The sequence below is a fragment of the Aptenodytes patagonicus genome, chromosome 11 (assembly GCF_965638725.1).
Source record: "Aptenodytes patagonicus chromosome 11, bAptPat1.pri.cur, whole genome shotgun sequence".
NCBI classification, from domain to species: domain Eukaryota; kingdom Metazoa; phylum Chordata; class Aves; order Sphenisciformes; family Spheniscidae; genus Aptenodytes; species Aptenodytes patagonicus.
The window spans coordinates 9,731,116-9,803,204 of record NC_134959.1 but is presented as its reverse complement, the minus strand read 5'-3'; positions in this window follow the sequence as shown (position 1 = coordinate 9,803,204).

Sequence of the window (72,089 nt, the reverse complement as noted above, 5' to 3'; positions counted from 1 at the left end):
GCTTCATCCAGAGCTTGTGGGTGCTGGGGGAGTATGAGTGGAACAGCTGCAGGTAATGGCCAAGTTTCTGTGCTCTCCCTAAATATCTCCTGTGTCACTGGTGAAGACGGATTACTGTGCTATATCAACTGTTGGAGTTGCACAGTGGGATATTTCTTGTTAGGTATGCAAAGCTGTATAATTACTGAAATGCATACAAATAGGTTAATTAGGAAAGGAATTAAAAATGCCACATTCAGCTTAGTTCACTGTAGGTTACAGCTAGTAATTTGTGTAGGTAAAAGGCCAAAAAGCCAGCTTCTAAAAGCAGGGGAGACGGGAATATTGGTGTGTCTGTGCAAGGAAAGTTGACATGACGAGGTCTGGAAAGGCATTCCCCCTCTCTCTCTCTTTTGGGGAAAAGAGGTTATGGGAGGGCTGAAAAGCTAAGCTAAATCCTATGGTTATTGTCAGTGTGATATGGTGTGAGCCATATATTGGATCTATTTGAAAAACAATGTGGTACATGAACTTTAATTTCTGTATCTATCGTGAAGTTCAGTACTGATGGTATTCAGTTATCTAAACTAGGGACCTTAATGCAAGATTAAAGGTTTAAATGCCCAATTTTATATAATTTTAAACATGCTTGTTCATGGCTGAATATAGGACAATCATCTGGAAAACATTTTGGCACTTTGCAGAAAAATGGATGTGACAAATTCTAGTCACTCTTGCACTTTAGGAGTGTAGCGCTGTTTGGTAGGATTTTCTGGAAGTAGATCCCTTCTTACTTGTTTTTACATAGAAAGCTCCTTTTAATTGTGTAACATTATTTACACAAAGATGAATAAAGGAACTTCATATAAACAAATAAATATGAACCACAATTGATAGGAATATCATAGCAGTCTCTTTGACTTTTCTCTGTGTACAGATGACAAAGCCCAAAATAGAATTCCATAGGATGAGTGAAGTTTTGAACCACAGGGCTTAAATGCTAAAAGAGAAGCTGTCAAAATATTGTTAGTTTCTGAACCTTAATTTTCTTTTCTGCTTTTACTGTTCTTGGTTTGCAGGTTAGAATTAGTTGATGCCATTTTGAGGTGTAAATGAATCTAGTTTTTCCACTGGGCTTATTTAAATTTCCTTGAGTTGAAAATATCTCTAGGTTGAAAGTCCACTGGCTTCCAGGTGGAATAGTTTGGCTGTACTATGAATAAAAGTTACAACAGGGGATGCTGGGAGGATCCAACAGTTAAAAGGAGTATTCTTAATGCTACTTCCACTTCTCCAGTACTGTTCACATCAAAAATTCAGTATGTTATCTTTTACAGAGTTGGGTACCGTGGGAGCCTCCAGTAATACAGACCTGACAGCAGTCCTGATTAAAGGCCCATTTTGGCCTTGTCTACTCCAGCAGGTTTTTACTTGTTATTAGCAATGACTGGGGATGCATCGGTGTTAACAATTGCTACAGTCTATGCCAGCCAGAGGGATTTCACTGCTGTGTTATCAAACTCCTCTTTGAGTGGGGCTTTTAACATGGTGCAGGAAAGTCATGACTCTGGTTTGTACTGTCATTCCCATTGTTGCTAACAGCAGTAGAACTGCACTCATAGATAATAAGTAGTATGAGAATCTGCAAAAAACTTACTGGGCTGTGCAGTGCTGGCTCTTTTTTTTTTTTTTTTTTTTCCTGTTGAGAATGAAGGCTCAGCACAAAGGACTAGATTTTCAATTGGTTTAGATCACTGTAGTTCTACTGAAGTCAACCAAGCTAAGCTGATTTACGCTAGCGGAGAGTCTGTCCAGAGGCTCTCTCAACTGATGGCATTTTAAAGCAGTGACATTTAAAATTAATCAGTGCCACTGTGATGGTATTGCTCTCCATCAAGTCAGTAGTACAACGGCTTCTCCTAGAAGGCCAGATTCTGATAAACCTCTTCCCGTTGAATTTTATATTATCTGGTGAATAGGTTTTTTTCTAATAAAAGTCAGTTTCTCATCAAGCACTTATACCAGTAGCCATAGATAATAATTAAATAAAAAAAAGTTTGACCTTTTATGAGAACCACTGTAAACTTTTGCAAGAAAACATTGATTTTAGTGTATTTAAAGAAAAAAGATTTCAGAATCCGCCCTTAGTGAGAGAGAGAAGGCCAGAAGCTTAGATGCAAACATTTGCAGTCAAAACCTGTGTCCTTCAAGTGTTTTGAATTACTGTAGTTTGAAGAAATAGTTCTAAATATGGTTTTGGAACAAAAGATCAGCTGAGCGCAACTTAACTAACGTGGTTTTTAAGACATTCCAGAATGTTGAGGTTGTGGATTATAAAATATGAGCAGTCACCGAATAGCCTGGCAGTGGGGAGAACAAAGAAAACTAACCTCGGGCCTGCCTTTGTTGGCAGAAGCACGCGTGTCTCTTGTTCCTGAGTATGCTGTTTTTCTAAAAGCTCTGGGAAGAGATGCTGAAGGAGAAGATGAAGCATATCAGATTAGTCCTGAAATCTTTTACACAGCTGCAAGTGAAATCCACTGATACCACAAACATACTGGCTTACTCTGTGTCCTGAGTGTTATTAATAAAAAACAATTTTTGTATTAATAGAAACGTAGTTCTCTGCAGCACAAGACTGAACCTTTACAAAGATATCAGCTGGATATGCTAAACATCCCAGTAATTTCCTATAAAACAAAGTTTGAGCTGTGGCTGAAGATCAGTATTGTTTTGTCGCCCTCCCACCCCCTTTTTTTTTTTTTTTTAATTCATGCTAACAAGTCTGCCCAGTACGTGTCAGTAGTTTTTCCTGCCTTTTAAGTTACAAGATATCTTTATCTGTGACAGTTTTGCATGGGTGCTTCTGTGTATGTAATCAAATAATTATCTCTTATATCTTCAGTAGATAAGGCAAGGAAAAATTAAATTATAACGAAACAGCAGCAATTCTTCTAAAGATCAAAGTATAATGATAACTACAAATTTTAACATGCAAAATTATGCAGTGTTGCATAAACAGTATGGATTTCATGTAGCTTTCCTGTGGTCCAGTTGAGTATTTTGTATATGTCTTAATTTTGATTTATTTCCAGTGTAAAATGCCCAAAACTTTGACTGAAACAAGTGGAGAAATACTAGAAGTATAAGGGCTAATCCCGTGTGGCACTTATGCATATGTGTTAGTATTTTGATTCATCAAGATAACACAGTTAACACATGATCGAAAAGATTTCAATCCACTGATGTTTTTACTGCCTAAAATTTAGTAATGCAGTAGTGTGACTGATACTAGGAGAGAGAAGGCTTATGCAGTAATCATTGCAGGACAAAATGGGTGCTCAATAGAAAAAACAAATATCTTGGGATGCAATTGGTTCTCTCGGCACATGACTGAAAAAATCACTGCTGTATCAGTTTGAAATTCAGAGTTTGAAACCAATACTGTTTATCACAGGATAATGATCCACTTTGGGTACTGTGCCTGTGTGTGTGCGTGTAGTGTTCCTCTATGTGAGATCTGCAGTATATTGAAGGTTCAAGAATTTTTGTCGTCTTTACATATTTTTAAACTTCAGTTGTGATAAGCATAGCATTTGGCCTCAGTTCCTTTCTTCCAGAGAAAGCCATTCAGATTCAGGTTGCGTACCAGAGATACAGCAGCTTTGTTATACCAGTCTGAAGTGTCTGTGAACGTTATTAAAACTGATAAAGTCTTCGGCTTGCTTTTTAAGGGAAATTGAGCCTAACTCAGGTGTGATTAATCATCAGCCCAGCACTGACATCATATATGGCCAAGTATCATGTAATATCTCGAAGGCTGATCCCAATGTTCCTCCTATGTCTAACAGATAACTTAATGGTTCTGGAAAGATACATATCCGAAAGATATAAGGAGATTCCTGCTGATCTTTTTGGTGTATGGGAGAAAAGGACCTTTTTTTTTTTTTTTTCTGACCGCAGTATAGTTTTAAGTCTTGTCAAATGCATTCTTACAGAATGTAAACTTGTAGGATTTTGACAAACCTACAAAGGGAGATATGATTGCTATATGAAAGAAGAAAAGGAGGTCTGGGGCACTACATGTCTCCAGCCCTTTAGAGGGTCCTTTCCGGAGTGTTTGTTTAAAACAGACTCACTTGAAATTCTGCAGGAAAGGTATTATTCTCTGTGTTGCCTAGTGATGCTTTTCTGATGAATACGTGAAATTCAAAATAAAGCACGTTTTTCATATCAGGAAATGAGGATCTTGATCAAGATCCTTTTTTCTCCTGATATACGTATTGCATAAAGTAACAGCCATGACGTTGTTGCATGCAATGTGTTTGCAATTAGTCTATGATATAAACCTAATATCTGGAGCTGGACAGTTTACCAGATCATTACAAGATTTGTTGTTGACTTATACGTAGCATCATATAGATACTGAATAAATACCAGGGATTTTCTTGCAGAAGTTTAGCCCGAGTGTGTAATAAGACATCTTCCTCACTGTTCAAGAACTACTGGGCATACACTAATTTGCATCTTAAACCTTTTGTTTTGTAACTTGAAGGCGGCAGCGTTTGTACAGTAAGACTGGAATACTATTCAATAAAATAGTCTCTCAGAAGCACATACTCTGAGGCAGTTATTGTACAAACTGATTTTATCTTGATGCCAGGGCACTTCATCTGGCCCCTTTCTCTTTCTGCGTGAAGGTATTCTCTTTTGTAAAACTAAAGATGAAATTAAGATCCTGATAACCTTTTGGAGGAATGATAACAAGGTCTCCTTTCTGAAAGATGGTGTCACAGAAAAATCTTTAAGGGAGCACTTCTCATTTGATTGAATGAGTAGATTTACAGCTGTCACTGTCTGAGTCCTGTCTGTTGTAAAGTTTTGCCCTTTATGAAAAAAAAATCTATTATGCATTATGAATTAACATAATCAGCTAGAATGGTATATTTTGTAACTCCATGTATCTTTGTACTGTACCAAATAAGAGAGAGTGCATAGAAGCAAAAATATGTAATGAACTTAGCTGAATAAAATGGACTCCTTTGTGTCTTCAGTGGTCCTAAAGCTCATAAACACAACCACTGCGAGATGTGCCTACGTCAGTATTATAGCTCAGACCGAAAGTATGATTTTGAAGGAATCACCTGACAGTCGTTATTGAGATACTTTGGTTCACATAGTGGAGTGGTCTAAGTGGCAAAGTTGGATACTTAGCACCAACTGATTTATTTGCTTGAGACATCTGCTCCTTTTGAGTCATACTGTGTGCTACTGTAGTCGTGGATTTCAGGAGGCTTTCAAGTTGGCTTCAACTGCTCATACCTTAAAACTGTAGGAAACTGTAAGAGTTCTCTTGCGATCCAGTTTCCTATAGCTGTAAACTCATCCAAAGAAAAATAGTTAGTAGTGTTCCGAGGAGCACAGGTCAGTTCACAGACAAGCTTTAACTTTTTTCTTACTTATTCAGAGCTTGGAAAAATCTTTGAAATTGCTGTCTTTTGCTTGAAGCATTGTGTTCTTTGATCCTTACGTTGTCTCATCTTTATCCTCTCTGTTACAATTTCTCTTGCTTTTATAGCTTCTGTATTTTTCCTTATGTTAAGTTTTGTAGCATTATAAACTGTCTTCAAGAATTACTTTATTGTTTCAAGCCCTCAAGACATTTGTCTTTATTCCACAATCTGTTATTACCTTCAGTATTATCCTACCTCCTTTGCTGTCTCTGTTGCAACCTCTGTTGTTTGTATTTCTACAGTGTGGCTCCTCTCTCGCCTACACTGAAAGTGTACTTGATTTTCAGTACTTCCCTGGTTATTTTTTCTTACTCGTTGCTTTTTTGCCTCCTTCATCCTAGTGTTCTCAGGCTAAAACATGGAAAAAACAGAGTCAGCTTCCTTGCAAAGAAATCAAATTGTTCTTCCTACCTCAGATGGACTACTACTGGTACCTGAAACAGCTTTTTTGGAATTTTCTTAAGTTTTTCTCCACTGCCCTGAAGAATGCAGCATGATCATCTATTAAATGAGATCAAAGTTTTGGCTCTTTTCAACAGGTTGGACTAGCCGTGAGTGGTTAACATACAAAGCAATTCAACATTGAATTAATGAGCACAAATTGAAACCAATAGCAGTGCTTTTGTCAGAGAAACGCTGAGCATTGCTTGTGCGTGTTTTTCACACAGCATTGTACCATAAGTTGTTAAATAATTCAGATTTTAGCCAAGGTATATTGTGTGTCAAGGTGTATTTGGTGATGAAGGAAATAAAGCCAGTCTCTGTCTGCATCAAAGGGGTGATAGAAGTGGTGCTGTGTGTCTGTGTCTCTATTTGTATGGAGAGGAGGAGGTTCAGTTTCACAAGACAATTGCAAACAGGGTCTGAAGGAATATTGCTCCACTCAGCTAATAAAGGAATGCAGTACTGTTTGTGCTGGTACAAACAGTAATCAGGTTTACTTGTTTGTGGATAGCAGATTTGTTTCAATACCTGTCAGTAATACTCAAAATATTGGTTAACATATGGGTATGGTGAACTAGAGCCTGGATTTATTCTAGAGATGAATTAATAGACTCCTAGATTTTAAGAGTTCAATATATTATTTTTTCCTGCCTATCCCCTTTCAAATGTGTATGACATCAGTATGCTGTGAATGCACTGAGTGGATTTAAATCTTTATTTAGCTGGATCTTCTGGTTTGTTCAGGGGCTTCTACAATGAAATATGTCAAATTTTTTCCATTAGTGTTTTGCAGATTGAAACACAGATGCTAGCTGTATACTGTGATCTAAATCTCTATCAGATGGTCTAATCTGGCTCTATACTTCACACAGACTTTCAAAAAACCCTTTAGCACTTATGTTCCGATAGGGCAGCTTTAAGATTTGTTAAATAGGTTACAAAGCTCATGTACCCAGTTCTCACTTTTTTCAGATTAAAACAGTAACGGTGCTGGTAACCAATGGGGAAGAAAAGCCACAGTTGTGTGCTGAAGAGGGAGCAAAGAAGAAAAGTTTGAGATGGTCATAGCCAATGTGGTGGTAAAATCATAGCTATATCCTAAACTTGGTCATAGAACTAGCTCAGCAAATAGCACTGCAGTTTTTCTGCACCACTGGTATTGCAACTGTTTCTTGACAAATCCCTTTTTACTCTGTATTGAAAACAGATTCATAAATATGGCTCTTTTATGGGGAATTCAATATATTTCTTGTAAGTCACACTAAGTCATTAAAATATATTTGGGAGGCGTATACCAAGAATATTATTACTGTGGTATAAATCTACTATACCTTTTGATGAAAATTTTGATATCTTCTTCAGAAAGGAAAATAAAAATAAATGTTAGTAGAGCAAGCAAACTGTGGAATAGCATTAGGTTTATCATTTATGCTATTGCTGTTTCTGCAGATCTAACAGTGTGATCATTTTAGATGAGTACTTTGTTGAGACCGATAGTCTGAATATACTGTTCATTAATATTTAGGAACTGATTTGACATATTTTAAAAATAGACATGGTTAATATTCTGAAATAACGAAGAACACATAGAGTTCAAAGTATTGTGAACTGCAATTCAAAGAGGGTGCCTCTGAAAATTACAGAGGATCAATGTGTACATGTACTTTGTTATGGTAATGGATGCTTATTGCAGTACCACAAATTATTGGATGTCTAGCAGACTCTTGGGATTGCTTTGAGTATTTTTGATACTCTTCATCAATCTGTTCAGTTATTCCTCTCAGTTTTCAATACTGCAAATTAGATATCCTATTTAAAAGGAATCATGTGTTTAAAAAGATAAAAACAAACGCAAAGGCTCCTGGCCCAGACTCAAGATTAGTTTTCCCTTTCTTTGCTTTCCATCCTTGTCGTTATTCTAACCTCCATCTGGGAACGCTGCTGCAGAGTTTTCATCTTGGGGTATTGCTTATTCTTGTTCAAATGATGTTTCTTTGGATTGTACAGTGCTTTTATCTTTGAGTCATGCATGCTATAGACTCATGTTTACACTAAAAAGCTGAGATTAATTCATCCAGCACAGTAATTGTGGTATTTAAAGGCACTGTGCACCTTGATGATAAGCTATGATAAACTGTAATTATAATTAAATGTTAGTCAGAATTTTGTTCTGTGACACTATTTAAACACTTTTCATATCTGTTGGCATGTTAGTTTAGACAAAGAAGGGAAGAGTGAGAAGAACAACAAAAGATGTTCAATGATATGTGGCAGTGGTCTGACCAACTTTGATTTTGGGCCAAAGATTGGGATGGCACATATTGCTGTCTTGACAGATTGCATTATTAGGTCACCTTGCAGAAAAGTAATTTGGCTTGCTAATTAGTTGTGAGATGTTTCAATTATTCTGATGTGTAGAAGCCTGGAGTCTGCCTGTTAACATGTCTCTACATTAGCTATTGCAACTTTAATTACCCAAAAGCAAGGCAGACTTTTTGATCGTTTAAGACATTGTTGTAAAGGATTTATTTGTTTCGTAATTGATCCCTTACTAATGAAGAGCAGAACAAGGAGGAGCACAATGGTGCAATCAGTGAGAGTGAGCCCACTAGTACTCCAGCGCTTACAGTAATGATTTCCATGGAGCTACTCTTTTAAGACACAGCAACATCAAGGTTACAAGGCAAGGCTCCAGTACGTTGCTTGAGCCTGTAGAAGCTTGGAACAGTTGTTTTAGGGCTTCCCTTGATTAAGGGTTATTGTGAAAAGCAAGGTAATAGACTGTAGTGACAATGGACCTTTAACTAGTATTCTACAAGAATGTGTTATTTTTCATAAAAGCACCATTGCAGGAAGGTAAACTTCCAGTACAATGCAATGCCATACAAGTAACTGGATAAAGAAGTCTGTGACTGATCTGTTTGTAGCTATAAATTAATTGATTTCACATGGATATAGAGCTAACTACTTCAGTCTTCTCACACAGCCCATGTTGCCTGGAGAGAGCTGTACTGATACTCCATCATGAGTAGCCTTTCAACGGCTAAAGGATTATTTAAGCCAGATACGTACTGAGCGTATATGCTTCATCCTGGTAAAAACTGTTTAACTGCAGTGCTCTAAGATCACTCAGGTCTACATCATATTTATTCCAAATGCTCAGCAGTTATGCTCATTAAGGGGACAGGCTGCTTTCCAAAATGTCTATATGCATGTCTATATATAGCCTGTATATTATACATAGACTCAAAAGAATACATGCTGGTGTGCTCCTCTTTGCTGAATAGGAAGGAATGTAGAAAAGCGAGATCAATATGAAGAAACGAAGCAATAAGCATAAAATCAGGATAGACTTAGAACTAAATTAGGGTTTTGGAGAAGTTAAATAGGAATGGGATGAAGCAGAGGCAGAACCAGTCTGGGTTTTCAAAAAAGGTCAGCAGTATAGTATAGTAACGTGTGCCTTTACCTCTTAAGAAAATGAGATTAAAGAGCCCTCTCAGAACTCTGTCTGTGTGATAATACTGTACAACAGTGTGGGTTTGGGCAAGAGGGCCCAAGCCCTTTTGAGTTCATGATTATGTAGCAGAATTGTACCACTGCCAGTTTCTGTGAGTCTCTGAAGACATTTACATCTGTATATCCTTGATATGCTCTTAAAGAGCACAGTATGTTAGGGGAACGATGCTGAAATGGGTAAGAAGGCACCCAGTGTCATATAAGAAAGTAGTTCAACCCCTTGAAATAAAGTACTATTTTAGTAGTGCTAAAATGATTTGTACTACATCTTCTTTTCTCCTTCTTAAGTTTGGATGATAGGTTATCTTTATTGGTTTAATTCTTCAGTTTTATTACCTATTTTGCAGAGTATTATTCTGTTCTGACAAATAATCTTCAGTAAAAGGAAACTCCTACTTGTCATAAAGAATCAGTTCCTGGGAAAGATGTGGGGAAAAGCTAAAGTTGAGTGGAGTGTTTACTTCTAAAAGGTAAAGCTTGAAGGGATGCTTTCAATTACTCAGTTAGGATGTGGGAAAGGTGCTTTTGAACACAAATTGATATGATGAAGGGATTTCTAGAACAATTTTGAGAAAGATATTTAACAGCATGTCTGGACACTCAGTGAACTTTAAAAAGATGCTATATGCATAATCTTTTAAAAGGAATATTTGAGAGAGGAAGAAATATAAAAGAGCAAATCTAGCATATGGTTGGATGGTTAGCACTTTCTTACTGCAAGCCGTTTTTTACTGTAATGTTCCTTACTGCAAGACTCCAAAATCTTAGGGTAGTGAGGACTTTCTTCCAGCCTTTGAGGGCTATACTCAGCCTTTTTCATACTAAAGAAGTGGAAAGACAGCAAACTTTCTTATTTTCACAGAGCAATTGGAACTAATCAGTCTCTGGCAGGAATTCGTGCTGAATTTTTTGTACCATCGGCTGTGCCATTCTTCCTTTCTTTGCCCTACCTGGACCTGATCCAAACTATACTGAGGTCAAGGAGATGCTTTTTCCCAGGCCACTACTTTTCATCTGAGTTTGCCAGAACCTCAGTCTCATCCTCTGAGTTGTAGAGGTCCCACGCTTGTTGCTCTGCCTGTGTGGAAACCCTCCCGTGTAGCTGCTGAGCATGGGAAACATGAGATTTCTATGATGTTAAATCAGACAGGGATGAATTCTTCCTGTTCTTGATGTTACTTTGGTTCACCTGTGATGCAGAGTAAGATGAAGGTATGTAATTTCTTCATTCAGTAGTGTGACCATATTTATCTGTCTGAATTAATGCAATTCAGAATCTCTCCTAGGGGTTGGTTTGTTCCACACACCCCCACACCCCCGCCCCGGTTTACATCAACATACTTAAGGATGTAGTTTGTCCTAGAGTCTAGCAGTTTTTCTTTGCTTCCAAAAAATGCTAAGTAGAGATCAGTAGGTACCTTGGGTCTTCCATGGTTGAGAACAATTATGAAATAAAAAAATGACAGTTTCGTGTAACTGCTTCATTAAAGATAAGGGATCTTGTTGGGTAAGAAATCTGAGCAGTCGACACGCAGAACATATGTGACCTTAGCAGCAGCAAGCATTAAAGTGATGTCTCATTAAAACACTATTTGTTAAATCATCTAACCTACCTGTTAACATTTTTCTAAGAGTAAGGAATGGAACATAATCCCTCTGTTCTCCTTATTGAAAATATTTCCAAAGACGATATTCTGGTCTTGCTGTCTTTCAAATTAATTTGTATCCAACTCAAAGTATGCTCCAAAACATGACCATAATCTTTCTGTTGAATTTTAGATTAAACTAAGCATGCTTAATTTTAGTGTAGTAGTTACAATAGTGGGTGCTTATCCCTTTTACAAGTCTCACAGATGTAGTCATATTGTACTGCAAAAACTATTAACAGTTCCTTTTTTTTTCTCTGAGATATACGCAGGCAATCTCACACATCTCTCTGACTTGCGTTTCTGGCATGCATCAGTCAGTTTAAGAGTAAAATTAAAACACTTTACCATTCTGAAAGAATTTTTTATTTGAGAAACAAGTGACTCTGAAGATTAGCCAATTTTCAAAAAAGTAAAATGCCCAAGTGCATCTAGTCTGTTAAAGTCTTTTAAGTAGGAAGGATATTTTTCTGTTAAGACAATATCTTTTTCCACTTTTAGATGTAATTGGTATTTTTAAAGCATTTCTGTACTAAATAGCTCATCTATATATTTTTGACGACCTGAACTTAAGCATTCATTTTTATTCTCAGATAGCTTGGATAAATACTTCATCTGAATACTTTGACCACATCTGTTTATCATCTGATCAAATCATCTGCAAATTCTGCTGCTATACCGTTAGCAATTTCAGTATGGTTTTGATGTATACAACCTGTGAAGGATAAGTGTGTGTCCAGCACATCACATTTAAAATAACAAAATACATATGATTAAGAATCTTAGAATTGATCTTGGAAAGGCATGAGTGTGTATTCCTGTTGTTATGCTTGAACGGTCACCCAGGGAGTTACCACTGTAAGTATAGGAGTGCTGTCTTTGAAAATTATTTGCCTTAAATCAGACATCTCCTAGTTCCAGCTCTTCTGCAGTTTTTGGAAAAAACTACTGCAGAACTCAGGGAAGTGCAGAGATCAAATAGTTCTCCAGGCCTTTCAAAGACTGAGAGCAAAGAAAAACACTAAAGACGTGGTTTATTCCACAAGAATACATCTCTTGTTTCACAATTAAAACATACCCCTGTTTCCAACAGCAAAATGTGCTGTCACATGCCAAAAAAAAAAAAAAAAAAAAAAGTCTTTTGGGAAGGAGGGGAAGACCATAGAGCACATTTCTGAGATATCTTTGCAACCAAAACAGCCCTGCTTGGGGATAACAAACACAGAAAGACACATTGCACTGTGTGAAATAAATACTGTCCTGTATTTCCTAAATGTCCTATAACTAGCCTGGTATCGTTTGTACTAATCACATTATCATGTCTGTCTGGAAGAGATTAATGTCTGAATGCAATGAATTAAACCAGTGATAAATTAATTTTGAATTGTTTTTGTTGTTGTTGTTGTTCCTAACTGAGAGCAGTTTCGCTGTCACTGTTTGCGAGCAGGAGTGATTGTTTTAGTGGGAACAAAAGAACAGCAGCTTCCACATACACACTCCTCTTTTCCCTGTTTATACATTTCTTAGGTTAGTTTGGGCTGCAGCCCAACAGAAGAGGGTGCCGGAATGAGATGTATGCATGAGATTGCTGCTCACATGGATTCCTCTCAAAGTAGATAAGTTGTGGATTCCTCTATCTTCCTACAGACTTATATGAGGGCCCTATTTTGGATTTTGTGTTGGAAAAGGTTCCTTTCCTTTTCATTCTCTAACTGTTATTATTTGGTAGGATGCAGGGCATGAAGGAATCTTGTCCATTCTTTTATGTTTAACACTTGTGAGTGTGGTTTAAAATTTTTTAGTATTTCCAAGATTAATTGCTGTGTCTTTGCTGCAGCCAGTTAAGAGACTGTTAGAAGACCTTCACTGCAAGAAGTATGGTTACTTACTCATGGTATCTAATAGATAGGAAATACTCAGGTAAATGATTAAACTTTAAAAAGGTAATTATCATTAATCATTATGAAAAGCAGCCTTACTAGGAATTCATAAATTCAGAAAAAATCTGTTCTTGTGACAAACCAAATTTTTCAATCTAACCAGTTCTCTGAGTGATAGTGAGTTGAAATATTTTCCAAAGAATTAAATTTTTTTCACCCAAAATGTTGTATCTGTTTTTGTAACTAATTTACCAATAAGTTTGCTTACCAAAGGGCTAATCACCCAACATTATTTTATCAATATGTTATGTTCTATCATAATGAAGATAAAAATAAAACAAGTCCATTTAGTTTGTTTTTTATTGTTTTAAAAATGAATACATAAATTAAAATTTCCTTGCAATAAAGGAATAATAAATATCCTTGCAACATGTACTGGTATTGTATTTTCATTGGAGATGCTCTCTGAAACAAGTGAGCTGCTGGTAACTAGTATCCCGTTCGCATTGTACATTCTCTGTGTGCTTCACAAAGCTCTATGAGATTTGTAGCAGCGCTCTGATAGTTTGCATGGAGGCTGTGATGAACATACCCATGCTGCCAGCCCTTGGTCATTTTATGCAGTACCCCTTATCTTCAAGGGAGATGGATTATATTTGATGGTGGGTGTGCATGTGTGAGAGAGACTATGAAGCAGACATTAGAGCTGAGCAAAATCCCAGCCTGTTTTAAAATATATATCTAACATAGCACTCTCGTCAAGACACAAGATACTAATTTTAAAGAAGCTGCTAAGATAACTAGCAATATTTGAGGCTGTTGACTGCAAAACATTACTGACTCGTCAATGGGATGTGGTATGGATGGACAGTGGCTCTGCTGCTGCCTGTTCAAGGACTGTGTTAGGCAATTGTTCACCTACTATGAAGGCTCTTTCTCAGCAGGTCTCTGCGCTCTCTTTCTCGTGTCAATTTAGGCATCTGTAGGGTGTACGGTGTCACATGTTTTAATTGACTTTTCTGTTGGGAGGCTGCTAGAGGTGATAGTAGGAGATTCTGACTTCTATTGTCATCCATATGCTGATGCGAGGCTTTGGACTAAGGAAAAAGATCTAACACTTCAAGTTCCTTCTCTGAAACACTAGCTTAAAACATTAATGTGCTGTAGCTACTGTTGCTGTCAGAGACTGGATATCATCAGGAACAAAAAGAAAACAGAAACATTTTTGTTGTTTCAACAAGGGAGCTTTTTTATTACTGATAATCCAGAAATTATCCTTATTGGATATTTCCAGTTATAATGAAAACTTCACCATGAACTTTGTACGTGCCTTGAAGAGGTTTGTTTTTTTTTTTTTTTTACACTTAGAGCTGTACATATTTGTGGCACACACATGCTGATGATTATCTGGACTTAAAATAACCAAAGATTAGCATATGAGAACTATAAATCCCAAAGGGTTAAGAATAAAGAAAAGCATTTGCAGGAACTACTGCAATGTCTGAACAAGCAGTGGAGAGAGCATCTAGAAGGACTTTCTCTTTGAACACAAAGCTGAATGATGGTTTCAGTTACTGCTAAATCCAGTGCCTTTTTTACACGTCTAAAAGCACAGCCTGCATTTAATTTAACCTCCCCCCCACAAAAAAAACCCCAAACCAGCAAACCTTTGACCATACATATGTTATGCATATGACAGACAACATTTTTTTTCTTTTACTCTTGGTCCCCTAAATCACCTGCCTAAGCATGTTTGAACCTTCATGCTGTTGGTGTCTTAGCCATATATTGTTCAGATCTATAGTCCCACAGCAGAGTTATTTGGACTGTAAAACTGCTCTAAGACATCTTGAGTTTTCTAATTATCATACATTTTATAGTGTGAATTTCACAATCTCATTATCCACTACTAGCTAAATCTATCCAGACATTCAAAATTTGGTGTTGTTTTCTCCCTTTTTCCCATTCATAATTTTAGCAAAATTTTTCCTTTCCTAAAGTGTATATACAAAATGAGTATCTACTACTTCCTTGTACCCTTCAGGTTACTGCACTACTCAGACATTTTTTCAAGTACCTGTGAAATTACATCATATTCAAATCCAGGGTTGTATTTTTAAAGTACAAAACCAAATGCATAACTCAACCCTTTGAATGCTCACCCAACTTTCAGTGCATAATTACTAGTGTAAAGTCTGCATCCAGCTGCGTGTCTAATTTGCACACAATTATTTCAACTGCCCAACAAGAAGCGGGTAACTGCACAAGCAGGTGAACGTAATTAGTTGCTTGCATTTGTAATTACCTCATTTGCACATGCAGTCATAGCAGCTCTGCATTCTGACTAGTTTAAAAATGTCTGGTGCAATGCTATTCCCTCACTTTGTGTATTCAGACAACACTTGTGTATTATAGTGATAAAACAGTTTTGGAGAGCTGGTTGCTGTTTAGTGGTTAAGGGGATACTGCTCTGCCGGGTCAGAATCGCATGATGCCGGGGGAGGAAGGAGGATCTCTGCTGAGGAAGACGTTTTCTCTTGTTGAGCCTCCCGAGGTACTTCCAGCCTGTTGTGAGAAGACTGCATTGCTTATGCTCGTATGACAGAGATGTGTTTGTGCTGAGCAGCAGCTCAGAGGCAGTGCACTAAGAGTGGCATGATAATCCGTGTACTGGTTGTTATCACAACTAGAATGTGCTCCCCTCTCTAGGTAAGCCAGAGAACATTCAGAGAATAGTCGTCTTTTTAGCCTGCTGTGGAGATGGGCAGTCAGCTTAGCAAGGTTTCATATTTGCCAAATATCGAATGTAGAATTGCAGTTCCTACTCATTTTCATGTGCTGTCGGGGTCTGAAATTTTATCAGTTTCTGTTAGAGTGAAATAATCGTAAATCTAGGTCAAGTTCATTCTCTGTAAGTCTCTCGAGTATTGGTTTTCTGCAGGTTGAAATTATATTCAGGCTTTTCTACATTAGTAAAATAGCATGATTAATGGGAATTTAAAATGCAAAATGGCATCTTTACTAAACTTTCTAGGTCTTTCTCTGCGTATCATTGTCTGGAATCCCAAATCTTGCAGATAAAGTACAATATAGTTTCAGAGATAGTAAATCAGCCAAGGGAAGGTGATCATTAAATACATTAAAATGCATGAAAATTACCTAAATGGAAACCATTAGATTAAATGAAGCAGCTACAGTATAATATCCTGATGACTCTAGAAACTTTATTTAGATCATAACTGTACTGATGTTGTGCAAATCCCATGATTAAAGAGAACGTAACATATCTCTCCCTCTTCTCCCTCTGCCTCCCTTTCTTTAAGAATTTGCAATTTCAATTCCTCTACGGCTTAATAAAGTTACCTCAATAAAGGCACTTTCTGTTGTTCTGCACCAATTTGCATTTTGATGTGGTGCAGCATGAAACCTTATCTCAGTGTGGCATGTTTGCAGAAATAACAATGTTTAAATAATGACTGAAATGAAGCATAAAAATCTTTTGTAACTAAAATGGACATACTGAGAAATCTTAAGCCTCAGCTCCCATTACTAGTTTTGGTAATTCTTTTCTGAGGCTGACACTCATACATCATACCCATCACAAAGCCGTGTTCCCAAACCCCATGCATATTTTGAATTAGTTCTCTGTTTTATATTTCTTTATCGTTCCACTGAATGGCAGCTTTTGGTCTTAATGCCAAGCTGTTTCATGAAGTTTCATTAAAAATATATATCATTCTATTTCTGTTGAAACCTCCTAGTGAATTATCATTTTCCTTCTCATCTCAGTGGCATCATATTTGCTGTATAATTTCTGGATTGTGAATGTCATTGTGCTTCTTATGTAGTCTATATATTGTATGCACAATTTTCTCAGAGAATTAAAAGGTCAAGTTTCCTGCACAAATTACTTGATCTTTCTTTTTATTTTAATGGATTGTTTCATTTGGGACTCTTCAGTCACGTACATCCCGATACTACTGAAAAAAGCAGTATTTTCCATTTTTGATTTTTCACATTCCAAGCTACTGTCCATAAACATAGGTGCCCATCATTGTATGTTAATTTAGTATTCCTGCTGACTACTGTGCTGCTCTTTCACATACCCTTGCTCTATCTGCATGTGTACAGACACTGTATTAGAGCTTTTAGGGAATTAGAATGCAACAATGGCAGGCAGGAATAGCTTCCTAATGGAGTAACTAATGGCTATTATTCCATAACTCATCAGAATTTGGAAGCCTAATTGTGATTGATATTAAAATAATTAAAATAACAATGACTGGTCTTTTACCAATGCTTTTACCAATATTTGTAATTTATCATTATAATGTCACAATTTGTAATGGACAAGTGTTTAAAAACCAAATTTTGCCGATCAGCATATGTAATATGAGTCACATTACCATATGGAGTTAGTCTGTGCTAAATGCAGAATGCACTGTGCAATTTGAGAAGGAAAATGGTAAGGGAGGAAGAAGATTAGGGATCAGTGGCCCAAGAGTGCTTTTAGTTGCAGTGGACTAAATTGACTGCAAACTTGCAATTCCAGTTGACGTCAGTGGAAGCTGCCAGTGTCTAAGAAGTTCTCATCAGCTTAGCAGTATTCATCTGAAGACAAAATTAGAATGTATTCCACATAGTACCACTGCGCGATCTGTGCTTTACTGTGAGAGGAAGTGGATGTGAGAAATTCGGGTAGAGTTCAGAGAAATAAGATGTAAACATTTTATGGAAACTCAAAGAGAATAGCCAAGAGGACTTGGACCTACTGAGGCACAAGAATAAAAAGAGACTAGAGGTTTCTCTGTAAAAAAAAAAAAGGGTTAGCCAAACTCCCTTCATATGGCACCACAGAATTAGCTTAGTCTACTCTGATTTTGAATTAATAGATCTTTTATGGAGAAAGCAAGCTGAGAATCTTGGCCATTTGCTGAGCCACACGGGAGCTCAGAGAATGCCATTAGCAAAGGACAAAAGCTTATAAATTGTTTTGTTTTTCCCTGCCAGTCTGCAGGCAAAAAGTTTAAATCTGTTCAAGTCTGCAGTGTTCTGTTGAAGTACCAGGTAACATTTTTCTACTCTGCGATTTGGGTGAGTGCATTAGGGGCAGCGGTGAGCGTGGGCACTACGGCAGAGCTCACGCTGTGATTTCCCTTGCTCTGTATTGGGCTTGTTTTGCACAGTGCACTGCTGGGCCATTACTGCAGTGATCCCAGTATAGAGCTGCTGGGAGGACTACATGATATGATTCTATTATTTTAGTTATTAATGGCATTCTGAGAAGTCTTCATTAAAAGAATAATAACAATAACAATGACACTGTGCATTTCTGATCCTATCTGAATCGCGGTAGTGTGTTCACAGTGTGAACTGATGCAGCCTCTCCAGTAGGCAGCCTTCGCTAAAGAGGACGTACACAATAAACTGTGCTCTTCCAGCAGGACCATGTGAAGGATTATAGTGGGGTTCAATACACAACAGATTATTAGAGAATCAGGTTTAATATCCACACACTGATTGGACCCCTGATTTAATCCTTTTTCAGGGTCCTCTCCAATGCTGTCTGCTGGTGCTCGTTTTTTTGGTGAACAATTATACACAAACTCCTCATTCACAAAAGCAGCTGTTTAATGAAGTTTGATATTTTTATCACTGCTGAACTTCCAACCACGTTTCCACCAGCATATAAAGACTGTGCAGCAGCACTGTGGATTTGCTTATCCCCTTCCAGCCCCACTTAGACAAAAGTAATTTCTTGTCTGTACAGTAAGTATACCTAATAATTTTTATATTTGTTTATACTTCAGAATCACATCCATTAAACAATGCCGATAGAGCAATTAAAGTCTGTTCTTATTAGGAGATGCTTATTTTTAGTGTTTTCTTCCATTGCTGACATGGAGAAAACGTGCCACGGTAGCTGTCAGGGCACTGCGAGTCCTTGCCCAGGGCACCCCTGGCCCCGCTCCCTGGCCAGCACCTGGAGCTCCCTGACCGACCTTGCACCCAGCTTGTCACTTCACTTGCGCTTGACCCCCCCAGGCTGCCAGTGGGCCTGTTGTCATCACGGGGCTGGTGGTACAGGTCTGGCCGTGCTCTGTGCTGGGTGCTGCTGGATAAGTGTGCAAAGTGAGGTGGAAGGATAGGGCTTTGACATTTGGGGTCTGTGGGAGGGCAGAGGCAGGAAGATCAGCTTGTTTCACAGAAATGAAAATATTCCACCATTTCCACAGGTGTTATAAGTATACAGAAGCAAGTAGAAGTTTCCTCAGTAGAAAGAAATGTATAAACCAAAGCTGAAGGCAGAAATTGCTGCTGCATTTGTTAAAAGAAACACAGAGATAATGCAAAGGCAGGGGAACTTTAACAGCATAGTCACAAGGCCTGGGCAGTGTTTTGCTGACAGTACAGAAGAAGGTATATGAGTCTCAGAAGAGCAACTTTTAGGGAACTTTTCAAGGAAGTCAAAACTTGCATAGGCAGCTTCAATTATGTCTCGTCTGATTACTCCAACTAAAATCTGATGAAAAATTTTAGAAGCTCAATATTTTTCCCGTGGTTGGGAGAAACAAGTTGGATGCTGGCTGGTGAAGCTGTTATTTTGATACCTAAAAAGCAGGCTCTGCTATGCCGGCTTCGTTTCAGTCTTTGGGAAGACAGTGACTGGGAGACAAAGGGTTGTTTTCTTTTTGCCTTTTTTTTTTTTTTTCTGACAGCTTAAGTTGGAAAACTTGCAGTAATGTGTAAGCAGTCACAGTGAAATTAATTTCTTATTGCTCTGTATTTTAGGCTTATACTAGAAGTATGTAAAGCGTTGTCAGTCTGATTTGATTACTGCTGCAAATGGGCAAAAATGCCAGTACAAGATGGAGGGGCCGGGCTTGGCCCGGGAGCGCTGCTGGCATAGAGCCTCCGGCTCTTGGCCCTTTACAGGGGATTAGAATAGATACTCAGCATCCTGCCTTCCCAGGTTGAACAAAGATCCCAAATGACTCTCTTGTTCAGCCTTATCTTACAATGCATAATGCACATGAAAGAGGATGTTTGTATATTCTGAAAGGTTTTTAATATAGTTGGTGTTTGGATCCTTACCGAAATGCACTGGCTCCCTTCTTATTTCTGAGTGCAACAGACAGCAGCTACCGGCGCATGCGGTAGCTTACAGACTCTGTATTCCCAATGCATTGTTCAGGGATTTTTATTTCATACATCATTTCTTAGTCACAGCTGTATAATCATATATCATGTCTATAGAGCATAGCATGGCATTGAGGATGTATTCTGAATACACACTAAATATTGAAAAATCAACGCAGAGAAAACTGTATTTTTTACTGCAGCTTGCCAGACCCAATTTCTCGATTCTTTAAAAATCAACATGCTTTTCTAACAACTGCAGACCATTTGTCAAGCAAAAAATCTACCCGTATAGGTTCAGCGTAAGTTTGGTTTTCTTAGGCACTGATGTAGTATTGGGAGCTAATAAATAAATAAATAACTAGGAAAAAAGATTTCTGTAAACTATACAGAAAAATGTTACTGACACTGTAATGGTCCTTAGTTGGGGCAGTTGTATCTAGAACATCTCCTGTCATAGTGAGTAGTTTCATGCCTACATTAAAACCCCTGTCATAAATCATTAGCAGAAGAAGAACCTAAGGCGTGTAGGAACAAAACCATTACATCTCAGCTACAACCACCTGAACAAGCAACACTATTTTTAATATTGATAGCAGTAATAGTTTTTATCCTTTCTTTGCATAGGCTTCTAGAGGGAGCTGGAATTTAACCAACCTGTTACAAATGCCCTGGTTTTTGTAACTATGAGGCCTACAATAATGCTTCTGATCTAATTATCATTTATGCATTCAATAAGTGCCAAAGGAAGCTTCTGACATCCTTATGTATTGTTCATTAGAATGGGTTATTTCCGCAGGTCAGCAGCCGAAGCTGACGTACAGCACTGCCTTTCTGATAGTTCTTCACTCGGGAGGAGCTCCCCCAATGCTGGACCGGATCACAGCAGCTCTTCCTTAGGCAGCTGCAAGTGGGTTCACCTGTAACAACAGAAAAACCTAGAAAACCTACAGAACTGACACAGGGAAGTCCGGAGGAGAAGCTATAGACACGACTACTAATTTTCTCTGTAGGATTGCTTGTTGTCTTTATGCCTGAACATGAGAATTTTTTATTCCAGGCCATTAGCCTGGAAAGCCACAAGGACGGAGATAAGAGATTTGAAGTAATCTTTAAGCGAGTGACAGATCATAACTTGGTTGGAGTGGCCAGCCTGGACCATCTGTATTATTTATCTCCCTCCTTTCTTTTTAATCAGCTCTGGCTTTTTCGGCATTTGTGTGTATTTTTGAGTTGCAGAGTGTTCCTCAGAAAGAAGGCCCAGTCCCTATCCTGAAGAACTAAATGGGAATAAAAAGGTTTCTATGTTACTGTTCCCACAGGTGGCAGGAGATTACACTTGGTTTCTCAGGAAATCCCCTTTCAGTTTTGAAACAGATAAATAAGGGAAAGATCATACAGTATAGCTAAAGGAATGAGACGCATTGGAGCAACAGGAATCGGCCCAATCCTACCAGTCCCAAGAAGCTCGCTCTGCATTTCGCAGTATATATAATCATGAATTAATTCAAAGGCTTGTTGACTTCTCTGGAGTTCTAGTAATTTCACAAGCTTTTGGATCTGATTCTTTGAGAACAAACAAGTGCAACTGTTAGTGAAAGATTAACCAGAGCTTAGGTAGTGTTAGCGCTTTCTTTTCCCCATTTGCTTGCTGTGCTTTTGGTATGATACGATATGCCATAATGATATATATGCTTTGTCAACACTCAGGTATCAAGACTGTGGATTAATGGGCTGCCCGATGCAAATGCAGCCAGCTGGTACTGCAGGATATCCAGAAACAGGGTAACCACATTCCGATGGGGGTGTGGTATTTGACTCTCCCGGCTGAGGCTGGCACTAACTGGAGGATCTCTGCTCTGTGCACAGTCAACAGGACCTTTCCTTTCTTGTTACACTCAGATGTTCTCATGCTAATATACATCCTAATTTACATAAGTTTTGTATTACCCATGCTTTTCTTTATCTGGTTATCCCATTCACCTGGCTACTTTGAAATCTCACTGGACAGTAAGCAATTCTAAAGCTGTGCATTAAAAATCAGTACATTCATAATATCCCCAGCTCTTCAATGCTTCCGAGTTCAGTTTTAGAAAAACAGTGTCTCTGTACCACAAAGCATCCTCCTCTCCTCCCCCATCGTACCCAGGAACACACACCCTGCCCTGGAGACAATGCAGTACACTTGTACAGTAGCTCCCATCAAAACAAAATCACAACAGTTTTAATCTTATCAGTCTCAAATAGCGGCAGAAGTCTGTGCAAACTCAAGTCCTTGCTGTCTGACAATGTCAGTGAGGAAACACAGTTCATCCTCATCCAAGATATCAGTTGTCATAGCGAACTGACAGTACACAAAGAGCTGCAGTATGTAAGGCCAGTTCTACAGCTGTAGAAGATCCTTAACATACTTTCTCCCTGCACCCCCTCCTGGGAAAAAGTAACCTTTAGTTCAGGATGGTGAGGAAAAAACAGTCCAAAACCTTATTCTGTACGGTGTATCTAAGAAACCTTCAATGTCCATTTAAAAATACTCTGAGATCATGTTTTGCTGTGTATTTCTGTTTAGTACCTTTTTAAATTATGATATATATGTTATGGTATGCATAAGCTCTCTAAAAAGCTTGGGGCAGACTATTAGGATTTTTCCTCCATGTTTGTGGATATTTTAATTTTTTAAGCATAACTTCAGTTATCTCTCCTCTTGCACTACTTTAACCACCTCAAGGTCCATTATTTGGGGTAAAAAAATTAATAGGAAATAAAGTTTTTCTTGGATCACAGTGATTTAGTGTGGTTATGGAGGTTAATACTCGTGTGATGCCAGTCAGTGACAATGAATAGAATTGTTTATGTATCCCTGGAAGCAACCACTTAAAAAAAAAAAATCTTTAAACCCTATTGAAAAAGAATCATTAAAACTTTATACTCAGATGTGCTTTAAAAGATGTGCTTTTAGGTGAAGTATAAGCTAGCCAGGTTTTTCAAGCAGGTTAGCTATCCAGTTACCATGACTGCATGCACAAATTGGGCATTTGTATGTGGAAGTGGCCAATTCCCGTAATTGACACGTGCCGTTTCCAAACCAGGCATGCAAATGTGCTCATATTTCTTATAGACAACTGAGTGATAAATCCATTTGAAATCCTTTCTGATGGGATATTTTGTCCTCTTTTCTTACCAAGAGAGCCAAAGAGGTGATTCTGAGATCATTCATCAAGAACTAGAATGGGAGGCTAAGTCAAACCAAGAGCATAAATGAACCAGAACCATGTTTAAAATAATTATTTGCTTGAGACCTGTCCTAAACTGTGACCGGGGAAAATCAGCCTGTCCAGTTTTGACCCAGAGTCAAAATTAGCTCTGTAGTTCCATAACATAAAAAAAAAAAGGATGTGACTAATGGGCATACTTAACTGGAAAGGTTATGAATCACTGATAAAGTTGTGTTATTTTGAATTAGCCAATCTTCTTCTATCAGCAGAGCTACAAATGTCCATATTCTTTAAAAAAGAGTATTAATGCTGTGTAACTTTAGATTAAAATCTTTAGATTAAAAAATCTTCACATTAGAAGAAAAAGGAGAGCTGCTTGGATGTGTCCTAAAAACATCTTACAAGAAAAGTAGCACAATGTTCAGTTAGGTACTTTAGAGAACAGCAGCTTTACTAAGAGCTTTTGATTTTTCGGTACCTTCTTGTCTGGTATTTTTGAAAATAGGAAATCAGAACACAAAAGCTGGAATGAGATGAGGTGGAGCTGAAAGACGAGAAAGAGGAACAACAGGGAACTGCGGGGACTGAGGAAGGGAGGATAAATGAAACAGCATGGAGATGAGAAAAAACAAGAGCCAGGGAGGGGGTGGAGGTATTGGAGTGAGCTGAAGGGAATAGAAGAACAAGAAGAAACTTTAGCCTTTCTGATCTATAAGACTGTCTGTATTTTGCAGTTGCTGTTAAATATAGATGGCAACACACATTCTACAAGACAGAAAAATAAAGGAGGCCAGAAAAAACAAATGCTGTGAATACGTCTTTGGGTTATTCTAAAAAACATAAGAGACTTTCAAGTTACTGGTCTTTTGATTTATTATGATGTTAGCAGGATTGAACGGTGTCTGTGCAGCTCTACATTTCAGATTTATGAGTCTATGCAGTAAACATGATTTCAATTATCTTTGACGAATGTTTTGATTTTATTCATAGGGAAGCCTGCTTTCATAAGGAAGGCAATGTTTGCCCCGCTGTCCTAGTTAGTCTTAGTGTGACCTACTTACCTGATCCTTGCCCCTCTGGTTGAATTTGTGTCCTTTCCCCTTTATTCTTGTTCATCTGGAAAAGCTGCCCCGTGCCACATCAGAACTGGCTGCATTTGGTTGTCAGACAAAATGTTTCCTGGGTGGAAATTGCTTGCGGGGGTGTAGATCTTTAGTTTAGATGCTAATTAAATCTAATGTACTACTGCTACTTTTATTGCTATTAATGTGAGGATTTTTGCCCAGCTCCGATTAATGTTAATGTGAGGAAAAAGGGAGAAAAAGGCATTTTTGACAAGCTAAAGAAAATTCTCTTCAAATGTCTTTGTGTTTCCTCTACTCATTATGTGTTGATATAAATGTAAATGTCTATGAGAAATGTGGAAGGGAAAATGTAAGGCAATACACACTTATTTTTGGCTGGGAATAGCAGTAATTATGAGTCAATTTAGGTTTTCTAGCCAAAAAGACTTGGCAACTATGGTACTGACAGCATTTGCACAAGCTTTTATACATTTGCTGTTAGGGGTTGATCCTGCAGAATCCCGTAGTCTCAATTTATGGTAAAGTAAATTTAACGTAAGATTGAATGGAAGGCAATAAACTCACAAAAAGCATGCAGCGTGACCTGTTCCTTAATAGCCTTCTCACAGATGCAGACACCTGATTCCAATACATCTCTGCTCCTCTACCTAGGCATTCTCTTTTTTGCAATCAGTTACACAGGTTGCTGTCAAGAATTAATGAAGAAAAAAAAATTCTGAATTTCTGGTGGAATTTCTCATTTTCCAATTTCACTTTTTAAATTGGCTTTCAGATTGATAATTTCAGCCTATAAGAGGAAGAAAGATCTGTTACTTTAGAGTATACACCCTCAATGAATGTGAGTAGGTTTTGTGTTCTCATATTTTTCCAAAATGGTTAGTACTGAAAGTTCATGTACCTAAAACAGTAAAGAATGGCTGAAATGGAAATATATGCCCTCTTTTTAAGAAAACAGCCCTAAAGTAAATTAGCCTAATTAAACTCAACCTTTTTGTCTTTGCCAGTGTAACACAAGTGAGGTTATGTGAAATTCACACTTAGGACTTTAAGGCATTTTTGGAATAAAATAGGGTTTTCAAATAGAAGGACAACATTTTGATGGCTGAGGTAGATGTCCATGTTGCTGCACTTCAGCAGACAGGAGAAAAATGCATTGTGGTGATGCTGGGGGTGAGGGAAGATAAGATTTACTTGAAAATAGCCAAGTAAAAAATAACCAAGTGCTCTGAGTTAGCAGAAGGCTGGGTCGTTTACAGCAAAATCAGTATCTAGTCTTTTTTCTTTTCTCAGGGCTGGTCCCTCTATTCTCAGAACAATCAGTGTGCTCTCAGAACACACTGTAGGCTGTATTTTAGCTTGAGGCAATTCTGAGTTCATGATGGTCCAGTAATCCTTCCTTCCTTCTGTGTCTGGAGCGTCCTTTAATTTTCACACCTCTCAACCCAGTACCCTCCAATTCTGTTGAGTGTGGTTCTAGCTAGTGAAAGCAATCAGCCTTCAGACTTAGCCTTTACCTTTTTCACTCTTGATTGTTACTAGGAGGGAATAAAACCCCCCCAATATTGACATTCTAGTCCATGTAGCCACAGGTAGGGTTTCTGACTGAACATGGTTTTTTTTGCAATCAGTTCGAAGTCTGGTTCCCCAGCCAGGGCTCCGTTGTGTGAGTGACAGCAGGCTTTGCTCTTGGACAGACTTTTTGGTAATTCAGATCCCTACCAGTGGGAAGAAAAAAATTGGTGTTGAGGCTTAAGTGTGTCCTGCCTAGAAAGATACGACTTTGAGGAGCATTCTACCCAGGGAGGACTTCCTCAGCACTTCTCCTTGGCACTTGAAGGCATCTTGTTTGCTTTTGGGCACGAAGATTCTGGCGAACAGTTTGGTCAAGAACTGTGTACACCCTTGTAAATAAGCAGCAATTCCACAGTGTATACAGTAATATCTTTTAAACTTCAGTTTGTGTAGTACACTGTGTACAGTTCTACAATGCTTCTCACTCTGACTCCAAGTACTTCGTTCCATGAGAGTTTCTTCTGTGCTAGCTCTTGATAAAGGTCAGATTAATTGAAAAAATGAAATGCTTTCTCTTGAGTATTACAAGGTGAATGTAATTCACAGTGGGAATATATTTTCAACTGCAGAATTGTCTTTTGATTTTATTTTTCCCTAAAAGAAAACTCACCCAACTGTCATATAACCTCTAGGGGTGAATATTCATCAACTGTAAAATATAAATTGCTGTTTTCCTGTATTACTGGCAAAATATTCCTACCTCTGTTCCCAGTAAACATTCTGGCTGGCAATATAAATAAAATACAAATTATTCTTGCTTTGGAAATGATGTTCTACACTAGCAGAGTGGAATTTAGTCAGCTTTTCCCTTTGTGTTGTCAGACTTTGAACCCCATTCATTCATGCAGTACCACAGTGCGTATAGAGTGGTGAAGCTCCAAATGAGTGGTCAGCCCATAATCCAAAGATTAAATACCTAAAAATGGTACGGATGGTACTAGATGGCTTGTTAAAGTTTTCCTGAAAGCTGAAGGGGCAGTGGAGAACATTCAGAAAGCTAAAGCAAGAATGGAAATGGTATAAAATGATTTTTTTTTTTAATAAATGGGGGAAGCTGGGGCACACTGCATGGTGCAATAGCAGCCAAGACCCTGAAATAAAAACAGCAGAAGGCAAATGATAAATGCCAGATCCACTTGTATTGTCTCATTACTTTTCTTTCTCTCACTTTACCTATTTTCTGTTTTTCTATAACTTTGTCACAGTGACTAAATTTGTAATAGCTTAATGCTTCTGGGTACAGTGTGATGATTGCCAGTGTTCCAAGATGAGTGTTTCCTAAATTTCGCTGTATTTTTTCACTATGTCCCAGGCAAATGCATTACTTTGTAATGATCATAGTACCTAGAACAGGCAGTTCTTTAAGATGGGCATTTCACTTGAATATTTATAGAGGAAGAAGGGTGGAAAAGAGAAGAAAATTAAGAAATAATTATGGAGGGCGGAGAACCGATATCTTTAAAGGGTTTTTAAAAATGTTTTTAAGTTTCTTTTTGTTGTTGTTGTTGTGTTTTTTTTTTTTTTAATGCTTCTTTAATCTGTTCGCTCAGTCCCCAAAAATCTCAGGTCTGCATTAGAAATATGATAGATGACATAGACTGCACAAAAGTAACTCCTGTGTTAGCAGTGCTACTACTAAATGGTGATGCTTCCAGCACCAACTCTGACTCTCGGTTTCCAAAGGTTTATCTGTAACCCTCATTGTAAATCGCGCTGGTTTACACCTCATACAGAAGCTGTCAGACCAAAGGCAATATTTACAAATTAGATTTTTAATTTGTTAGAATTACAATTTCTGTATTACTTAACTTCGTGGTTTTTCACACATATTCTCATCTTTATTGAAGAGAAAAATTAGTTCTCTAAAGATTGACAAAAGCACAGCTGCATTTGTTTGGTTTTGCATTTCAAACAGATAAAGGATGGGATGTAAAACTGACTCGGTGAACTGCCTGAGTTGAAGTTACTCAGCCAAGGTGGAAGAGACAGTGGTTAATAGTACAGAGATACAATAGAAAGGAAAAACACTGAAAAGGCTATCGTAAGTTTGGCAACATTCAGGGTAATGTTGAAGTAGTATTTGGAATGGACACAAGGAACTTGGAATTTTGAGATGATACCAATATTTATGGATGAAGCAATATGTTCATGGGCATTATGTTTGCAAACATGGGTGTTTTTGCTCAGTAACTGGGAAGGTTGCAAATGGGGGCTGGTATTCTGGAAAACCTGAGGGTAGCACACTTAAAGAGGACACTTGTCTCCTAAAAATTGCCTCATATCTGCAGCAAATAACTGGGCCCACCACAGAAATTCAGGTTGTTCAGAGCATCTTACAATGGCTTTAATTTGTTTCTCTCATAGTACCTCCCTTTGCCTTTAATATTGATGAAAGTGGGAGTAGAGAAGGAAGACTATACAAATACTGTGGCCTGTGACTTTACCAGTGAAAGGTAAAATTCAACCAGTTGATACTGAAAGCCTGAGAGAAAATAGATGGGAGATGTTTAGCTTGGTCTTTAAATTGTAGTTAATATGTTATATACAGGCAAACTACCTCATTGGTTTCAAAAGGTGTTGCAGCTTAAACGTAGCAGCAATTACTTAAAAAAATAGACACAGCTGGCCAGGCTTTATTCACATCACTTTCAGGATTATGAAAAGCCCAGGAAGATTAGAAAGAGACTGTTTTCTGCTGGCAAATTAAAGCTATGGGAGGTCGAAAGGCAGTTGGACCTTAGTATCATGCTCAGACATCACAGATACAGTATTTCAGCATTATTTGATTCATATGCAAAGTGGTATACAGATTAGCCCAGGTTTTATCCATGCACCGGTCAATCCGGCATGCCCCAGCATTCTCAGAGATAGTGTACTGAACTACCAGAGACCAACAGGGTTTTTTGACGTGTTGTTATTTTATTTCCCTATTGCTGGAATTGTGAGATTAGTAATATTTTAATTATTGCAGATAGAATCAAATATTGGAAAAAATCCAGTTCCCCATGTCACGTAAAGAATGAAAGGGGGAAAGCTAGCTCCTGTTTGCTTTGAAGTACATTAGGACAAGAGCTGCATACAGAGCTATTGCAGAGTAGCTGATGTTCTGCAATCTCATACTGTTACTTCTTATTAATACTTCTTAGTCTCACTTCTTACAGGATGCGAGATGTCTTTTAAAGTCAGCATAGAGAACTCAGTCAGCAGTTTCAGCATTACCGTTTTGTGAATGTTACTACTGAAAATGGTAGTATTCAAGCAGGCGGTGGGTTTTGTGATCACTTCTCTGGCGAATACCAAATTCTCTGTGACCGACTTTGATGTTTTGCTAATGCTGTCAAAATTAAATGTATAGCTAATAACTAAGGGGAAAGCAACCAACTTTATTCAGATGGATTTGGATATTTTTAAATGGCTGGACTAGTAAGTGGAAAATACTGTTCAGTGTTTAACGTAGACAAATGTGAAATAATCGATGTGTGGGCAATGAACCGAAGTAACGAGTGTATATACAACGGAACAGCTATGCAGCATAATGACAAGGCAAGGATTTAAAGGTTATTATAAACAAATCCATGAAGATATTAGCATGGCTATATACATGGAAAAAAAACCAACGTGAAATGGGGCTGCACAAATGAGCAGAATACAAATGAAAACAAGAAATATTGATAGAGTATGAGGCTGTTTTATTGCTTTATTTTAAATAGTACTGTGAGTTCCATTTTTAAAGTTGAGTATCGTGGTTATAAACCTGCTTTGTATCTGAACAGTCATATTGGCATTTGGATTTCTCAAATGGGATTCTCATTTTTAAACCCTGGTGCACAATATTTGCTCCTATAATTTCTATTAACTATCTGTATTTTAGAGAGCTGCTTCAGTGTACACATCACAGTAATTGTATGTACAAAAGACTAATTACATATTTAGCTGGCTTCTTGAAGGTACATTTACATTAAGTGAACCCACACAACTGGAATAATTGTTTATACAACTAATGGTTGAACACACTTATGGAAATCTGGGACTTTTTTCCTAAAGCCTGCTGCAGTACTTTGGCATGGGCTTAATATACAACCTGTGAATGGTTTTCATATCTTTGCTTTTTTAGTTCAGAATTTGGTACCTCAAATGGCTAATTATGGTTGAATGTTTACATCATGCAGGCACTACTGCCCCACGGGAGCCAGCTTCACAAGTAAATGAAAATGTTGATTAATTCTTTAGGCCAAACTTTTGTCACTATCAAATAAAACCTAGTATTATCATAGCAGGTTTTTGGCTTATTAGAATGTAATAGGTAGTGGACATTTGTGATATATGTTAGGGCACACGCAGAGTGAGTTTCTTATGATGTGACAAATCAATGGCGCTTTTCTTTTCTGGTTACCATAATGTCCTCAGAAGCCCTTGATTTGTGTGCAAGGTTCCTTGACTTAGCTCTTCCAATACAACATCTTACGAAGAGAGAAAGCAACTTTATTTAAACCTGGCATAACTGTACAGTACATTAGGTCAGGTATCCACACTAAATCTGAGTATGCCCTATGGGATAGGTGAAGAACTGCATCATTTCAAAAGCTGTTGGGTTTTTTTTCTCAGCAGATAAAATTTAAGCTTTTATTAGTAGGCAGCCTGTTCCTTTATTTTCTGCATGTGGGCATGTTGTCTTTGATACAAAGGTCTTAAAAACACCAGTTTTATTTTCTTAAACTATTTCTTATAATGGCTAAAGTTATAAAAATATCTATGCCTGTGCAGCATATGCTTAATTTTCCATGTGCCCCATATGCAGTCTGGTCGATGCACTTAAGTAAAGTCTTCCCCCCCCCCCCCGCTACAGATGGTATCATGATTTGCATAATTTTATAGTACTGCCTTCATATGGATTTTACAGTGTCCTAGGATCAATATATCCAAACTGTAGCTGATTATGTCAAAATTGATGTGTGTTGAATCCAGTAATCTGATTGATATTGTAGCCTTATTTTTATCAAATTCCTGAAGTGACACCGAGATCATCTTTTTTGTAGTAAAAATATTGCTAGTTAATCTAAATTTAATTTAACAACCTGGTATAAGATGAGAAAGTCTAAATAACCAGGTCTCTCCTTCATCCCAATTTGTCTGTATAGTATGCTGTAGGTTGAAGAAACTGTAAGACCAGAAAAGATGGCTGGACTGTCTCTTACAGCTTTGTATATGGCAGAAGTCCTGAATTTGAGCTAGAGGTCACAATTTGAGACATGGAGGTTTTGGTTCTTTTTTTTTTTTTTGAGTGATCCACTATGGCTCTTGGTGAATTGTTCCAGTGGTTAACTACACATCTGTGTTGTTATGTATATTTCTTAATTTTAATTTGAAATTTTCTTGCTATATATACTTGCTAGAAGAACTATCCTTAAGCAGTTTTGTGGTTTTCACGTGTATGTGCTTATAGCCTCTGAGTAAATCAGGCTTTAGCTTTCCCTTTACAATTTGTGCTCCTGGGTCTTTTACAGTAACTTGTCTTTTAGCCATTCTTGTGCCTCTTCTCTGAAGCCTCTATGCTTGATCATCTTTCTTAATGAGTTGTGGCTAGCTGAACCGGGCACCGCGTAAGTACCAAGGCACCCATACCGAACATGATGAGCCAACCACTGAGCAATTTGCCCTGTCTTTGGCCTTTATCAGACTTTTGGGTACAGCTGCTTTATTTCTGCAATGAAATTAAACACAACTTTGAACCTTTTATGCATACCTGCAAATGCTTACTGACATTGCCCGGACACTGTAGTAGCCTGGAAGAGCAGCCTTCACCTCTCAGTCCCTCAAAAAGAAGGAAGATAACCTGATTCAAGGGGGTAGATATGTGGTAGTTTCACAAGAAAATGTGAATAACCCAATAGCACTTGAAGAAGTAGCTTTTGTTTCACTTTTTCTATTAAAAAGTGAGTTTAACTTACAATATTTAAAAATATATTTGAATATATTTAATCTGAAATATATCTGTAACGTAAAATATATTTTTTGTTTTTCCATTATGAAAACTAGCTAGCTCTGATATTCAGAATCTCAAAGGATTTTTAGGCTTGCTTATCTGCCAAGCTCTGCATTAATACATCTAATCTGGAAATCTGCAGAAACCTTAATGGTGTTTTCAGATATTATCCTCTTATAAACTAAAATTTAAGAAAGATTGCTTGCTAAAAAGAATTGTATGTTATTTCTAAATTTCTGCAGTTTATGTGATTCTAATTTTGAAACTTTAATGTATTTTTTATTAGCTCTGGAAACCTAAAGTCATTATTTCTTCTACTATCCTACTACCTGGAGTGAACATAGCAGCTTAGAGATGATCAAATCTTGTGAACCTTTCCCATGAAGATTAAATGTAAAGGACCAGTTTTATAACCTCAGTCACAACATGCAGAAATTAATAGGGTTATATAGAAAGTGAAGTATTATTTGCTGTCAATAAGCATGGCAAAGTCAAGATCTGTATTAAGGCAGATCTGTGAGGGGTGAGAATACACAGCAGTTTGTATGGATAGATGGGGGAGGCGACAGTTTGGGCTCATCTTGGGTTGATGGCAAGCCAACCTATTTTTTAACATATCCTTTTTTGGGGCGGTTGGGTTTGTTTGGGGTTTTGGTTTGTTTGTTTGAGCTGTTTTTCTAGCATATGCAACTTTAGAGCCAGGCAATAGTGTCTGTTGGAAATATTGTGCTTTTTTGAGGCTGGCTTCAAAACAGGAGGAGATGGAATTTAGAAACAGTAGTAAGAAGCTAAGGTAAGAAAGGTTGTGGTGAAGTATAGGAAAATAAATGTCAATGTTTGAGCACAGTTGTGAAATAGCAAGTGAAAAACAGTGTAGAAAACTATGGAGAAATATATGTGGATCTCCCAAATGATGGTGCATACGTTGTATTTAATGAGGAAGTTGATTAAGAGCTAATGAAATGAAACTGGACAGACTGAGAGCAATAGGTAAAACAGATAAAGTTCTGCTAGAATGGAAACCTGTGCCAGAGATCAGCAAAAAATGCTGATTTCTTTCTCAAGCAAAAGAAACCCCCTCCGATCTCATTTTCATAACTATTATAATGGACAAACGGCTAAACAAGCCATGTTGTTTCTCTGCAATGAAATTGTGATAATTGGGTTAGATCCTAATGGGGGAGAGTCCATGTAACAAACCATTAAAATTCTCATTTACTCTTGGGAATATCGACCCAAAATGCTTATGACACTGAGGATTTCTCCTTGTCACGTTTATGGTGTATTAGTGGTTAAGTCTATACGGTCCATACTTATGTGGCTAGTATATCATAAAGGAGGGCAGCTTTTATACCAGGAAGTATCCACCCTTTTGTGGATAAGTGAAGGAAGGAGGTCATTCTCTGGGGCTGAAAGCAAAAATTCATTTGCTATAGTTTTAGTTAGAAAATATGTTTCTTTACGTTTTCAACATCTAAAACTATGTTATCCGCTTTGTTAATTTTCACTCAAGAAAGAAAGATCAAGAACAGTAAATCACCCTGATATCTTTTAGCTGTACATTGAAAGAACCTATATCCTGAGAAGTTCAATGCAGTCTGAGCTTTTGCTCTCTTACATGCTGAGATAATTTACATGTGTCTTTAAGATCACAGTGATTTGGGAGATTAACATTTTTAAGTCCAATTAACCCCAAATGTTATCAAAAACCTTTTGCAAATTGCAGTTTGCTATTGCAAAGAGCAAGGAAGAAACTCAGCATTTGGCTTATTATTTGCAGCTATAACTCAGTGACAAACAAACATGGGTATTGTGCTTTGCAGAAACTTTATCTCTAAAAACATATGGGAATGGATAAGCACATGGGATTTGGGTGAACTCACACTGATTTGTAGTAATCACAGGCTTTCTTTCATTTTAGCTTCTAATTGGTTCTGTGTCTTTCATTCTTCATCAGAGAAAGTGTAGATTCAGGTATGATCCTGATTCTGCCATCAATTCATTTTTAGTGTTCTTGAGGGTGATTTTCAGCCAGATAGGGTGAATTGCATGTCTGACGGTTTACTATTTAGTTGGCCTCGTTCCTGCCTGAAAGATATCCTTTTCATTATTTTGTTCTAATGGAGTGATTTAAAAGGTGTTTAGGTCTTTTTATGTCAGTGGGGAATTGGAGGAATTTTGCACTAAAAATACTTTTTTGTGTTGTCACCTGTTTTGTAGGGGTTTTTTATTACAAATGTACCTAGATGTTCCTGAAAACCCCATGCAGAGGACAATTTTCCAAAATCCAAAACTGATTCAGGAATGGCCTTGAAACTGTAGCTTGGCCAGTCATAGGCCTTTTTCTGGCTAAGTTGAATAAACATTTTGGGCCAGGACTTGATGGCATCAAGTGTTGTACAATGTCCTGGTAGTCCCAACACCAGAGAGTTCATAGCTGCTTTGAAAAAGCAAATGGTACCACACAAGATGGAGGTTCAAGGGGAGGTGACTGAACGCCAGTAAACAGAGAGACACCAAACAGCATAAGAAACAGTGATCTCTCAGGGTAATCATCTCCTACCAAAACTGATTACTGCAAAGGAGGGAGTTGCATAAGGATGTTATATTTAAAAAGGCAAAATAGGAGAAAACAGAAAAAGTATAACTCTAGAAATTTAGCAAAGGTGGGATGGGGCAGGGCACAAGACAACAATCAGGGATGTAAATTTCAATATCAGCTAAAAAATATTTAGGAAATCTGTTGTGCTGAATGATTTGTTGTGAAAGGGGCATATATCAAGTCCAAAGATAAGGACAGTGAATTTCAAGGAGGGGAGAAAAAGATGGGGAGGGGGAAGGAAAGAAAAGAAGAGGCAGACCAGGACAACTTACAGGAGTTCAGGTGTACCCTAGCAGGAATTTTCAGATGATGATATGTACAGTCTTCTGCCACTGTCCACTTTAAATCATAATTTGTGATGGTGGCAACCATTACATACTCAGAGAAGCAGAAATCAAAAGAAAGTTTCATCTTAATGAATTTTTATACTTCAAAACAGACAGATTTAAATAACCCACTTTTTCAGGCTGTTCTGAATCTATAGGACCTAACTTAGCTTATTTTTCAATCATCTTCCCACCTTTCACTTTAAGGTACCTTTATGCTAGTAAAAACTAATACCTAAATAGCCGTAATCTCTTGAATGACACAATTTCACACACTGATTTTTCCACATCAGCTGCAGTTCAAAATAATTTCCCCATGTGTCAATCTCAAGAGGTTAATTTTAGAGGCTCCTTAGAGAATGAGGGGAGATTGTTTAAGCATGCTGTGGGATGCTTACCACAAATCAGTCTGCTCATTTTAGTGGGATGAGGTGCTTTGCTCCCAAAAGGCAGAGTCCCGTGAAGGGAGTGCAGAGGAGCCTGTGTCTGAAATGGTGGAGAGAAATTTCTCTGCAACTTAGGATCCCACCATGCAAAGACTTGTACTGAGCGAGTACTTCTTGAGAGCAGCGGGATTACTCCTGAGATGGAAGTTTGCTCATGTGAATAAGGGGTTGTGAGAGAAAAAGCAATGTTGATAATTTTGAATAGGCAAGGCATGAATGGTTGAGACGTTAGCCAAGGTGATTAGTCAGAAATTCCTTTCTTGCAAATGTCCCCTGACTGTCCTGTCTACAGGGAGACCACCAAAACAGCTCTTCATTCTTGGATCATCATTTCTCTCTATCCTTCTATCATCTCTGTACCCCTTTGAGGTTGTTAGCCTCCTTGTGCTGTAGTATTGCCCTACTATTCATTGAGCAAATGCAGCCCTGTTGTGGATCTCTCTAAATATTTGTGGAAAACATCTTAAACCCATTGAGACAAGCGTTAGAACCTTGATAATGAATTTTTTAATTTCCTGTTTCTCTTCCTCGCTGTGGTTCTCAACTATCTTTTTTTAGTGTATTCTAAAAGAAGTATCACATAGTATGTGATATGAATTGTGTAGACTCATATAGCATATAGTAGTGAACTGAAAGTGTGCAAATTGAGGACCTGTAGGAAGTGATAAAGATTTCCATGTTGTGGATGTTTTTTTCTCATTTTCTTGCTGCTGCCTCCTCTTTTCATTCCCCTGTGGTCTATTTCTTGCCTAGTCTACATAAATCTGCAAGTAACACTATTGTCAAATGCCAACTAGTGTTTCTCACCTCCTTTTAAAACATATGCAATAATAAGGGTGCCACTTAATGAAGCTTTCATGCTATATTTACTGATAACCATGTTCATTAAATAGGTAATTAATTGCTGTGTATTATGTTTTCTATTCAGAGGTATTTAACAAGTCTTGAAGATGGGGAGTACATGTCATCCAAAAGAGTGGTTGCTAAGCACCTTGCAGAATCTGACCCCAGGAAATGATAGGAAAAGGGGAAATGGGGTTCTTTGAATATTCAGCAGTTATTTCTGCCTTTCTCTCTGCATCATAGGACTTCTCATAACTCCAGTATCTGTGCACCTTTCAAGTAAAAATAAGCAGCAATCCAGACCCTATTGAATTTTCTTAGTGGCATCTCTTAGTTTTGAGTGCAAATGCTCTGATTAGATAGATTTTCTGATTTTATTTCTTTCAAATATTATTCCTGTTGTCTGTCCCTTAATATTTAAACTATATGCATAAAATAAACAACATGAATCTCAGTGTATTTCAAAGCTCAGAGCTGTTTGAAACAGCCATGTTACAATTCTCCTTCTAAAAGAAGTGGCAGTAGATGCTTAGTTGTACTCTTGCAATAGTTATAGTAATGGTCCATTTAAACTCATGCCATTAAGTATTTTAAATTTGTTTGTTGGAACTGCGTCAAGGTCATGCTTTTAGAAGCCAAAAGCAAACCCCATGAGAAAAAAAATGTCAGAGATTATTTTGGTGTGTGCCAGATAACTGGGTGTGTTATAAATGGCAACTAGCTTATATCCAAATCACACAGATGAAAGGCAAGGCCAATGTGCTGGGAGCTCAGGGGAATTCAATGTCACCGTCTAGGACACGATAAAGTAACTTCCTGCACTTGAACTTATTAAGTAAATAACTGCATTATGTCTTTTCTCACTTTGCCTTTCAGTTCAGCTTAGACTTCAAATATACATGAGGGAAATCTGGTTCACTTGTCCTAAATAGTCCCTGGGGAACTTAGAAATCAACCCAGCAGAATCGGAATTTTGAGTGTGCACTAGTGCTCTGGATCATTCCCTGGCACGACCATAGAGCTGCTTTCCCTGGGATCCAAGGTCTACGTGTTGTAAGGATGATAAGGGAGTGTTATGCCCTTCTCACTACATAATTAGGTAATAGAAAAAGAAGATACTTAAACTGCAGGTTGGGGCAGAGACTTGCTAGGTCCCTAAGGTGCTTAGAACAAAGAAGTTCCTCTCTACCATGTTACAATAAATAACAATAAGGCCACATTAACTCTTAGGTCTACCCGTGCTAAAATCCATTCTCTACAATGAGCATAAAAGGTGGGGAGGTAGTGAATGCGGAGGCATTGCCAACCCTTGTGTTATCTGGTATTAACCAGTATTCCATCCAGTGGCACTAAATGGAAGTCATGGGGAGCCTGAAAGCCTTGGCTAAATTACTGTCATCTGGCTTTCATGTGGTCAACGCCCGATTCCTGTTGAATTCTCCCTAGCTGAAGTTCCCGGGTCTAAAATAACATTCTTCATCTCCCCCATCATATCCAAAACTCATTTTGCTGTAAAACCACCCCCTCAGCCTGGCCCCAGAGTGATTGATGGAGTGATCTGCCAAAATTTTTAACCCCCATCCTGGCTTCTTTACATAGCACGTTCTACTAAAGGGATGTAGAAATACTGAATAAAAGTCAGACTGCAGTAGGTAATTCAGCCCTGTGCCATCGGCGTGTGGGAACTGGAAACAGCTTAATTGAGGAATGTAAAATCACCTGAGGTAGTATCTCCTGATATTAGAATAAAAATGTGGTGATAAAATTGCTCTTCATAAAGAAGAATAATATTAATAATTTTAAAGACTTCTACATCCAGTTTAAACTTAAATGAGCCCTTTATTGCTCTCCTGCAAAGCACAAGGCAGGGAGCTTGCCCACTTTCAATAAACTCAGCGGTTTAAAAAAAGAGAGAATTTAGTCATGGTTCTTCCATTATCATTCCTGCAGTGAAAATATGGAGGTAAACAAAAGTGATTTTTTATTTATTTACTTTTATTTAGAGCAACATATCTAGATTAAAAATAGCTTTAGAACCATCACCTCCTCCTACTGAAAACCTCATATTCTCAATTATAAAAATACAGTGGAAAGGAGCCTGCTCTGTGTTACAGAATTAGTGTGTGTAGTAAAATACAACTGCTTCCTGAGAAGTCTGTAACATTCTTTCAACCTTAACTGAGCCTGAGCAGTCTGAGGCTAGGTATTTACTAGTTCTGTCTCCCTTTAAACATTTGCTTATAGAAGCAGCTCTGGTCTACATCAAAGGGCAGGAACTTCGGTATGTGATAATAAATAAATAAATCAACCCTAATGAACACTGATGGTGACTGGCTGGCGTCTTACCCCAGACTAGTTTATGCAAAGCCATGGCTGTGGAGTTGATCAATAGCCCTTCTGGTGACAATAGTCAGGAGCAGAAAAGACTGGATCAACCTCACTTTTCTTTTCCCGCTAGGTTTAGAAACCCAATGTTTAGTTTTCTTCTTCTCTGCCTGTTCTGCTCCTAAGCTGCCCATTTTTGTCAGATGATATCAGCGTTTTATTTTCATGGACAATTTTTCCTTTTTCTTGTAAAACTCGTGTTTGATGGTGATTATCCTTATATTAAAAGGCAATTTTTGGTGGTTTTTTTTTTCCTTAAAGAGAATTTTTTTTTTATTTTGGTTAAAGTATTTTTCTCGGGATAATCCAAAGCTGTGTCCACCTGGTGTTTTGCGGGTTGGATGGATGACTCCTGAGGAAAGAATCTATCAAGCTGCCAAATTATTTTGGAGATTTTCTTGGTAGACAATATCTACCCAACAACCAAACAACATAAGCTGCTGCTGTGTCCGTGGCATTCTAGAAATTGGATTGGCTTGGGATCATGGCTCTACACTAGGTCAACGATGGATGACACGATGGATGTCAATTAAAAAACTTATATTAACTTAAAATAAGCAATGATTTCACTTTCTGTTGTTACATCCTGGTGACACTGATCTTTTTCCCACCAAACCAGGGGGAAAAAAAAATCATCATCTCAGACATCACTATATGGTAAATCGTGGTGAATATTTATTATGTGCAGTAATGGAATTTGTTACTAGCAGTAGTAAAAAGTGCTTAGTTTTTCTAAAACTGTTCAGTTTTAAAAGCACTGAAGAACACTGCATCCAGTAAGTTTAGTACTATGAACCTCAATTTAAAGGTAGGAAAGCTGAAGAGAAAATTTTGGTAAATAACTTGCCAAGGAGGCATGGAAAATGGGTGGCAAGAGAGGGATTTCAACTTCTCATGTCCAAGTCATGAATGTAGTGTTTGTTCCAGTAGAATATAGCCCCTGTAGCTCTTCCCTGACCAGAAAAGACATTAAACTGGCCTCTAGTATTTTCCAGAGCACTCTGACAGAAAAAAAAGTCACTCTTTAAATAAATGTCTCTAGGTCCTTATTGTTTATATCAACGTTCTAACAAAGAAACTGATAGTTCCAACTTTAAAAAGAAATCATAATAAACAAAATCTAACATAATGTCAGTTCACAGTGTTCCATACGACATGTCATGCGGACAGGAAGATTGGTTGCTCTGATACCTAGATGCTGTTTTAAGGTCTTTAATCAAGACATTCTTCCAACTCATAATTCAACACCACGGAGTGAAATACAGTAGGTAATTGAAACTGATTGATAAAATATGGATTTCCTCCCCTTAGAAGAAAGTTAAGCATACTTAAGGGGAAAAACCCCAGAGCATTAGTAGTTCAAATGAAAAATATGCTGACATATTTCTTCCAGGAAAAAATAAATAAAGATAAAAGCTACAGGAAAGAGTAGGTGACAATAATTAGTTTGTTGTTTTAAATTAGGAGGTCTCTTGGGCCAGATGTTAGTTGTCAGGGAGTGATGCCCCCTCCTGAGACATGTAATGAAACTGAGATAGCCAGGGGCCACGGGGAAAAAAGAAAGCTCTCTGTTTGGAGATGTCATTTTATTACAATGCTCTTGCCTTTTGCCTGAAGCATCTTGTGACTGGGGACAGAAGGAAAAAGGGAGAGAAAGGGAGCATGCGGGGATTGATAGAAGGGATGTAGGCAGAATTTGTATTCAATCATAGTCTGGTCAGCAGAGCATGCATGCTTCTAATTAGCATAAGGAGGAAGGCAAGAAACCTGTCTCCGCCACCAGAGACAGAGCAGACAGGCACAATCTCAGGGCTGTCCGGAAGAGCTGCCACGAATGTCTGCAGCTCATTGCAGTGCAGGTGACAGAATTTAGAGAAAGATATCAGCAGAATTATCCTTATTTTCTCTGCCATTCACTGTCTGCTCTTATTAAGCAAACAAAGAGTCCAAGGCGCTTTCTGTGTTTTGGAGCACTAAATGTGTAAGCTACAGCCCTGCAAAGTGCTCTCTGTGGGCCAGCTGCTGTCAGCCTTTGCCCCCGCCGGGCAGAGCTTTCCCGCTGCAAGGCTGCTGAGACGGGACAACTCAGCAGCCAGGGTGCTGCTCGAGGGGAGCGGGGGACGTACATTTGAGTATCCGAGGTGGCACGTTCACCTTTCCAGTGCCCATGCTGGTGCCAGGCAGGGCCTTGGTGGCCCTTTAGTGCCCTGTGAAAGTTGAGCGGGCTCCTCCGAGTATAATGTGCTGAACAGGGTGAAACAGCAGAAGCAGCGTGCGGCACAGTGTGCTTGGGGAGCCAAACTGCACCTCAACTGCCCTCTCCATCAGTAGCTTATTTGAAGGACATTCATTATATTCTATGTGTTTTGGATCAATGTTCGAAATTAATCCAGGTCAATGAGTACAAACAGTGCTACAAAATTTGCTTCAAAGGTGACAGATTAGTTCATGCTTTGCTACTTAGCTCCTGTAGTACACGCGAGCATAACCGAAATAGCCTAGATAAAGCCATTTCAATTGCAGTAGATCAAAGCTTTAATTTTTGTCACCAGCAATGTTTATACCATTTACATTTTACTTTTAGTCACGTCTCTGCATTTTATTTCTGCAATAGAATAAGGACAAATATTAACCTGATTTCATATGAGGAATAATACATTCCCTAGCATTTGCATGTAGTTGTGGTAACCTGATGTCGTGGTTTAACGACGTATTTTTATGCCTCATGAGCCACAAGTGTAAAGGAATATGATAGATATAGAAAAATATAGAAGTTTTGCAAAAGTTCTGTCATTCAAAATTATTTTCTCAGACTTAAGTATTTCAGAACCAATTAACTTTGAAACAGCATTTGCATTTACTTTATCTCAGTGGGGTGAAAGACTGAATTGTTTTTGATTTATTCTTGTTTATAGAATGATTGAAAAATAAATCTTCTTAAAAATGACTCATTTAAGGTGCTCACATGATGCATATTTTAGTATCTGTTCTAAAAGGTGTGTTGGCAGCATTCTGCATTTTAACAGCTTCTAACTGGTTTAATAAAGTGCAGTTTACATTCGTGACTTCCCAGCATGAGCACTGTATTGTATCAGATGATGCAGCTGCTTACTTTTAATCAAATGACAATTTAAAAGACATAAAGACATACCTCCATCTCATTCCCTGGTTAGAATTTCAGCACACAGGAGTTAAAGAAGGAATGTTACAGCAGATTATGGCACTTGTAATCTCTCAACTGGCTTCCGGTGGTGCTATGAGATCCTTTTCATAAACCCACCTGCTGTCCAAAAGTCACGGGATTTTTCCATTAATTATGTAAGATTACTTCAAATTTACCTAATGGTCTTCTGGGACTCCATCCTGACTACACTCAGAGCAGAAGATGCCGAGCACTTTGCAGGTTTAATCCCCGGGTTTGCAGATTTCAAAGAATCAGAGAAGTTAATTAACTCTTGCTATTCCTATTTAGTTGAAGTAATACTTAAATACTAGGAGTCGGAGTGTACCTTCCAGATATATTTGACGTAGTCAAACCTCCCAGCTTGCAGTTCATTATGAGTATTTTACAATGTTGATAACTGCTTTAATGTCTCAAACACGCTGCTAATTGAATAAACTAAACGTGGTTTTGTCATTTTGTGAAGGTGAGCCTATGGGCATTTTTGGTTTTATTTAAAATAAAGTTTATTTAGAGAATTTTTATGGAGATAGTGTTAAAGTCAGAATAATGTTTTAGGAAGTGCTCACCTGATTGAAAAGCCTATGTGTCATTCTAAAAATTGACTTTGACACTTCTAGGAGTCCTTGAAAATCCAGACAATTTTGAAAGCATTTTATATATATATATATATATATATATATATATAAAAATTGTATGTGGAAAATAAAAAGTTGTGGAATCCCTTTCAGCTGAAAGGTGTCAAGCAAGATGCAATCCATTAGAACAGATTGAAAAATGCAGTGACAAGCAGGACCAGGTATTTTAAGCATTACCACATTTTTTAGCACAGCATGACACACGGGTTTAAGCAGGAGGTACGGACTCAGGCTTGACTATATAGTCCGTTATCTTTTAATGGTAAGAGTATCACCCTGATTCAGTGGACCAGATTCATTGCCACTGTGTCAGCACTGCAGCAAAACATTGCTAAAGGCAGTGATGCCATGACTTTTTTTTTTTTTTTTTACTGTTTAATTTACGTATGGGAATGAAGAGTTTCTTCAGACATTCCACAGTTTTTGGTGGTAGCACTGGTAGTGTCTGGAAGCTTTGATCTGCTCAGATACTGTGATAAGATGGGTACACTCCTTCAGATAAATGAACTGTCTTGTTTTCATCTTTCTCAATAGGAAATGTGTTAATTCCCCCGAAGACTGTAGTGTGGGAAAACATACAGCTAATAGGAGCTGTGTGAATATTCCCTTATGCAACACTGGGACTTTCCTGGTTAGCTTTTCTGTTGCTTACTTTATCAATATATAAAAGGCGATTAGGGTTTTTATGTTTCTTGTGCAGGAAAGTCTTATCTCAGTCATTGTCTAACTGTTCTGTAAAATTTCTTTTTTTCTTTTCTTTTTTTCCCCCCGCTTCTTCCTTCAGCGTTTGTATCCAGACAAAAATCCTGTCTCATTATTCTGCTGCAATTTGACTTCATGCCCACACCACATCCGTCTCTTGTAGTGCTCAGTTTGCAGGCTGAAGTCAGCCTTCTTTCTCATTTTGACTTCCGTTTTCCTCCTTTTATTTGCTCGTTCTCGAAATGTGTCGGAGCAGAAGACAGATCGGAAGTTCTGTTTTACAGTTAAAAGCAAAAGCACACCGTAAAAAGCATGTTTATCCTTGTTTGTTCTGTTTTACTGTTCTGTATTTCGTGAAAGTGCACCCTGTCTGATGAAACTTCTACTTTCTTTTAAAGAGTTTTGGATTTTTAGCTGAATCTTCTTCCATTGCCTGTGCATGTTTACTGAACTCCAGTTGTTCTCAGCTTTTTCTTTTTTTTTTTTTTTCTTTTTGGTGTACTCCAAAACAGACTCTCTTTGGCTTAAATATCCTACCCCACCCACACAGACAGCAGTAGCCTCCGCAAATTCTTGAATGGCTTTCATGTATACTCTGCCTGTTCAGTCCTGATCCTAGTTTTGTATATGCAATATATTAAAAGGAGGAACAATGTTTATATTTGAGGGAGCAGGATCAGCCTTTTCCGAAATCCTCAGCTATCAAAGGACGCTGAGTTATGGTGCGTTTAGATGCGGTGCCGTAAATAAGCTACTACTACAAGATGGTTTTCCTTTATGCAGCTGAAAATGAGGGTCAGAGGGCTTTCAAAAGTGCCTAGATTCCTTATTCTTATTTTCTTTTGGTGGGAGTTAGGTCCTTAGATCCTTTAAAAACCTGTCCCTCTGAGTGCTGTTTCCTTCTTTGCTGTTTCACATCCTTATTTTTGGTAGGAGTTTGCTGATAACTGATCTAAGCATTGTTATGCCATTTCTCATGACGTGTTCTCTGTGCTTCTGCTTGTACTGGAAGTGATAGAAGATTTGTTGGATAAAGGAGAGGGACTGTCTATGTGAAAGCAGGAATAAAATAAGGCAAAGAGAGAGAACAGCCTGCTGAGCCCACCTCAGTGGCCCTGTTGGCACTGGACCTCTTTAGAGGTGGCCAGTGTGGCCAGAGACCTGACCAGCTCAGCAGATCTCACACAGCCTCTACCTAAAAACCTGCTGTATGTGGGGTACCATGTGTCTCAGTCCTTTCCCCTTGCTTTTCTCACTGTTCCTCTCAAGTACTCGGTGCAGGGGAACCTCTCTCCAGATACCTTCTTTCAAGTACAAAATGCCCAACACTTGGGAAAGGAAATAAACAGGCATTTGTGAAAGTGACTTTACTCCTCATCAGTTTAGTGTCTCTGTGAAAGTTTGTGACTAGTTATGCCTATATCCAGGCCAGGTAGAAATAATGTTGATATCTCAGGGAATGTCAAAAATCCTAGCGCCCTTTGAAAATACGGAGTGGGCCCACAGATGATATTGCATTGACTGTTTTGTAGCTTTTTGGAATTCTGTTGCTAAATCTGCAATTAATAGCAATTTTATGAAAACGGCTAGGAGCCATTGCAGATTACATTACATTATATTAGTCCTTTACAGATGTGGTCATATATCTATCAAATATAGCTTAATGGAGCTGCAGGCTGTACCATGTGAAGTGACTTTACCTATGCATCAAGTGTAAAGATCTAAAGAGGCTCAAAACTGGTTTGGTGACGTTCTTCCAAGCAGCTCAGTTTGATGGGCACATCACCCTGGTGCTTCAGTCAAAAATGGCTCTCAGTGCAATACCGCAGCCTCACTCTTGGTACAGATTTTGCAGGCTATTTCAGGGGCTGCTTTCAGGCATTAAGATACATTGCCTTTCTGCTTTCTGATTGAAATAGGCCTCAGAGTGAGGGTGTAATAAAGGGAGAAAGGTTTGGGGCCACCTTGTCCAGTACATGCATGCTAGCACAGACCAAAGTGCAGGCTCACACCAGGGTGTTTGTGTTTGACAATTTTTTGAAGGCTGTGTTTGAAAAGCATTTGTACAGACTACCTATTTTGGTGTCTTTGTGTCACAGTTCTTATGTTCCTTTGCCAGGAATATAAAAATGTTAACTAATTTCATTTCTTTTTAAACTTTCCAAAAGAACTTTTTGTTCTCTAGACCTGGTGAGAGACCCATTATTCCACATGGATCTTATCTCCACACACAGTCCCCAATTCAGGAAACATACATCCCAGTGCACAGTATATTTTTTAAAGAGAAGTACCTTATTAAGTCGTTTCCTGAGGAGGGATAGAGTTAGGAATGTTTATAATTGCTTTTCTGAACTGGTGCCATAGAGCTTGGCTGGTGTACCACATTCCATAGTAAACCCTCCGATTTCTCAGCATCTTACTGCTTCACCCCCATCTTGTCTCATCAACTTCTCCTGTTAGGTTTTTCTGACACAGGACTTGGAGGGGGGGCAGGAAAGGAAACTATTTTTTCATCTGCTGATTTTTGGGGACTGAGAGTCCTTGGCTCCCTGCAGCTCTTATTTTAGTGTTGACTCAAGAGCACCACAGGTGGAAAATTGTAGCAAAGTATAAAAATATGTATCTGATAGTGAAAATGCTGCCCCATCACCTTTCTTTGTTGTATGTTGTAGTGACCATCTCGATTGTTTCTGGGTTACAGAAGTCTAATGCCTGATTTTTCCCTAGGAACCAAGCCATGTTCAGTGAGATGGAGGGGTGATGCGACTACAGCCTGATCTGCAGAGAAGCGGAACAGAGTTGAAAAAGCACTCAGACATGCTTGGCCTTGGTAAAGTGGGCACCAAGCTGAGAATTGGGGCCACCGTAACTGTTCTCTGCTAGCATTTAAAAGTTAGAAGTAAGGTGGTCTTTTAAGCAGTAGGAAAGTATTTCACGCAGTGCAATATAAAAAAAAACCCAAACCCAAACAAACAAACCTTTCTCCTAAGTAGCTTGCCAAGAATTCAGAGGATAAAAGCGACAGGTCAGACTGTAAATTTCTTTGTTCACTGAGCAGTCCCACTGAAAATTTCCCTACAGATGGACTATGATGCTATGAAGTATTTTCTTGTTGTTGGAATAACATGTAACTAGATAGAACAAAGCAGTGCAGTCTCTAGATCAGCAAGTGCATGTGTTCTGGAGTGGAAGGAAGAAGGTTGAAATGAAGAGTTGTTTTTTTCTCTGTCTTCTCTCTAATCCTGTGATTCAGATTGTCATTCCCTCTTGTGGCAGAATAGGAGACTAGGAAATGCTTCAATAACCTGAAACATCACTAATTATCATGTGAGATCCTGTGAGAAGTGAAGTGCAGAGAAACACTGCAGATTTAAGGGGAGAGTTTCCTCTTTAGTATATGCTTGCTTTGATGTTAAAATAATGCTCACTTTCGGATTGTGATGCCCAGTGTCTATTTAGCACAGATGTTATTCTCTTGATGAGATGCTACAGTCATTCATTCTGAAATTGTAATGCTATTTTCATGTGCTCAGGGACCAAATGCATCTGCCAAATTGCAGGTGCCAGGAAGGACACAGAGAAGTGGAAATCTACAAGTGGGACATTCATCTTTGCAGCTGGTCAAATTCCAGGACATTGCATTGATGCTATATCATTGTATTCTGAGATATGAAGAAAAATATATTCTTACTTTTTCAGTGTCCTAAGTGTTACAGTAGAGTGAAGAAAATGCTTACATCTCAGAAATAACCATTAAAACCCAGAGCATAAAGGGCAGATCATGTGTCGCTGTGCTCCTCTGCAGGCTACAGGAAGCTCATGTAGCTCACTGGGCTGCAAGCTTTCCCATAGATCCCAGATGTCTCTCGCTGTGATATGATGTGCTTTCTGTGTTCGGGAGTGGACTAGGTAGCTGATGTTTGACAGTGCAGATTATGTCCGAGTACTGCATTTGTCCAAATGGAGAACCTTCCAGAAGGTTTTCCTAATGGAATTAAGAATACAGAGATCAGGCTTGTTTTAACAGTACTCTCTAGTATTATGTACTTCTTGTACCACTTGGAGCAAATGAACATGAAGCATACAGGAGCAGAGAAGAAACGTGCATTTCAGAGTGGGCTCTTCCACCAACTCATAATGAACATCAGTGGAAATTTGATTTAAGATAGGATGAAGTGTACAGGGAAGGATCAAGATGATAGTCAGGAGCAAAATGCTCTGCATCTGTTCATTGGTTCATTCACCATAAATCTTACCATCTCAGATCCTCACCAGACCCTAATAAATATCACTTTATAGGCTGATTACAAGTGTGTTTAAAAAAGAGGGAGAAATGCGTATGTGACAACGGGGAAGAATTTGTAAAGGGGTATTGCACATCAGAGTTGGACTGCACTAGAAATCATCTGCAGTATTTATTTTCTAAGTATAAAGATTATCTCAGTGAAAATCATTTTCCAGTTTGACAATTTCATTTTAGTGTTACTTGATCTACTTTTTAAACACTTGGGAAATCAGTGTAACATTTTACCTCTCCCCATGCCAAAATGTGAGCTTTTAGATGGCTAATTTGCTCCTCGTGCGTTTGAAGATGGGTTGCACTTAGTGCTTCTTTAGAGAAGAATTTCTGTATCACTCTGTGGCCAAATCCTCTTTAATACAGGTACTGGGATAATGCAAAGGAGATATCTAGCGAAGGTTCTCCATAACCGCCTGCAGTCTCTTTTCTATGTTTTCATATCAGTGAGACCTTATCGTACCAAATGCATATCCGTGATTACATCTTAAAAGAAATAGAAAAGTGAACTTATAAAACTTGTTTTCCAAAAATCAATATTCAGAAAGGCTATGACACTACTTATGATGTGACAGATTTTCACCTAAATAAAATCAAATGTGTTCTACTCTAGGGCAAAGTGGTGTCAGTAAAGAGTTGCACTAAAGAAAGCACAAAGAGCAGCTGAAAACCCTGCACCTGGAAAATTCTTTTTGTAATGTTCTCCAGGCTCATGACCTGATAAGTGATTAATTAAAGTCTCTAGAGAACATTAAAGGAAATAAGGTTTTGCAAGTGTGCCTTGAAGGACTGTATGAAAATACTTCTTATGGGATTTCTGGTTTTGGGGTTTCCTTTGGGGGGGAAAGGGTGGTCGCTAGAGTGCCTTTGGTTTACATAGCAGCCCAACTTGCAGCACACAAGGAAGCAGGAAAACCTTGAAAGCTGAAGATTACAATCAAATTACCACGAAGTGCATTTCTGGAGTTGCGATGTTTAGGAGTATTCTAGTGCATAAGGCTGCTTAAGGTTCTGCTGCAGTGATGTGAATGAAGGGTCAAACAGATTTGGTCTTGAGGCTGATGCTTTCAAGCTCAATATATATGTTGGTTGGAGACCTCCTGATTATTGTTAAGCCCCAAAGTGCAGCTTTTCAAAGGGTTTACATCTAAACTGACACCTTAGCATTGATCAGAGCTGATCGACCAACACTGTGATGGACTTAGAGGTAAATAGAAATAAATAAAGAAAATACATTGCTATTTCACTCGCCAATGGGACTGCTTGTGTACTTATCACTAGGCAGTCGTGTAAGTAACTTGCTGGACTTGGAACATGAATCAGGGTGTAAAAGTAATATGATACTGGTTGAGGATCACATCTCTAGTGATACACTGAAGCAAATTGGAAGTCAATACAGCAGTAGTTAACAGTCTTGAGCCCAATGATATTTTTTGCCTGTGAGAAGGATGTTGCCACAAGCCTGCTCTGTGGGGAAATTAAAAAAGAGGTTTTGTAAACAGGGAGTTGGGTTACAGTGAAATAAATAAAAGTTATGTTTGTGCTGGTTTCATCTTTTGAAGTAGCACAACCATACCTGATTAAGCATATTAGATGAACAGGTGGTTTTGCAGATATTTGCACTGATGGCCACTTCTGAAGAAAAGATGGGAAGCTAACAACTGCAACATGGGGCAGTTAGAGGGCTAAAAGCATTGATAATAGCAAATACTTGAACCTTTATCTTTATCAAGAGACTAGACTTTGCTTTACTACCATTGATTGCTGGCTGGAATGACTTAATTTGAAATTTAATAGAACTCTTAATTCTCTCTAAAGATATAGAAAGTTAAATGCTTGAAACAGTACGTGTACTATTAATTTGGCCTCATTAAGTATTGAGATCTACAATTTCAAACAAAACAGTTGTTTGACTTCTGTTCGTACTTTGTTCATTTAAAAAAACTATGAAAGAAATACTCAGGCATTTGTTAGGATTTGTTCATTAGAAACCAAGTAATAAACTGTTTCTGCTAGACCTTAATAAGGAAAGTAGAAAGTGCAGGTTGCTGGGATCAAGAATCTTGTAATAATGTGTACAAACTGGAACCTGATTTAAAACCCAATTTTTAAAATACATAGTTATGTATGAGGCTATATCTCTTTCCCCTAAAGTAACTGTCAATGTCAGTTGTCAATGAGATGAAGATCCAACTTTTGTCTTTCTGGCTTATTTCAGCATAGGAGACACCATGTTAGTAATCTTTATGTTTACAGAAGAACTTCCTCTTGTTGCTATTGAACATTTTTTCAAAGCATTTTCAAGCTCTGTCTCAAGTGCCTGTGTCCCAGTGCCTGTATTGTTCCAGTCTTGACCTTCCCCTACGTATGCTATAGGCTGCTTGCCCTTTTCTCCTGAAACCTTTCTTTCCCTGGAACCAGTTTCTTTGAAACACCTTTTCTCAGTAACCTCTCAGCTCCCACTTTTACCTCAGTCTTGTTTATCTTTCCTCTGGCAGATAATGTATGTTCCTTTGTGGTTTCTTAAAGAATTCATAAAATTATAGTAGTGTAACACTGTTCAATAGCCGGTACCAATCGCACCGTTACTGCCCCACTTGCCGCTGAGTTTTTCCCTATGTCTAGCTCTGAAGTTAGTAAGATTAGGTTTGTTTTTTAATTAGAATCAGGCCTTATATAAAAGCTCATTCATATGCATGTTTTTCACAATCAAATCATTAGTGTTACTGCTTAACAAATAAGGGGGAAAAATTAGATTATAAGGTTTACTTTTAGGTGCTTACATAAGGATTCTGCCTGACAATCTAGCCATGTGAAATGCTAGGCTCATTTAGAGGTTTTGTACTTCTGCTTGTTTTTAAGGTTTAGATTGTCATGAGCTTGTTGGATGATAAAGGAAGGTTAGTAATAAAATTGCAGAGGGAAAAATCAAAACACCATGGAAACTCTGTGTTCAAAGGTCTCTGGAAACTAATCAAGCATCCTAGATTTAGAATAGGCTATACTTTGCTGCTGTTGCTGCTGTGCCCATAACCTTTGTACAGTGCTAGTGAAAAACTGTACAAAAAGCTAGCATCATAAGGAAAGCAGTATCACAGCTAGTTAGGGACCACAATTCGCATTTCGCCATGTATTCAGCTGACAGGAGAGCAGTGATGATGAGAACAGGGAGGGTTCATACCACAGATCAAAGGAGTTTTGCCATTCTCTGATCTGAACTCTCAGACCTTCCGTAAAAGCATTCAGTTTCTTTTTCATTAAATGTTTTTTTACTACTTCTATTAGGACCTGGAGAACATAGGAAGAGTAATTTAGTAGTAAGTTATGTGGTCTATTTGGAATGCAAATATTACAGAAATCTACACTTCTGCAAAAGCAGCTCCCCCTCCACACGGCGTTGCCGCAGAGAGCTGCTCTGTTCCCTTCTATGCCAATTTGAACTTGATCACAAATAGCAGATCACTGCTGTATGTAAAAAAACTCATTAGATTATCTCACAGACCCACTATCAGAAAATGTCATTGTGTTTTTTACCATTGTTCTTGGAGGCATAAATGGATAATTAGCAGAGACGGTGTGTACAGTGCGGTACACAGCTGAAATTGCATTGATTTTTGTTACATTGCTGGAACTCAGAGTCTTCACTCCTTGCATTATGGTTGCCAACAAGAAAAATATCATGATACTGGTTCATACTTCAGCAGAGTCTAGTTCTCCTAATCCCTCCAGTAACTGTGGTTCAGCAGAGTTTTTACTACTGTATTTTAACTTTTTTCCTCTGGAAGCAGTGCACTATCTTTTCCCCCAGCTATGGTGGGTGCACTAAAGTGTTTCTTCTTTTCTGACAGGTTTTGGCAGTTTGTGGAAAATTCACTTTATGTGTAATGAGGATTATACTTGGACTTCGTTCTGACTCTCAAACCAGAAGGCGGGTTATGCCACCCCATTGCAAAGGGAAGGTGTTTTTTGTTTGTGGGATGAGAATTATTTTGCCCTAAGCTCTCAAAAACTAAGGAAACTATCCTTCTGTTTTCCTTATAGGTGCATGTTCTTAGGGATGTGCTGGACCTCAAATCGGAATATGGCAGAACTTTTTCAATCTCAGATGTGTAGTCTTCATCACTGACAGCTGAGAGTCTGGCAAGTTTTTATTGTGCATCTCCTTCCTACAGTATCCCTGAGAAATTGAAAAGGACTTTTACTCCCATTTTATAGCTATATTTTTTAAATGTAGAGGTAGTAAGTGCCACAGCCAAATTCAGTGAGGATGCCTGTGGACAAAGGATAGAAAGGAAGTCTGGTCTCCCAAGTTTTGTGCGACTCCCTGACAACCACCACATCACCAATAAGGAATGACAGGAGGACACTGTGCCTGACCCTTTTAAAATACATTGGGTTTATCTTGAAAGTTGTTGTCAGTCTTGAGTTGACTGGAATTATCTAAGGAAACTCAGATTTTATATCCTGTATGTGAGGGAGAATACATTTCTGTGATGAAAAATTGCGATATGCCAATAAAAACAATTTCTTAGGATGTAAGAAGGTTCCAATTGACTTGTGGCTAAATCTGTCAGAGAAAGAAAGTTTACTCAACTCTGCTTGTACAGTATCCAAACACTTTAGTAACCAGAGCTCACTTTCATTATTCCTTGTGGGACCACTGAAGAAAAAAGTCCTTGCTTTATGCTGAATGCATGGAATATTCAGGTAAATCTGGGAAATTTCACTGGCTCTCAGTCATCTTCCTGACTTGTCAGAACGTAAGGTGTGCCAAGGATAGAGTACTTCGTATTTTACCACTATGTTCTTTCTGTCTCTTTTTTTGCCTTGGAAAACAAGGTGAGGTTGAAGGACCGTAAAGCAATTAAGAACTTTATACGTAATTTTTATGGAGTTGGTAGTCGGGTTTCACCCACAGACTCAGACTGTGCCTTGATGAAAATAGTGAAAAGCTTTCCTCAGAGATCTGACACTGAAACCCTACACTAGTCCTTTTAAATGCATGGAATTCTGTCTCTGTTGCATATGAAGACTATATTACATGGCAGATGCCTGGTTAAAGCAAAATTAGGAACAGAAAGTGCAAAAAAAAAAATAATTTCATAATTACTTCCCATTGTTACCCTCCTGTCCTTCCTTTCCTAGCTGAGCAGGCCCAACTGCTTTTTTTCAGTGCTGTTGCAACAGAACACATTTTGCAATTCAAGGTGAATTTTCAGGTTTTGATGTTTTTGAATAGTTACCTGCACAATGGTTAATCCCTACGGTCAAAATAATCCATCTGTCTCTTTCATTTCAAGCAGAAAAACCAAGTAGTTCTCAGAACATATGGCTCCATCAGGCCCTTCCGCCCAGTTGGCATCTCTGTATCCATCACATATGTTATAGTCCTGCTGCACCAACCATTTCCCAACTTTTTGTTCCAGTCCACCCATAAATTACTCTTTTTTTTTTCTTTGCAGTCTATGAGCAGAAATCTCAAATAAAACCACGTTTCAGTGTCCTGTATGAATTACAAGTCACTGGAATAGATTTTAGATTTTATCCCTTTGGATAATTTATTTTTTAGGGACCAAACTTGACAAAAATCAGACCTGCCTGATGCTTCTAACTGTAACTGAGGCCTTGACTTTGAGTCAACCATGTTTAGTTGAACGTTAGACAACAAATTTAGAGAATTTTAAGCACGTGTTCAGATGTAAACATGATGGATTCACATAAAGAAAATAGAAGGTAGATACTCTATTTCTGTTGTGACATTTCTAAAGAGGTAGTTCTGTGCCGCAAAGGGAAATGGTACCTGATTTTAGTTATGAACTATGCCATTGCGTATAACCGAAGAGTTGCCTTCTCTATTCAGGTCTCATATTAGAAAAAGTTACTTGTGAACATTTGAAAAGAAACATTGATTTGATCCTCCCCATTTCCTACTTTGCACCTGTAGCTACTACAGCTGTTTAATCTTTTGTTATGCCGTTGAAAAAGGGGAAACATCATCACTTTCCTTGTCATAATCTTTTTTCCTTTTTTTGCTGCTTTGTATAAAGCCTTTTTGATTTAACAACACTTGTCTGTGCACTTTTATGTTATTTCTTTAGAATCACTCCCTGTAGTGTGAATAAACGTTATTTGTGTCAGCAGCTAATCTTACCCTAAAGCCCGTATCGTTATTAATATGTTTATTCAATGTTGTTTATTCAAGCCCGAACTTACATATTTTCAAGTTCTTTATTTATGTGTACCCGGTGTCCATCAATTCTAACCCTCAGTTGGGATTAGAAGGATGAAGGATTACCCGTGCAAAGCATCTGTCACTGTGAGTGCTGGAAGAGTTGCATGACTGAGGAGGGAGAGGGCTGGAGCTTGGATTAGCAGCTGAACCAAAGATCAGTTCTTCTTCTCACTGTGCTTGATTACATATCTATGCATAGATAGATATACATATCTGTATACATTTTCACCACTTCTTTTTCATGCTGGACCATATCACAAGTGTCTGTGTTCAGCACTGCTGTTGTCAATGATAACCCTTCATACGTTGCCTCCAGTCATTGTTTAAATAGGTAAAAATGCACAAGTATATTAATTTGAGTGTAAATACTAATGGTTTAATGAAAAAGTAACTTCGAATAATTATGTTAATTTATTTCTAATATCATCTAGGTTTAGAAAAGCATTTAATCCCCAGAGGATCTTTGCTTCATGCCCCGGGGTGCAATGTCATAAAATTTGAATACAGCTGCAAAGAAAACAAGTGATATTTCAAAGAGCTCAGCATTGAGTTCTGGACAGCCCAACTTCAGACCTGTAGATTTGGGCGTAGCCATTGAGCCATTTAAAACCCCTGCTTGCTAGTACCATTTGTGTTGTGGCGTGGCCTCATAGTTTGTGGGAGAACAGATGGAAATTTTCCTTATTACAAACCTTTGTTCAAAATTCAGGTTAAGAGGCCTAAACCTAAACTCTTGATATTAGTTCCACATCAGATCTAAAACTGGATGAGGTGTTTTTTTCCTGATCTTTGTCAGGCAGGCTTAAGACCTTGGAGCATCGACTTCTCCCAGAGCGTCAGCTCGTGATGTCAAAACTGACACCGTGAGACTGTTAGCAGCATTTACTCCTTCTGGTAGAAACAACTTGTCTTCCAGAGATTTCTACAATTTGCCTAAAAGCTTCTTTAGGAAAGCCTGTGAGAAGCAGTAGTGTTGCTTCTAAATCTTATATGTGAATCAATGCGAACCTAATTTGGAAGTAGACATAGAAATTTTCCTGATCATACTATTGGTATTATTTCAGAAATTTCTTCTCTTGGTTTTTGCATTGTCTAGCTGTCACTGAAGTCAAAGCAATTCACATATGTAGCATGTGTCATAATTTAGCCAGTTAAATACCACATAGCACATGTCAGAATTTGGCTAGTTAAATATTACTTAGCTGCTTTATTTCTGAAGTCACTCAATTCTAATGCTTGAGCTCCAGGTGTCTCAAAATGGACACTAGAAATTAAAGAGTTTTTCAGAAGTCTGGTTTGAATATGTTTGTTTTATGAGTATCATGAAGCCTAATAATAGCGTATATGTCCTCTAAATAAGAATATAGATTTGGCAAAAAATAGATTCTTAGATAGAACTTTTTTCCCTCGGGAGCCTTTAGTCCCTTTCCTGTGCTAAGCCATCCTCATGCTTACATAGTTTCCTGTGTTAAAGGGAAAAAACTTAAACAGTAATTCATGTTAGGTTTCTTTCCTTTCACTTGCCTCCCAGTTGTCACTGGCAGAGCTGTTCTTTTAAACTTTTTGATTGGTGCATAATTAAGGAGGTATATGGCAGAATAGCTTCCTATTTTAAAAAGCCATAAAGATTTAATGAGAACATGGCTTCAGGGCCTTCCTCAATGTGAGGGGAAAAAAAAAAAGAAAGAAAAAAGAGGAAGGCACACATGTTCCTAGAGAAGCCTCCTGTAGTACAATGAAATATTTCCAGACTGCTGTGGAAATTAAATGCTAGCATCTTTTGAAGAGGCAGCTAAACAACAGGAAGAGAAAAGGACTTAAACGATCAGAAAAATGAGTGTGCTTTGCAAGGAAAATGATTCAGGCAAAGTAAGGCTGATACTAGCCAAGTGCCTCTTGCTGATGGGTGGACCTCGACATGTTAGATCTGCTGCCTTCTTTGTGCATCACATCTGGTCGGTCTGGTTTACATCGTCACAACTTTATTGTCGAAACAGACCTTTGCTTTCTTGGTCTTTTTGTCTGCCTAATTATTTCTAATTTGTCCCTTACAATGGCATTTCTCTTTTAATTTTCACTCTGGAAGTGTTTTCCTTTCTTTGCTTCTTTGTTCCATAAACACTGTTCTCACATCCCCCCTCTGTAGCCCTTTTAATCTATCTGAGAGGAAAGCAAACTGATGCATCATCTAAGACTTCTCTCTGCACTACTCATCAGACTGACTGTAAGATGAATTCAGAGGAACAGAGGGATGTATACCTTCCAAAGGCAAAACATAAAAACCTCATAGTGCTAAAGACAAAAGGTTCCAAGTTTGAACAATGCTGTCTTTTTAGAGCCACTGGTCAGGGGAATGCAATTCTTAAGATCTATTCTTTAGATGGCCCTTCGCAGCATAAAGTGTCCTTTGTTTTACGTGATCCTATAATGTAGAAAATTCCTTTCTTACAAAGTTCCCTACACTAGTATTCATCATCATATGGAAATACTGATGTTTTGTTAGGATGATGTGGAAAGAGGAAGCGATATTTATAGAGCAGATGCTAAATTAATTGAATGCATTAACATGAAAGAGAGGACATATTTCCAACAACATCATTTGCTGTTGTTATATTTAACCAGTATAAAGTACATGTTGAAAGGTGCTATGAATTGTCAGTCCATAGTTGTGGCCGATTGACTTACTTTTCAAGGGAAAGCGAAGCTCTTCCCATCCCTGCGTAAGTGACAGCACGGAGAAAAGATATCAGACAACTACTGTGTGAATCATGATCAGAAGGGAGCCAAAACCTCAGAATAGATGTGGAACCTTAAGCAGAAACAGATGGTGCCACCTTTTGCCCCAAGGCATATGGCAAGAAAAAATAAAAACAATAACTTTGCACCTTCCAAGCAGGTTTTATACAGAAAGAGCAGAGTGGGGCTGTACACTGTGCTTTCTTTCATGCTGTTCTTCTGTGTGTTTTCACATACCCAGATGAAACTACCACTGGTCTCTAGCTATCCAAATATAGATGCCTGAATCTAGATTCACCTGATGCAACCCATTTCTGGCCCTTTGAAAGTTCTGAATTTTTGCAAAGCTAATCCAGAGCTGCTGTAATCAGTGCAACCTTTCCATCCATTATCATTGCTGGTTATGGAACTAGGTTTTAAGATCTCTACTTTGCAGCATAGGAAACAATTAACCAGTACTGTTTCTTCCCAGATTTATTGTAAAAGCATCCTCTTCGTATGCTATCCCTGCTATCACATGAATTAGCTTACCATATGCATTTCCACACATTCTTCTACAAATATTGTTTCCAAGATGGACTAATATCCTTTCCAAAAAGTGGATTAAATTATTCCAATTGGACTATGTGTAGCCATAGGAGGCTCCAAAGCTTTTTAAAGACTTTTTTGAGAGTGTTTTATGCTAAGGTATATACAAGTCTGTTATGTTTGATAAATATACAAATGATCTGTATTTTCAGAAGCCTTTCTTGTGCTTCAAAAATTGTAGTTTCTTTTGTGTGCCTCTATTCAGCAAATTTCCTATTGGTTGTTATTGTAGTTAAAATAGTTTGCAGTATGATTTTTATTGCTGTTATTAAAAGATTCTGACCCTTGTAATAATGATAGGTAAGCAGCTAAATTTTATTTGGTACCTTGTCCATGTAGATGAACAGATGGATTCACTCACATACATGCTCATATGGAATAGACATCCCATTATTTATCCTTGGTTTCCTGCAGCAGATTCTGCACTGTAAAGTCATTGTAAAAGCTTTAGTAGTCTTGTAGTGCATGGTTGCAGCTGTAGGATCATCCTTAGCCTCTAGAAACCCAAACACAATGAGTATTTTGACATGTCAAGCTCTAAAGCTCTCTAGGAGTCTGGAAATATTCTGTGACTGAATAAAGGATCTGCAGAGGGTTGGAATATAACTTAGAATAAAGCAGAAGTGCTCCAACCTGTCTTGTAAAAAAATAACAGTTTTCCAGCCAAGAAAACTTTATGCTGAGAGAGAGTTGAATTTGACTTCTCTATTTTATTTTTTTTTAGCATGGATAGAACAGCTTGCCTGTGTGAAATGTTAATACTAGTGCTGCAGTTTGGGTACTCAGACGTTACATGGGCTATTACTGCTGTGGTTTGTGTTTTGATTGGGAGGAGATGGGGTGGCTGCAGTTTGCTATCGGTGTGCTTAGTAACACTAGTACTCTGGGAGTTGCTTTTCTCTTAGTTACCGTGTTAAATTTGCACAGAACATTTTAGTTGTCTGCCTGCAAAAATAAGGAAGACCAAAGGACATTCCTGGGATGCTGAGCCCTCCCAGCACAGGCATGCAGAACTCCTCTGCAGTAAAAGCCGTGTGTCTTATAGCATGTGCAGACACTCTCTGTCCCCTCTCCCCCTCCTCCTCTGATCCTGCCTTTTATTCTTCTCCGCTGCATTCCTCCATGTGCACAGATACTTGTATGGCAATTTCTGGTTTTCTTTGAAACATAACAGAGTGATCGTGGGTTCTTGTAGAATAGATCAGTATTTAATTTGTCCTAATCTGTGTAGTGTTGAATCAGTGCAAAACTATAGTAGAAATTGGTTGTCTTTAAAGTGTATATATTCCTTGAGGTGTTGAGGTCCCTGGGTATGAAAAAGTGCATACATGTGGTTCAAGAGTTCATGTTTTAGATGTTGCCGCAGTAGCACTGTCTGCTGTTAAAGTGAAGTGATGCTTTCCGTTAATAATTGTTTTTCATTGCTTAAGATTTTTTCCCAAATTTTAACTGCACAGACTGAAAGTTTCCATAGTGGGTGCTAAATACTGTACTGACAGGCACAGTGGAAGGCTCAAGAATAATTGTCTGCAAAGCAAGGTTTAAAAAGGGAGCAATAAATGGGATTTAGGTCATGCATTGAGCAGTGATGAGAAAAAATATCGAATAGCTGTTCATTAAGTAAGCACTGCCTATTGCACTGTGGCAATATGGCAGAGGTCTTGAGGGAAAATATTGTGAAATCACGTAATTGTAAATTATATCTTTATGTGTTATGTGTATGTATAGACACAATGGACAGGTATTCAAGTTACATGGTAATCGTAATGGCATTTCCTAACTTTAAGCATTTCACGTTGCAACCTTAATAGTGAGCTCTCTGTGTATGTTATATTTATTGTGTGTCTTATTTCATTCTCTGATCAATTGTAATGAAATTAACTGTGTCATCAAGTCCCGAAATACATTTCAGTTAATACCAGTGTTTCTGAATACCTTTGGAATTAGAGAAAAATAGCCAGCTTGCTTGGTTTCCAATGTAAGCCTATGTGACAGTTCTAACAAGAAATGTATGCAAAGCCATTAGAATGAATGGCATGATTGTAAACTGATTATTGCATGAGAGAGGACAGAATTGGTATTTAGCATAATATTTCTTTCCTTTATGTTTTGAAAACCTTAGTTCTAGGGAATAGAGTAGAACTTGAATTTAAGCCTAATTGTTGGAATTTAGCGTTGTGCTGAAATGTCAATTTTCATTTCATAGCAAAACTGAAACTTTACAAACACCGTGGGATTCCTTGCCAACTTCAGTAGAGAAACTGCTGAAACCTGCACAAACTTGCTAAAATGTGAAAACCTCTATTTAGCTTACCATAGAGATCATGCTCAGAGGCAAAGCATGCGTTACTGCTCAGACTGATCCAGTGCAGCACGAAAGATCAATGTTTGGGATGTCTGTTGGTAAAACAGGTAAGGCCAGACACTTCACTAAGAGGCAACTGAAATGACCCAAGCTTCCCTGAAGTAATCATTCTTCAAGTGGATCTGGGAAGCAGAGGACATTCAGGGCAAGCTACAGTATTTTCAGATATGTTGGAAATTATTGTGATCACTGTTGTCGAGGGCTGCTGCATCAACCATCAAAAAATAATATGTAGCTAACAAAACTGTTCCATAGGAAGGACAGGGTTCACGTCAAGAACTGGTACTGCCAGTCAGTTATACCACTTCTGTGTCATAAAACTGGTATTTAATACAGTTAACAAATGTGGCCTTTAAATCCAAAGGAAACTGCTTTGTGGCAGTTGTAACAAAGAATGCATGGTGACAAATTCCCAGAGCAGTTCTCTGCATTGCCACTGTAGTGCTGTCAACATATGGTACTGGCCTACAGCCAGCTCTCATCATTTTATTATTCTCTTAGGTGACTTTTATTGCTTGCGATGTAAGGTGTGTTCTTTAAAACCCCAGGTTCTGGAGATGACATTTGAAAATAAAAGCCTGTGTCTTAGTGGTACAGATACAGAGCAAAGTGTAAAGAACACATGCACCCTAAAAGCTGAAAACCCTGAGACCATGTAACAGAATTGTGAATACAATCAATGGCAAAAGCAAGGGATGAGGCTTTTCTTCTCCCCAAATATTTCCTGTGTCTGTGGCACAAGTCCAACCCTCCATTAACTCTCCTTAGCACCTACCGCAGCTCATTTTGTGCTATTCTGCCTTCTTGCTCCCCTCTGGCTCCAGGGGCTAACTGAGCCAGCCAAGTTTTCCCTGTTCCTTCCTCCAGCATAGTACTAGGCTCTTCCTTTGGGAACCACCTACCACCTTCTGGTAGCAGGAGCTTGCATTCATACCTCTTTGTCTCTGCTTTCTTGTACATCTTTTCTTCTTTCCTCTTTTAACTTCTGCAGCTCCAGGTCCTGCTTCCTGAGTATGCAGCATCCTCTGCTTAGTAAAACCCTTCCATCTCAGAACTGCACAGTTGACACAGGCAGACTTTCATGTACCAGCGCAGGCAAATCACTGCATGCTCAGTCCAGTCCTCATTTCTGCCTCTGTCCTGATTCATGGTTGGGAAGAGAAAAAGTAGCACCCTTGGCTAGAATGGGTCCTGCACTTCATGGCAGCACAAGAGCTGTAGAGTAGGGCTGTTCCTTTCTCTTCCGAGCTCCACCTGTGCTGTTTTATATGAGGACTGACTCTAACATTAGAGAGATGTAAAAGCTAGAGCAGAGGATGGTTAAAACGTGATTGAAGAGCTGTATGAAATGTGGAGGAGGCAGAAGGGTAGGATGGCATTGTGGAAGGCAGAGGATCTCCTGTGGTCAGGAGCAGTGGGGCTGTGAAATACCTGTGTGTGCAGGAGGTGGCATGAACTGGAGAGAATCTTTGTCATTCAAAAAACCAAACAAACCAAAAAACCAAAGAGTTTTTGGGAGAAAAATGAACTGTATGTACCCTGTTGATCAAAAGGGAGTATGACTATAATACTTTTTGGCAGGCAGGAGAAAAGAGATTAAGATTTGAAGGTGGGAGTGAAAATGGCAAAAAATTCTGGGAAGGCAGGGTAGTATGCAACTATTGTTGGAGAAAGCAGAGCTAAAGAGACATAGAGAGAAGGTAGGAAACAGTCCAAAAGTTCATAGTTGACATCACCAAATTTTTTCAATATATAATTGGAAGCTTTTTCAGAAGGATGGGAGAGAAATGGAGTGGGAAAATGCTGAGGATCATCCCACCTCTTATTCTGATTTTAATTATCCAATAGAGGAGCAAGTCATCTCTGCACAGCTGGGCTTCTTCCCTCACTCCATAAAGTGGCTTAACCCTAACCTACCCTATGCTTGGTAATTATAACCCTTACAGGTTGAAATGTGGCTGGAAATTATCAGCACATTTAGATGCAGAAGGATGTAGATATTTTAAGAAGCCAGTTTTTTTTATTCCATTGTCTTTGTTCTGAGCCTTGAAGACTCCATGTGGCTTACAGTGGGAATGAAAATCATGGTTAAGATTTTGCTGAAGCTCTGCATATCCAATTTAAAACAAGATTGGTATCAAAATCGGGCCATCATCTTCTTGATTGCAACAAGTGGGAATCAATCTTATAGTGTAAGACTATTCTGTCTTTCATTTATGGAAACATGAGTTAAAAATGCAGCTTGGTATAAGGCAGAAAAATAAAACTAACAGGAGTATTATAAGGAACACAATGATTTAAAAAATACAGAAGACTTCAAAACTGTGCTATTTAAGTGCCCTTCCTTCATAGAGAAAAACTTCTGGCCCTGCAGGGTTTCAGCAATGTTCAAAGATTAGGCTTATTTACTAAAATATTGATTGGATTATAATATTATGATGATAGAATTAATATCGTGCACTTGAGTGTCTGTGTTCTTTTTGGAAAGATATTTGATTCTGCAATAAGGAATGAATGTGCCGAGGGAGTTAACATGCTGATCTTCAGCTAACTACTCATAGTGGCACAATACTGAATTTGAAGGCCTGTTATTTTAGTCATGATGAAAATTCTTTTTTCCAGTGTTCTTAAGGTTTTGTTTTTAAAGAATTATACCCTCTGCTTCTCTGAGTGTTTCTGTATGAAGGTCTCCCCTAACAGTTGCTTTTAGCTTGATTTCAGATGAACAAAGCAGTCAGCTCTCTCTAATTCTAAACCCGAGAGACTCCTCTTTCTGTACCTTTCTTAATTACATGGGTTATTAAATAGGGGGCAGAAATGCAGCAAATTGTATGAAAGGACTGCACACAATGAAATGAAAATCCTGCTAAAGATTGACCCGCATCCACATCATATACCCAGGCTTCTGAAGGTAAGAAGGAACAAACACAGACTACTGAAGGGCTTGGTACCTACTTATTAAAATCACTGTCAGATTTCTTAGCAGACTCCCTGGCATCGGAATTACAAGACAGCTATATGCCTAGAGACTGTAGACTTGCTATGTTGAGACCTGTAGTTCACACGGGGTATACAGATCCTGAAAAAAATGTCCCTAATATCTACATACACACGAAAAAACCCTCTTCTCCCCAAAGCACAATCCTGCCCCTTACTTTGCATTTCAAAAATCACTTTCCTATTTTTTCAGCACAGGAAAAAATCCACAAAAGGAACAACCAGTACCCCTATTTATATATTCTGTCTTAATGCTTGATTAGGTTTTTCTGTTAGGTTTTATTCTTAGTGTTTCGGGAGGTCTGGGAATTGATGAGCACTTAGTCTGTTCTGTTGTGGAATTTCCTGCCATCTCCCCAAGCTTGGAAAAATACAAAATTCAATAGCAGCATAGTTTTTGCTGAAACTTTCTGCCTGTCCCCAAACACATGTTCTCTAAGCACATGAGCAGGTGGCATCGGTATTGTCCCACAGTATCTCCTCCTGGATTGTCCAGTGGATATTCACAGTGTTCACGTTTATTAAAGGTGCTTGCAGTGAGGAAAGGAGGAAGCTGCTCTGTTCTTGATTAGGAAAAGAAGCAATAGACATTTATGAATTGCAGCACGGAAGAACTAGATTAGAAGTTAGGAAAGACACCAAAATGGCAAAGAGGGTGAAGTACTGGAATAGATTGCCTTGGCTTTGGGGAACCTCCATCACTAATCGTTTTCAGAGACAATTAGGCAAATGTCTGCCAGGAATTATGTAGGTATTGTTGATCCTGCCTTGGGCAGGGGGATTGACTAGTTGACCTATTGAGTTCCCTTCCAGCCCTATTTGTTATGATTTTATGTTGCAGAGAAAAAGCTGTGCTCAGAGTTTCACTGAGTACAGGATCTCTGCCATTTGGGCTTGCAGGACTGAAAAGACAGGAAAGCTTTAGTCTTAAAAATTGTCATGAGAGTAATCAGGAAATTTCTGTTCTACAGAGTTTTGTTTCTTTGTTTTATTAGCATATTTTGTTTTAAATGCTTGTGTAAATCTAGTATGGCTTAGCAAGTAAGGCTATAAGACAAAATTATCCAATGGGCCTGTTGTTTAGCTGCTGTGTTTGAATCAAAATGAATGCCTTATTCATAAACTCTAGTACTTGCTTCTTGACTTGATAACTGATTCTCTCTGCTCTTTCCCCAGACCCATGAAATTAATGACTCTATCTTACAGGACTCTTTTTCAGTAAGCAGTTCACAGTTATCTAAACTGTTGTTTCCCTGTATTCCTTTCCCTGTGACTTTTTGACTCTCCTGACTCTGTGTGGTTTTTGTGTCGTTCAAGAGGCCATATGCAGCCCCTGTAAGGTCAGCTCAGTGTTTTTCTTGCCTGCAGTTCTGTGTTGTATAGCTTAATAGATGTGATAACAATCTGCAAAAATCTTAAGACTGTAAACACTGAAGAGAAGCAGGAATGTGTCCAAGGATGTGTGGGAAGAAGTTGACCAAAGCAGCATGTATATTGAATACTATGATAAGTATCTTCACAGCTGGATCTATGAGAATGGAATATGCTTTCAAAAGATTTTCAGACCAGTTTAAACAAATGATGAAAACTGTTCTGCAGTGTCAGCTGTTGATGGTGCTGCAGCTCTCTTACCACACTATCAGAGCACATATGCTCATTCTTTTCTCCAGAAAACTAGTTAAAGGGCATGAAAAACCTCTACTGCAGCTGCTACATATCATAAGAAAAAATTCCTTGGAGTTTTGTTGCTGGTTTGAAAATTCAAAGGCTAGTCGTGATCTTCAATATAGCTGAATGTCTCTGTAAAGAAAATCAGCCCTCCTGCTCCCCCTGTTTGAGATTTCTGTTGGTCCCAGGTAGCAAATTTTGCTCCCTTCCTTGCAGGATCTATTATTATTTCCATTTCCTGGTATTCCAAACGCAGAGGATTTTAATTAATTCCATGTACTTTTCTGCTCCTTGCAAGCACTGTTTGCTAATGCAATGTGAAAATGCTAATGGCAGTAATAAATTTGGTACATTTACTATCTTCTGAAACAAAACCTCACTGGGCTAGATGATAAGAATGTAACTATGCATCTTTGTATGTTTGTCTTGCCTGTTGAGCTCTGAGAAGCTAGGCAGATATGGAGCATGATGAGGCACGCAAGGGACAGCCTCCACCGTAATTATAGGACTAGTCTTTGAGGCCGCACAGATCTGTGATTCAGTGAAAGATCTCTTCACCCTGCGTTCCTTCCAGGTGAAACTTCCACAGCCACACTTGTCTTGAGATAGGCTCCCTTCTGCTGCTTTCAGGTATGGTCTCAGAGAGCAGAGCAGTGGTCATCCCTCTGTATTATTTCCTATGAGACTGTGAGCAGAAAAACTAATTTTCATTGTAAGTGATGCTGTGGACAGTGTTTGTCCTCCTACCCTTCTGCATGTATCTACCGCAGCTGGAGCCCATGGGAAATGGTGTTTGCTTTGTGTGCATTCCCAGTGTCTTTTCTACCAGATACTCTGCTCCTGTCCAGAATCTGGGGGCAAATGTATCACTAATGTTACAGCAGAGAATCTGATAAGACTTTCGGTTTTTCCCACCTCACTTTAAAACACCACTATTGGTTTTCTGTCACTGTCAGGCCTGATTAATACTATGTAAAACTGAAGATTTCACAGCTATTCTTCAAAAGGATTTAAAATCCCCTGATTTCCCATAGTGAAGTAAGCAATTGCATTATTTCAATGTGAAGGAGAGAAAATTGAGATCAATATCCCATCGTAAATACAACGCTGCAGTTCGTAATAACAACGGTGATTTAATTTTTTTGAAAGTCAGGGGACCAAATATGTGACAGTTACTGTATTCTTTCATAGCCACATATTTATGTGCTAAACTGCTCCAGTTAGTTGACTTGATGTCACAGGGCTCAAGGAATATGTCTTCTGGATCTGTTCTGAAGAAAATAACAAGTAACTTTCTTTTACAAAATTTGGGGAAAATATTGTCTGTCCCAAGCGTTTTTGCCTTTTCCAGGCTCTGTGGTATTCAGACCTCAATTTGCCCCCTGGCTACAAAGAGTGAAAGGGGTTATACACTCAATCAGGCTGGAAATCATTCACCTGATGCCTGATTAGCCTATAGGTGAAGATTTAAATGGCTGCCACCAGCTGCAGAAAAGATAAAGATGCATGATGAGTGGTTTGAAGGACGAAGTTTTCTTGCAGAGAACTGGGAGGTTTCTCACGTTGTGATGTTCTGCCATGATGCTTCACCTCGGAGGCAGCAGCAGCCTGCAGGTAGCAGGATGGGAAAAGTGGCAATTGGTTATTCTTTTAGAAGTGATAAAGTTAGGGTGCTTTTGATTAAATCACGTGAGAACTGAAACACAGTAGACGTGCTCATGCCGCTGAAGAACAAGGCTTTTACATGTGAAGACGTTGCTCCAAAGACAGAATCTTAAAGTCTGAACACTAAATCCTAGCAGGTAGGGATGACTATTAATATAAACATGAAGCAGCAAACTCTCCTAGGGACTTGTGGAAAGTGTAAGATGCAGAGTAACTGTGCATTCAAAGTAAGAATAGAAACAGAATAGGGTACATTAATTGTCTCATCAAATTAAATGTATAGATTACCATGTATTAAAACATGGTAACTATCTGTTTTGCTGTTATTCCTATTGACCTCAGTAGGGATTATATAAACATATGGATGCAAGTTCTGTGCAACTAGGTGGTATAGATGCAGGTCTCTCTCTGGGTAACAAATTCATATTCCTGTCATCCACACCCAGAAGGACTTTGGTTTCCAGGATTCCTAATATTTCTGAGAAATTGCTGAAAACTTTTTTTTGGAGACGAATCGGTTCGTTTTCTGTTTCCGGAGCCAGATGGGGAGGGTAATAAACTCATTTGGGGGAGGAGGGATTGAGCTGGTGAAGTGTTGGGTAGGAGTTGGAATTAATTTCAGATCCAGAGATGTTTGCGTGTTATAGTTTGTGATAACTCTAAAAGTCTGACTGTGGGACTAGATTTACTTGAAGAGAATCTATGCTAAGGGAATGAAAAAAAGGTTAGATGCCTCTCACAGAGAGAGACTAGGGAACTGCAGAATTTATGGATCCGCCCTGTGGCTGAGATTAGATAGCCAGCAACAGTAGCCTGGAGGGAAATGTACTATAATTTGCATGCAGCTAGGTAATTACAAATTCCTCCATTAAATCTTCGCCTCTGCATATGGATCTATGGTTTAGTTGGGACAAGTCCAATTACCTTCCTGCACTCTACGTGGAAATCTACTTGAAGTTCACTTGATGCAAAATAAAGCTGCCAATATGTTTGGTAGTATTAGTCTGATGTGAATATACTATACCAGCTGGAGAACTGTGATGTTTTTCCATTTGCTTCCATGTATAATTCAGGATGTTCATAAAGAGCATGAACATCCCAGATATCTGAAGGATACTTTGTGGCCATCGTGGGAGTTCAATTGATTAGTTATCAGGGGAACAGTTGCAGAAAGTTTCACTCCAGCTAGTGAAATAATTTCACGCTTCCAGTTAGTATAACATTCAGTCTGTTTCTGTAGCAGAGCGGGAGGAATAGATGCTGGTAATGGGACCCTGGATTTTTTATTGGAATCTTAGTCCTTTAATAGAGCTTTGAATACTAATACCAAGGTGTTATCAGTTCTGTACATGGGTTGTACTCTTCCTCCAGCAAGTATGCTTGAAAATTATGCTTCTTCCTGTCTGTTGCTTCCTCTCTGACCTGCTTATCCTTCCAGTCGAGGAAGCTTTTAAACTAAACCGCTTCTGCTTATTCTTTCACAAGACCTTTGTTAAGACAAGGTAAAAACAAGATTAATTTTCTGTCTAACAAGTCTTTTACAGTTCAGTTTTGCCAATAGTGTTTTTTCAGTGGGTCTGGGCTGTGTCCTTGTAACCTGTGCTCCACTGAGAAGGGACTAATTCATTTTTCATGTTCCTCTGGTTAAGTGATCCTTGGAGGGAAAAGCAGTCTGATGTCATGCTGCTGTCCAGTGAGGGCTGTAATGAAATGACTGACCACATTTCAATCACTCATTTCAGCTTATTTTCGACTCTGATATCTGAAAGATTGAGACTTTGCATTACACTGCAAGATCTTGCTTTCTCTCCATCTCTTCTTCAGTCTCTCCTTGCTGATAAATAATAGATACAGAAGAATGAATAAAGCACTAACCTTGTGCCCCTGGGACTGGAGTTGCCATCTAATCGGTGGTCCAGTCCAGTGTGAAATCTATTTGGTGGTTTAGGCTTGGTCCTTCTGGAACAGTATTCTTCCTGTGAAGATATTAAATGTAAAAAAATGCAGCACAGTGAAGCAATCACAGTGTCTGTCTGAGAAAGGCCAAAGATTAAGTTAACTTAGAAGCAGATTTGCCTCCCATTTATACAGAAGAGTGTCTGCAGGTCAGCCTTTGCTGGAGTGCTACAAGGGAGTCGGTATCGTGCCTACTCACGTTCTTTGTCTAGCTTCTGTTCAATAGAGAACTTCTGGTTTTCAGTGCTTGGGCTTTCAAGTGAGATGATTTTTATGTATTGCATTTATTTTTATGTACATATTTGTAAGTATAATTATGTATGCGTGTATATATGCAAAAATATATATGCATATATATGTATATGTATATATGTGTGTGTATACATATATAAAAAAAAATAAAAAATACTCCCCCCACTATTGGCTCACATAGGGGAAAACACCACCTGGCTATGCTTGGGAAAGCAAATGTCTAATGTCGCTCTAACATCGCTGAAAGAACTTTCTTTTAATAAAAAAAAAAAAAAAAAAAGAAATCTACAGCTGATACCAATGTACTGTTTGCAAATCTTCATAGTTCCCATGCATAAAATACACTGGTTTTGATTCTTTAGCTTAATATATCCTTTGTATCTTGAAAATTGAATAGAATTAGACATAAGTAACTCAGAGTTGGACATTTCAGCTCATATTCTGTGCTTTTTGGATTCCTATGAAAAGCACAGTTCTGTAAAATCATTTGTCTTCCTTCAAATGAGTAACGATAATTTTATGTGAATTATCTTCGCATGCCAGAATGACCTCAGAGTCCTAGCTAAGGTTCGTTGGCAGAAAAATGCTGAAAGAGGGAACATTTAAGCACCTGTATATGAATGCAGACAGTTCAGTGATTTCTAATGTATTCAAAAGTGACAGTGTCAGAACTTTCTGAACGTAGTAATCGGTGCTGTGGTCTGAAATGATGTGTGTATTTTGTAGTTTGGGCTTGGTCAGTGGGGTACTAACTGCCAAAATGTTCATGGCAGTGCTGGTCCCTAAAAGTATCCCCTTGTGTTTAGAAATTCTTTTAGTTTTGCTTCTCATCTCTATAATCCCAAGAGCGGTTGGTGGTATACGGCAGTAAGAAAATTATTTTTCAATTGGGAGTATTAGGAATGTTATGAGTAGACTAGTCCCTTCCCCCAGACCTCCACTGTCCAAGGCTTGGGGTAGGTACTGCAATTCCTGAGATTCATCCAGTCTGCATAACACTTGTTCAGACACCTGAAGATGTTTGCATGAAGCCAATTAAAGTTAGTGGTGGGCGAGATACAAAGTTTTGTAATCATGCTTTTATTTGTAGATAACAGACTGCATAAGAGATTATAAGATATGCCAGACTTATGAATTACTGGTAACACCTCAGTCTTTTCTGTGTCTTTAAAAAGATTAATAATAAACAGAGAGTCTTCTAACGTTCCCTCTAAAACTTTGTTACGTTGCAGAATAAAAAAATCAAAGTGTGCTGAGGTCAACGGGAACTTTTTGTTGGCTTCAGTGAATATTGAAGCAGCTGCTAAATGAAATCTCACCGTGAACCCACAATGTTTATACTTTCTTCTTGTGGGGAGAAGGCAGTAGATGGGAAAGGCAAGACATGTACAAAAGCTATGCACTGTTGTTCACTGTGAAGTAAAGCCTAGTGAAGAGCTTTTAGAAGAAAGAAAACAGCAATAGTGTCTGATGGAAGGACTTCAAAACTAGCGATAGCAACAGTGAGGCTTTCCATCTTCCAGTAATATCAGTATGTCTCTCTGGACAGAAAAGTCTTGCAACAGGCAGTGCCGGCAGATAGTGAGAGGTCAGGTCCATATCTCTAATGCAGAGTCTGATGAAGCAGGGGATGTCAAACCAGTGGCTCTGTCTAAGCAGAACTTCTGAGGGGTTTCAAAGGCAATCTGCTTAAAAAGCAGGTGGTATGATTTAGAAACCCTGTTTATCTTCATCCTTGAGAAATCCCTTCAATAACAATCTCGAGTATTAACAAATAGCAACTAAAATTTCTGACCAAAATATTGGATGTGCTAAACAAAAAGCTGTCTTACTGGATAGCTTGTGTGATGTGTCCAGGACACAAATTTCAGCAAGTTCCCGATCATCACCATCTCCTCTCTTGAAGGAAATAAATAATGTTGACCTTTGGAAATATGTGGCACAATAGTTTATCTTGGCTTTAGATCTTGCCAAACCTCATGACTATGTCTGAGGGGATTGTTTCAGATATATCCATGTCAATAAGATCTTATGTGAGCTAAAATAACCAATTTGAGAGTGCAGGACTCAGTCATCTTGTTGACAAGCTGCCTTCACGCTAGATATATTTTCTATTATTGATGGCATTTTCAGCAGATCCCAGAACAATGCTAGGTGAGTTCTAAAATTAATATCCTTTTTTGTGGTTCATTAGTTTGACTAGGTCTGGATAACAAATAGAGTTACAAAAAACAAACAAGCAAACAAAAACCCGCATTTAATCTCAGATCCAATTCCAAAATTGAAGGTGGGGATTTTTTTAGAAAATTTGAACTTTGATTGAGGAATCTTTATGGAAATTCTAAAAATGGCATGCTCATTTTTCTTTTCACTTTCATATGCCTACCGAGTCCCAATCAGAGTGGTAATTAAACTGCTAAAATGCAATTAAATAATCTGTCTGTGAAGTGTTTCTAACCAGAAACTGAGATCTTGTGCAAGATTTACAGCTCAGTTTTGCAGACCCAGAGGATCTAGCTATTTCTGATAAGCCCAGATAAGCCCCTGGACTTCTGAATGCTTATCAGACCTGAACTCAAACTCTGAGCTTGGTGAAGATCACTTGTCTCTAGCTTTAATATTGTTTTATCAGCTGTCATTGTATAACTTTCCTTCCTCCTCTCCCCTTCAAACCCAAAATCCTCTCTGGCATTTTAAACCCAAATCCCACTTAAATGTTATTGACTTCAATACAATAGTTATTAGATCAATATTTTTTTAATTGCAATCTACAGCCCCTGGTAGAGATCAACGACTGTATTAAGCAGCAAGGGTGTTTAAAACCCTCACAGATTTAAAAATCTTTAGAATTTTGGACCACATAACTTCAACCCATATTTAGTTGCTAAATAAGTAGTTCAATGGGAATTAATGTAGGTTTACACATACACTTGCCTTCTTATAAACACTAATTTCTATTACTGTATTAAACACAATCCTGTGTTCTTTTAGTTTCCCCAAGACCTCAAAATATTAAAAAACATTATTGAGTATTTTATAACCTTGATTTCATAGCAAGGTAAACCTGCCTGAATAGTTCTAATTATTACCCAAACATAATATCTATAATGTTCTTATTGTAATTAGGGACAATTCATTGTAACGGTAGATTTTTTTTTTTTGAGAGAGTAATTTATGCTTGCTAGTCTGTATTCAACAATGCTCGTCACTTTAAATTTAGAAATGTTTAAAGGTAATTATACATATCTTGAGCTGTAGTGAAAAAACACACAATTACAAGTTTGCTTAAGGGCTGTACAACATTTGTGTTTCCTTTTTAAACACTTCATGCTTCAAGATTTATAATTGCCCAGGACACTCACATGATTTGCCTAACTGATTTTTTACCAGAGTGATACTTGGTGATACATAAGCATAGCTCGGAAAAACACATTCAGAGGTCTGTAACGGGACCCTAATCCGGATTGCTGGAGTTCAAGGGAGTGCCCCTTACGTTAGCGATTTTTAGAACATCTGAATCTGTACTGGAATTGGCATTTCGTTATTAATATTTGATTCCATATTTACTTGACATTTAACCTTCTTGTCCCACCTGGGGAGGGGTTGAAAAATGATAATATTCTATGGGACAAAACTTCCAAATTCCAACCAATTTGATGTTAAGTTGCTTCATTTTCAGATATGAAATAATTTGGTTTAATTATTCTGTCATTTAAAGTGCCCTTTCACTTCAGTCCAATGTCATTTCCATTCCCTGTTGAATTCCTGGGTACTTTTAATGTTCTGCTCAACACTGGGAAGGAAAATCATATCAGGAAATGAGAACCTACATATTTCTAACCAGCAAGGTGCATGTGTAATCTTTTGCATTCTTAATTCAACTTAAATAGGAACATGAAGTTTATGTAAGCAAACATAAAAAGCTGGCCTTTTAAGATGCGACATCAGATACTGAAGAAAATATAAAAGGAATGGGCTTATATAACATTGCAAATTCAAGATTTGGTGTGAGGAAATGTGCCTTGTCTAACCAGTATTAGCAGGATAAGGTCGTGCCTATTGCCAAGTGCTTCTGTGCCCTACGACGGTGACAGTAATGTAATGCAATTGTATGTCCATGATATTCTGTCTCTAAGAAAATACAAGTTAGTAACTGTGTTCTTTTGTTTGTGGGGAAATTTTACAGAAATTGATAACTAAGGGCAGTTCTGATAAATACTGCAAGACAAAGATT